General features: G+C 47.2%; 1 protein-coding gene across 1 annotated transcript; it reads right to left on the minus strand.

The window, feature by feature from the left end:
* Positions 1-19,207: 19,207 nt before the first annotated feature.
* Positions 19,208-34,934, minus strand: LOC119441164 (defense protein l(2)34Fc). The gene is made up of 4 exons (XM_037705837.2): positions 34,865-34,934; positions 22,650-22,881; positions 20,367-20,578; positions 19,208-19,360 (listed from the first exon to the last, which is right to left on the minus strand). The coding sequence occupies exons 2-4, from the start codon at positions 22,858-22,860 to the stop codon at positions 19,208-19,210; spliced, it is 576 nt and encodes a 191-aa protein (XP_037561765.1). The 5' UTR covers positions 22,861-22,881; positions 34,865-34,934.
* Positions 34,935-72,089: the final 37,155 nt, after the last annotated feature.

Genomic DNA, 72,089 nt, shown 5'->3' on the forward strand with positions numbered 1-72,089 from the left:
AGGGCACCACCCTGCTGGATAAACTCCGTCTTTAAGCCCCTACCCCCTCTGGCGGACTGGGGTAGGAGCCTCTCCGGTTTCTGAACATAATAAAGTTTTACTACTACTACTACTACTACTACTACTACTACTATCCGAAGATCACTATAGAAGCGCGCACAAAATTGGAGCAAATTGTCCAGTCAGGCCCGGTGCGAAAAAAGCACAGACGCGAACAAGGAATGCTACGTTAGAAAGACGCGGAATCTCAAGACTCTTGCCTCGATATGAGCACCCGTATCCCTACACAAAGCTTTCCCACGGACTTGGCATTAAGCAACAGGGAGTGCAAAGTCGAGTTTTCTCGTGGTCATGAGAAATACGGTTTAGTGACTTGGGAATGGAGCTCTGTTTCTCGCATACCTGGCGCAAGCATACAAAACATCTGTTGTTATTAGTTGGATGACACAGAGGTATACGGCAGAGTGCATTGACAATCTACTTTTAAAGACGTTTCCACTTTTCGCGGCTACGTTACACGTGGTCACCGTTGTGCAAACGAAAACTTGCGTCGCTGCAGATCGTTTACAGCGGTTACTGTGCGGAGCGAAAACTAGATGGCGCTACCGGTTCCGACATCATAATACGCCTTCTTTGGGCAGCGGAATGCCGGAATCACTGCAAAAGGGAAATGGGCTTCTGCTATTTTTGTTTTGGCTAGATGTGATTGCATATTGCGCATATCAAGCTAAGTGTAACGTGGTACACTCCACCGACTCAATGCGATATCAGCGTACCCTGATGGGTTGTCTGGCATATATATGAATTATTATTTTTACTGATTAGGCTGCTGAGATTGGCAAAGAGATGTTTAGCTCCGAAATAAATGCGACATAAATGGTTACGAGCGTTGAGCTAAGAATAATTGAGTGTCTTTTGATACACTTTTGGTGTCCCGATATTGTCCTGCTTTTTAGCGAATATTTCGCATCTTGCAAGGCTCATTTTATTAACAGTAGGAGATGTCAGTGCTGGTACGCATACGTAATTGCAGCGGATGACGCTTGTCGTAATGATGTGAAACAAAGAACATCTGCCTTCTAAACACACATTTATATGTTGCGCAAATTACAGGATTTAAATAGCTGTTGTTTTGTTGCACAGACTACGCGAAAACTTTGTGTTTCACTTTGTTTAGAAGTGAGAAACATTTAAATATTTGATTCGACATTCCTAATTTGTTTTCCTAGTAAAATTGTATTAGATTGATCCGTCAAACGCAAACGAACGCAACTGTAGCGTTAGCTTTTGCCGTTAAATGCGTAATTCGGCCCAGTAATATTGCCGCGATCCAGCGTATAGGCCCACTGTAGAACATATCGGGAGACAAAGTATACGTCTGTTGAAACTTTTGACTTCGATGCTTTACTCGCGCTTGATTCTAGGAACACGAATGTAAGGTTCAAGGCTCATAGATCTCAATAAGCAAAAGCACAGTCCGTGCGTGTTTGCATGTGCTTACTTGCGTGTTAGCGCGCATGCCTGCAGGTCTCTCTTGCACCGCTAAAATATTGCAGTTCGTCCATCTACGTTTGATGTTAGACGAGAGACCATGCATAAGGCATCAATCGTGCTAAGCTTTGAATTTCGTGTGCTTCTTGCCGCAGCCACCTGCATGCCTGGAAATGTGGCGCACCATGCACAGGTCCTACTCGTACGTCGGCCGCAATGGCGGTGAGCAACTGTTGTCCTTGGGCCGCGGCTGCCTCTACAACGGCACAGTGACGCACGAGCTAATGCACGCGGTGGGCTTCTTCCACGAGCACACGCGGCCCGACAGGGATGACTTCCCCAATGATATTTCCCAATGAGATTATTAAATTCCCAATGAGATATCAGATTCCCCAATATCTTCCAAAATGACATTATTAGGGGACAGTGTACATTCTAGTTAAACTCTGAACGGAGCGTGATACCACGCGTTCGATCGTCTAGACTCTTCTTGCGGTGTCGTGCCCCAGTGAGCTGCTGTCGTTACTCCAGCCTTGCGAATACTTGTTGTAAGCATGAAATGCTTTTAGCTCCCGTTGTGGGCGACCTTCAAGTGACCTTAAGCCAAAAGCCAGATTCGTTATCCACGCATCGTTGCGAGAACAAAACGGGATCATCCGGGCAACCAGTCAAAAGTTAGGAAAATGCAGTCTCTGGCCCCCAACCCTATGTACAGGACCGCATTACATGCGCTTGATACTTCCGAAACAGGTTACAAAAAATATTGCTTCTGATTTCTTCCTAATGTTTGTTCACAATATCACTGAAGCTGTACCTTCTAGTACGCGGAAGTTTTATTTGTCATTTCAAATAGCGACGTTCAAAAGGCAGATAGAGAGGTTTCCTGTGCTTTTTCGAACGCCAGCGGTCCGTGATTCTTGAGCGGTCCGCGACAAGAAGAAAAAATAGCTACAGACGCTGCGCGCGCTGCACTTTTGAAAGAAAAGCGGTTGAAGGCGGCGGCACCACAGGCAGAAAACGACGCCATATGGTAGTAATTTCATCCCTGTATCTACTGTCGATTACGGGAGAGCCAGCATTTTTTAATGCATATGTCGGCTGCGCCTACTTCTACCCGGTCATGTTGAATCTAACCCCGGGCCAGATGTGCTCGATAGTGTGCTCGCCACTTTGCAAAGTATTTCATCCGGCCAGGACGAGATTTGTAAAGACTTGCGTGCACTGAATCATTGGCAGGCGTAAGTTAATGTGAAGCTAAATCAGTTGTCGAGTAGGCTTCGTGCTGTTGAAGTCGCTATTGTGTCAGTGAAAACTTCCGCGACTAATACATTGCCCGAATAACGGAACACAGCTAACGGCATTTCCGCACAGCTAAAGACAGTAGAATCGCGCTGTGAAGGCACATAAACTAGTTTCTTATTTCTGCCCTGTGTTACAGGATTTTATCCAAAAAGAAGACTGGACGAAGGCCATCACAGATCCCAGACAAGAAGTCCAATTCCTGGCTGTCCAGAGGGCCCGTGAACGAGCGGAGAGGCACGGCCTCTCTGTTCCGACATGGGACTAACCAACGGCTAGCAGCCCCCCTGCCTAGCTTTTCAGCACCTAAATAAAGTGTTTACTACGACTACTACTACTCCACTGCAACTTGCTCTTCTTTCGTCATCATCAGAATCAAAGGAGACTGACATAAGTAAACACCACCTTGGCATCACTATCGATACAGCTAAATTAGACCGCGGCCATCACCACGGCCAGTACACCAATGAGAAGAATAGACCAGTCATTGTGAAGTTCGCATTTTTCAAGGACAAGCAACGTGTAATAGATAAGACTACAAGATAATAGAAAGACTACAAGTTTGGAAACGCAAATTTCGGTGTTCGTGGAGATTTTTCTTTGCAAACCCATATCGCTCGGAGCAGACTCATTATTTCGCAAAAAAAAACGAGAATGCGCAATTTAATGAGGGAAGCATTACGGGCAAGTTGGTAGTCCATTACTAAGGTGTTATTGCGCAACAAAAGGACATGGATGGCAGAGAAGAATACACACACCAAGCGCATGTCACCCAAGCGCATGTTCTCTGCCGTCCATGTCCTTTTATTGCGCAATAACACCTTAGTAGCGCAATTTAAGCTAACCCTCGATAAACTACGATTTGATAACATAGTCTACACATATCACGCTGCATCCGCCTCTGTAGTTCTCTTACCCTGATAGCAATTAGCCAGCCTGGGAACACGTAAATCTAAGAAAAAACCCCAATTCACCACATGCGCCTATATCGTACCCTCGTGCCTACCGATATCATTCACTAACAGTCGTTGCAATGTTCCTAAACGCACTGAAATTCCTACATACTGAGATGATTGTAAATGCGACATATTGGCTCTTACGAAAACTTGGCTCCGCTCTGAAATTACGGATGGCGAAATTCTATACGATTCTGACGATTACATTGTCTATCGCAGAGATAGGGACGACAGCAGAGGAGGTATTGCTGGCCATAAAAAAAGAAAAAAAATATCACGTCATTTCTTGGGCCGATGCCTTCGAGTCTCGAAATTCTGGGAGCCTGCATAGGATTGGCTTAAACATTCAATTTATGGGATATGCTACAGACAATTCCATAGCTCCTCAAGTTTTATTTCCAAATTACGCAATAGCATTACCTCTATTTGATCCAAATATAACAACGCCGACACTTTTATTCTTGGTTACTAACATTCCAGACACTGACTGGAAAAACTTTCTGTGCCAATCAAGTGCTTCTTTGGAGTTCGTTCAACTAACACTTGATTTTTCACTTGCGCAATTAAGCGACCAATCAGGTCGTATCAATAACCCTTTGGATATTGTTCTTAAGTCCGCACCAGAGAGGCTTAACACTATCACTTTTGCGGATGGGTTTAGTGAACAACGGTTATTATAAGTTCCTGTTCACACACCTTCATGCCCACGTCACCTGAAAACTCAACAAGTATTTGATTACAGAAGAGCTGACTGCAGCGCTATTAACAATGGTTCGGAAAGCTTCATGTCGTCATTCTGGGGAACATTTTCTGAGCGGACCGTGAACGACGATTGGTGCCTGTAAAAAAAGGATAATGGGGCTAGCACATGCGCATATACTAAAGGTTTCATTTCGCGTAACCGCATCGTTCAGTAAAACCCTTCGCACTAAAAAAAATCATTAAAAACATCTCTGCAGAATTGCCAAACTTGAGGACACTCTTGAATCCTAAAGGAAACAAAATTTGTGATAAAGCCTACTGCTATACTATGCGTCAAGCTAAGCATAAGTACTTCACTTGCTATCTGCAGTCTCTGCTTAAAAAAAATCAGAAAACGATCTCTCCTGCCGAACATTCCGAACATTTCACCACTGCTTGATAGTTCTGGCTTGTCGATTGCACGAGAGTTTTCTGCCTATGTTTTTAACAATTACTTCACCGCCATACTTACAAAAGAAGGCCATTCGCAAACACCAACACTCATCGAACTTGACTATGCCACATGGCCCCTATCAATATAACAACCACCGGTGTTGCTGAGTTGAATAACAACCTCAAGGTGTCAACTTCTTCCAGCATGGATGGCATAAACTCAAAAACCTTAATATATTGAGTAGTACACTTTAGCAAAGTCCTGTCTCACTTGTTTCAGCAGTCCCTCTCAAGAGGGGAAGTTCCGTATGACTGGAAGGTTGATAAAGTTATACCCTTTCTTTAAATCGTGTGATAAGAAAGCTGTTAATAATTACCGCCCACTATCATTAACAAGTGTTCCCGGGAAGCTTCTAGAGCACACAATATTTTCAAATGTAGCACATTACTTAATTGGAAATTAACAACTTCTTCTTTAAACATCAGCATGGATTTGGAAAGGGACACAGCTAATCGAATTCACTACACATACTTTTCTAAACGTGCATACGGGCACACAGACAGATTCCACTTCCATTGATTTCGCCAAGGCTTTCGATCGCGTTGCTCATTGCCGTCTTATAGCTAAACTTTCAAGCTTAAACATCGATTCCCTAAAAGTATCTTGGATAAGATTTTTTTTGTCATTCCGAAAGCAATTCATGGTCATCGATAACTATATTTCCAGTGTTAGCGATGTAGACGTCACTAGTGGCAGCAGCTGCGAGCGTGCACGAGCGAGCCTCTGGGAATCCTGCTAATAAGCATCTGCTATTCCCTGCACAGATATCTCAAGGCGCGCTGATCTGGCGGCACTGCGTCCTGAAGTTTGCTTCTGCACATCGTCCAGCGGACTCAAAACTGATCGCCGACCTCTGCGCAGCGAAGCGGCAGCAGCGTCTACTTCCGAGCCTACATATACCCGACACGCCCAGATCATCGGCACTAGCGGCAGCAGTTGCGAGCGTGCCCGAGCGAGCCTCTGGGAATCCTACTAATAAGCATCTGCTATTCCCTACACAGGTGGGCTTTGGTTTTCATTTTATTACGCTAGAGTCGCTGTCGCCGTCGTCGTCGTCGTCGTCGTCGTGAGGTTTCGTATAAAGTCCAAGGGCGATAAAATCGTCGCCGCGCGCCGTGTGTGCGAGTGAAAGCGCGCGGGGGACGCGCGCTTTCACGGAGAGCGAACGCACGGCGGAGAACAAACGCGACTTCTTCCGTCACGCGAAAGGCCGTGGGGGTATGGGAGGGAGGGCGACGCCATGCTGTGGCACCAAATGCGTATCTTGCAACCGGGCGCAAGGGGAACTGGCGACTAAATCTCCCACGCGAAAGGAGGAAAGCGGGAAGGCAGCGCGGCAGGGAGGGAGTGGGGGGTGGTTTCTACTCAGCCAACAACAGTGTACTTCTACTTTGCGCCGGTGCGGGCTGTGGCGCGCACCGTATCTCGAAAGCGATCTCCACACGGCTCTGTCCTTTGTATGCGCTGTGCTTTCGCCGCCAAGTTTTCGTTGAAACGATAGACCACGCGAACCTTCGCTCGCTGCGGCTACCGCGCTTGCTCAGGCCAGCGTTTTGACAGTGGTTCTGCGGTCATCGAGTGTGATCTATTCATGTTTGCTTGTGTGCGCTGACACCACCCTTGTTAATTCAGCTAGTAAGCGAATGTGTCCAAGTTTATGCAGCCGATAAAACTACTATCCCTACTCCGTATAGCGCTCTACTAATTTGCTATCGCAATTGATGCTTCGCCTTTCGGTCGAAACGGCGATATCTTTTTTTCTTAACACTTGCATATCGCAGCTGCTGCCACTATTACAGTTTTTGTCCCGGTGCTCTGTATGCAACATGCCCTGAAATGCTGAACTCGCGAAGTGTCTTGATGCGCTTGAAAGTGTTCTGCAGGGAAAACTGGCTACTGTGCATGGCTCAAGAAGTTCTGGCGAGCGTTTAATCGAAGATAGCCACTGAAGGAGAAACGATTGGTGGTAACTTCAAGAAAGACTTTGAGGAATTCCAGGGGAGCCTGGCTTACTTAAATGAAACTGTTGAGGAACTGAAGTCTGAGAACGAAAAACTGAAAATTGCGAACTTGGCACTTACAACTAGAAACGCAGCCTTGGGACAGAAAGTAAGTGAGCTAGAGCAATACTCACACAAAAAATGTCACAGTTTCGCCCTAAGGGCGAAGCAATGAATGCGATAGCAACACAGCAATGTCATACGAAGTAAGGTGAGCGGCTTTGGTAGCAATATGAATTGTAGTAAACATGAGCTGATTAAGTAAGCAGGTGTGCTGCGGCGTAAGTAGACCGACATGAAGAGAGACTCGATGACCACGAGAAGGCGCGTGTGAAACGGTGGTGTTGATAAGAAGCCTTCCCGTGGGCAGCGCGTGCGAAGGGACACACCTGTAGCGCTGCACTGCCGATCCGGGCAGCATTGCATGTGCAGCGTGCGTTGGAAAATGTGGCCCGACTATTACTAACTGAATGAACAAGCGTGGTGTGAGCGCGCACAAACAAACATGAATAGATCACACTGAATGACTGCAGACAACGACTGTCAAAACTCTGGCAGCAAGCGTATACGCCGCAGCGGCGAAGGTACGTGCGGTCTGTCGCTTCAACGGAAACTGAGCGGCGAATGCACGGCGCATAAAGGTCAGAGCCGTGTGGAGATAAGAGACGGTGCGGGCGAGCGACGAGCGCGGTTGTTGGCAGAGTAGAAGTGCGCCCCCCCCCCCTCCCGCTCCCTCCGGCGCTGGCTTCCCGCTTCCTTGCTTGCGCGTGGGAGATTGAGTGCGTTCGCGCTCCGTGATAGCGCGCGTCCCCGCACGCTTCCGCTCGGGCATACGGCGCGCGGCGAAGATTTTATCTATAAGGAACCTCACGGCGACGGCGACGGCGACGGCGACGGCAGAAATTGCTATCGCAAAAAAATAATGTTGAACTTAAGGGTGTACCCTGCACTCAAGGCGAAGACTGTGTGGCAATTCTTGAGGCTGTTGGAAGTAAAATTGACTGCCCGGTATCGAGGGACGACATCGACATTGCCCATCGAGTGCCATCTGTCTCAAGCACGAACAATTTAATTGCAAGGTTCACCTCGAGGGCAAAGAAAGCAGAATTCGTAAGCAAGGCACGTAAGGTGCGTCTTCAGACTGGCGACATAGGCTTTCAAGGAACTGAATCAAAGCCGATTTATGTCAATGACCATCTGACACAGAAAAACAAAAAGATATCTTCGAAAGCTCTGTCTCTGAAAAAAGAAAATCAGTGGCACTTCCTATGGACAGACGACTGCCTAATCAAGGCAAGGAAGGGCACTGACAGCAGGGTTTTTCGAATTCGAAACGAGACAGATCTGAGAATTTTCACTAACCATGCATATTAGCACTTCGCTTTTTCCAACATGGCTTACGTTGAATTAAACGAACTGGCATTGTTGTTGTCGAATTCAAGCTGCTCAGCTATCCATTTCAATGAAAGAAGTCTGAAGAAACACTATGATGAATTTCATCTGCTGTTATCATCGTCAAAGTTCCCTTTTCACTGGTTTGTGTAACAGAGACATGGTTAAGTGATTGCCAATAAGAATTTGTTTTCATTTCCATCGTACACTCCGGAATATTGTCATCGCGTGTCATCCTGCCACGGCAGTTCCGCAATCTTTATTTCACTAGATATAGAGTACAAACGCAGACTAGATTTAAACCTTAGTATGCCTGATTGCGAAATCAGTATGGATTGAAATCAATAATTCATGTTTCAATACCGGTGAAAAATAGCACTGTATTTGGCTGCATCTACCGATCACCGAGATGTAGATTAAACACGTTTTGCTGCTCCATAGATGAAATTTTTCATTCTGTTTCGAATGAAAACAATAACATGGTTATCATAGGAGACATAAATAACAATCTTCTGGATGAGGACTGTGCTTACAGCAAAGAATACATTAGCATCTGTCATGGATACGGTATCGAGTCATTGTTACAACTACCCACTAGGTGCTTCTCTAACACGAGTACTCTCATCGATCATGCACTAAGAAACCTGCTTTATCCCCTTGTGGCTTTTATCGGACGAAGCAACCTAACTGACCACTTTCCAATTGTGCTTCGTTTTGCACGTCTTAATCACGCCTTTGAAACTCTGTACACAAAATCCAGGTGTGACAAATAACACTTCATAGAGCTAGTTAACAGTTCAGATTGGTCGCGCGTAACATCACTAAATGACGCTGAAGCCTGTTATTATGAGTTATATGGCATAATTAAAGCTTGCATTTAGTTAAGTGCCGTAAACATTTTGCCTCCTCTTCAAACCCTTGGCTTACACCAGGATTGTTGAAGAGCATGTGCAAGAAAGAAAATCTGTATCGTAAGTGCAAAAATAGACCATTTAACCAATCTTTTAAGCTTCTGTACAAAACGTTTTGCACCTTACTGACACACCTACTTAAAAAAGCGATGAAAACTGACTATGAAAATGTAATAAATCAAACCGGGAACGATTCCCGAAAGCAATGGCAGGTACTTAATGCGTGTCTGGATAAGAATTCTACTAGGAATAGAATAACAAAATTCAAGAACAAGATTGCATACTTTCAAATTCTGAAGATATTGCATGCGCATTCAGGCAACCTTTTTGCTACTGTGTCTGATATCCCTGGCGGTAATGACACTCACATGTCACGCTAGTCAAAACTATCATTTTATCTCTTCCCAACTACACCCAGTGAAGTTCGCGCAACAATTATGAATCCTAAAAACTGTAGTCCTGGTTTAGATTCCATATGCTCGTATCATATCAAGGAAATTGTTGACAGCATATGTGAAGCTTTCAGTCACGTTGTCAATTTAATCTTTAAACTGCCGTTTTCCTTAATGACACGAAAAGGTCAAAAATAATTTCTGTGTGCAAAAAAAGGAGACGTCAGCTTACTAGCAAATTACAGGCCCATATCCATCTTGCCGTATTTCAGTAAAGCAGTAGAAAAATTAATAGCACAGCGCCTATCTAACTACTTGGACATGTTCCAACTATTAACACCAAGACAGTTTGGTTTTCGTGCTGGATATTCGACTAACATAGATTTAATCACCATCACTGACAAGATCAAAGCAGAAATTGATGGGGGCAGATTCGTAGGATCTGTCTTTATCGATTACTCGAAAGCATTCGATTCCCTTATCACCACATTCTCTTTACTAAACTCGGCCCATATGGCACAACAGGTCCATCTTCAGAGCTACTGCGAAGTTATTTACACGACAGACATTAACAGGTTTGCATTTCAGGAGTACTGCCTGACACAAAAATAAGTAACACTGGCGTTCCACAAGGGTCCATAATCTGTCCCCTCTTATTTCTAATCATTATACAGACAGACAGACAGACAAAGAACTTTATTACTAATCATTATAAACATTATAAACAATTTCCAAAACTGCCTAACTTCTGCAGAATGTCTCCGGTACGCGGACGACGCCACTGTTTAGGCTTCCCATAACGACATCTGTACGCTAACTGAGCGTTTAAATGATCAACAAAATAATATCAGTGGTTGGGGAAAAAATCTAATTGCTAACTAACCCTCAGAAAACAAAGTTTATGGTTTTTAGTTCACACAATAAACCTCGACCTAACCTTCTACCACTGTACATAGCTTCTCACCCAATATTACCATGTAATGAGTGCTCATTTTTGGGTGTTCAATTAGACTCCTTTCTAAAGTTTAATTTGCATGTCAGCTTCACAAAAAAGAAAGCCGCTTATGGTATCAGGGTGCTTTTAAAGGCCAGACACTACTTTCAAAAGCAAACTCTCCTGACATTGTATTATGCCTTTATTTAGAGCCATTTAAATTACTGTACCGGTTCTTGGGGCCTTGCATATCGCTGTCATATAGCTCCCTTGCAGCACATCCAAAATAACGCTGTCCGTATCATCGCTTCGGCTCCTTATAACGCTCATGCAACCCCCATTTTTTAGCGAGTTAAATCTCCTCACAATAAATAAAATTATCTGGTACAACCACAGCATCGTTATTTACCGCCTACTTAAAAACCTATATTTACATTATATCATTGGCAGGAATAGTCTTGCTAATCCTAACACTACCAGGTTATCTTTACAAAATAACCTTTTACTTCGAAAATCACGCAGCAACTATGCCAAACTAACTGTTGGTTTTGCTAGCGTGAAAATGTGGAATAATTTACCTGCTCACGTGAAATCGTCACCTGCATTACCGTCATACCAACGTTCACTGAGAGCTTATATTACTACCTTATAAACTGCACCTCTTCTTTGATGTATTTTTTATGTTGCTTATTATGTACATTTTTATGTTGTGATGTGTTGCCGTACGTTTTATTGCTTTAACACCGTAGAAATTGTGTAATCCGTTCTTTGTTCATAACTGCAATTGACACCTTTTTATTTATATATTATTATTTAACTAAGAACAATGGGTCCCGCTGCAGCTTCTAACTGTGGGACTTCTTTCTGTATAACTTCTACTGCATATATGTACCACTAATGAAGCAATAAACTTGAATCTGAAACATCTGGTGTACCGCAAGGAAGCTTACTCAGACCGTTATTTTTCTGATTTATATTAACGACCTGCCATCAGAAATAACGTCATCCATTATCTTGTTTGCAGAAGACTGAGTGGTCTATCGTCTAATCGGCTTAGCTTCCAATCACGTCGCTCTTCAGCGAGATCTTGACCATATCACTAACTGGCGCTCTTAGCAAATAAGCCTAAACACTGATAAATGCAAACTGATACCATTCACCTGCAAAAGGGCATTTTCCGGTATTTATTACTCACTGACAAAAACCCCGTTATACCTCGTATTCGTACCTCGGTATTATGCCTACACGTAACCTGTCATGGTTACACCTAACCTGTCATAGAAAATCAAGATAACCGAGCGTACGTGAATTTTTAGCGGTTAAACGTAACCTTCGTGGTGATTCTGCCCTCACCAGACAAATCGCCTATTAGACATTCGTGAAGCCTCAACTCGAATTTGTGGCCCCTATCAGGTCACCTGATCAACTTGCCTAATCGCGACACTCAAGTTAGTTCAAAACCGCGCCGCCCACTTCATTGTCAGAGATTATCACCGGAACTTTAGCGTGACTAGCATTAACTTATATTTATCCCTCTCATCTCACGAATCACGAAGAACCATAGCATTGCTTTGGATGTTTCACAAAATAATACACAATCCATAACATGCGCCCGTCCACCCTGCCACTCACTCGCCCGCGAAATGCGAAAGCACTCGTGTACCCGGGATTTACGTGCATGTTGAAGAACCCCAGGTGGTCCAAGTTATTCCGCAGTCCCGCACTAAGGCGTTCCTCAAAATCATATCGTGGTTTTGACAAGTGAAACACCATAATTTAATTTAACATCTCGGTGTCTGCATAATATCAGTCCCCAGCGTAACTTTGGCCGAACCAATGTTTTGAATTCATCCGCATTTCCACGTGCCATTCAGTATTGGAGTAACATACCAAATGACGTAGTTGACACTCTTGAAACTGCATCCTTCAGAGCACGCTTAAACATATCATTTCAGTAATTAACCACAACTAACCCTACTGCGCACCTGTTATCTCTAGCGAAGTTGTATACAGTAATTTTTGTTCCATTTATTGCGTTATTTAAATTAGTTAGAAACTTGATCTTTTATCTTTAGTCGCTAGCATTTGCATAATTACATTGTACTCCTTTTTGCTATTTCATAAAGTCTTGTTTTCTTTATTGCGTTATTTACCGTATATTTGTTAGAGACTTGTTGTTTGATCTTTACCCGCTAACATTGTATAATTTCTTTGTACTCCTTTGTTTGCTAATTCCTTTGTATCCTCCCCTCACGAAATACTCCTTCGGGAGCCTGTGAGGTAATCGAATAAATAAATGAATAAATATATCTTGCGGTCGAAGGTGTGATAGAGGCTTGATTGGGGAAACACTGTGACTTCTACCTCAAGTTGGCCCTGCTGAAACTTTGAGGGACAGGTCAGGTTTGCAGAGGGCCATTTTCGGTACAGTGAACAAGTTGCTTTTATTGAGAGAAGAGTGTGGTTGGCTAGCAGCGGGGAACGTGTGAGTAAACTCAACAAACACAGGCAGCTGTATGTTTGGTGACGGGGAGATTCGATGTAGATATTGGCGGTATAATAAACTAAAGAGCCAAGTGAAGACAGGCAGTGCTTTTCTGTACCTTTAATATGAAAAAGAAAAATGCGGAGGAGATTTGCTAGGCAGGTTTCTTGGCAAGCAACATCACCCGCTTTCTAGTCTGCTTAGATTGCAAAACATGGTTGTTAGAACCCTGTGCGTCCTGTAAAGATTTGGAAGAGCCGCTTTTCGCTCAGAGGTGAGAGTGATCGCGCGCCCTTATGAAGTGTAGGAAATGTGAGTGACAATAGTTATTAGGCCTGCATCACCTTTGTATTGTAAGAAGACGTAGAGTTATGACATTAAAGGGTTTACTGCACGAATGAGTTTCACGTGTTAACATAAGTATAAGCGGTGGTATACATGAAGGCTATTGTTCTTGCATAATTTCTACCCATTAGCTGCTAGAATAGTGTGCGGGAAAAAAAGAGAGAAACAATAAACATTTATTGCTGGTCTCAATGTCCTGATCTTGACTCCTTAACCTTATTTACCGAGGATTATCGTCATGATCTCAAAGTTCTGTTCTGTGATGAAGTTGGCGAGTGATTTCTAGAGCTGGTGTTCCATATTTCTGACTCGGCACCTCGTCAGTGCTCCGTGCAAGTAACTCGTATAAAACACAAATGAAAAAAAAAAGTGCTACGTTAGAAAAGAACGTTCCGGAGCCTGTTGGCTCCCTATACTGGCCTATGAAAAATGTATCGATTACAACAAAATTGTACTGGCGGAGGAAATAAAAAAGGGAATAGGAGAAAATTATGAAATGAAAACGACAAAAACAGGTGCAAAAGGATAAATATACTGCATGATATACAGCTACTCGTTTTCTAATGAAACAAGGTTCACGCGACAGTAGGGTGTTATGATGAAGGGCAGCGCGCAAATACATACACTATAATATTGGAAAGAAAGCAAATATCGCATCTTCGGAGTTCTTCCTGCGTTTGTTGGTGAACTAGTTTTGCGACATGGCCAACAGGCGTAAACCGAGGCAAGTACAGGAAATAAGGACCGACAGCACGACTGACAGGATAGCCATGACACTCGCCCTGCCTGTTCTTATGTCATGTATATTTGTAAATTCAGCCCTATTATCCATGTAGCGAAACGGAAAACCCTTTTTCTTTTAGACTGGAACTTGAGGAAAAGGAAGAAAAAAAAGTCAGAGCCATTAAACTCTGTGAAGGTGGATGACTAGCGGAGCTGTGCATGTATATGGTGATAAATGCGTTGATAATAAATATGTTGATTGAAAATAAACGACACATACCACAATGAATTTCGTCCTCTCACGATTTTTTGTTGTTTTATTTAATTGCATACTGCGTGCCCTTTTTTTATTTTAACCTTCTTTTGCTTGCTTTTTTGGATTTAATAGCGCTTGATGATCGCTACGATATGTGGTAAGTGGCTCTGAGGTGACACTGGAAATGTTCTTGGCCTATGTGAAGTCTGTATACACGACCGATGACGCGTCGTTGATGAGTCTCACCGCACGCGGCCTACCCAGGTTACGTGATTTACCTAGAGAGCCCGTGACGTCAAAGCGCAATCCATACTAAGTAGTGTCCACTCCGATTTTACCCAGCCATGGTTGCTTAGTGGCTACGGTGTTGGGCTGCTAAGCACGAGGTCGCGGTATCGAATCCCGGCCACGGCGGCCGCATTTCGATGGGGCGAAATGCGAAAACACCCGTCTTCTTACAATTAGGTGCACGGTAAAGAACCCCACGTGGTTCAGATTATTCCGGAGTCCCCCACTACAGCGTGCCTCATAATCAGATGGTGGTTTTGGCTCATAACACCCCATAATATATTTTTTTAATTCCTGTTTTACTTTTTTATTGCGATATTTTTTATCGCAACACGTTTTGACACTTCTCGTGGTTAAAAGCAGCTGGGGCGTACCTAGTGGTATACGCATTTATCACCGGCATGGGCCAGTCGGGAGCTCTGGGTGGCCACCGTATTTTTTGCGTACGCACACAAACCGCCAGAATCTAGCGTACAACAGCTGCGCTGTAAAAAAATCTCAGGCAGACTTCTAATTCGGGGTGTTTCGCGATACTAGGTGTCAGTATCCCGTCATCGCTACAACAAAAATGTAATAATAAAGAAACGTGTATTCATCGTTATATTTGAAACGTTTTTCAAATGAGCTTGACACCGCGTCCTTTGGAAAACGCTTTTGTTCGGTGCACGATGAATTTCCGCTCTTCCTTCGCCTCGCAGAGTTCCTGTCCCAATTAAAGAATGTGAAGCCTAGTGACATCCGCTTGCTGACGCCATTCAACTATGGCTCGGTTATGCTGTATGGCTCGCATTCATCTATACCCGTAGTTTCTGTTGCCCGCTATGCTGACAAAGAATGGGAGTAGGCTCACGGAGACCTACTCGAAACTCGGGCTAAGCAGGCGGTATATCATTCGCATTAACACCCTCTACAACTGTACGCAGTGATGTGTGAATGTTATACGACTGACCTCGTTTGACGAGCAGGTTATTTGGTCAAAAGGTCCTAGAAGTGATGCGAACATGCCTTTACATAGACGCCACACGAAGTAAACCACGGAACTATGCATAGAGGGGGAAGGTGGCTATCGGTAGAGAAAACTGCGGTATTGTGAGCTTCACTGAATGATGCACACCTAAACGATAAAAGGCGCTATGTAACAGTGCGAATACAGTGTGATTCAGTGTGTTCCTATGTCATGAAGACGTCCTCGAATAATAAATGTTTTTGACTGGTCTGCGTCTGTTATACCTGACTCTACGCTGACGAGATTTTTTACGTACGTGTAACACTTGTTTTCATTCCGCGCATGCATGTATATTTATTTCAATCAACTCCACCTACGTGAGGGAGTCACATCAGAGTGGGAATGCACCCCCGGTATGCGGTATGCGCTACTGGAACCGGCATTTTGCAGTGCACCACGTGGAGGCAGGATTATTAGGCATATTTAGTACTTCATTGTCTCGACTGCTTTCGGGGACACGCGGCAGACGGCTACGGTCGGCTATGGAAGCTTGTACTTGCAGGAATTTTGTAGCGCGAAAACATCGCCATAGCATGACTATCGATGACCTCTATGTTATCTGAGCAGAGCAGAAAGCAAATCATTTCTGCCGACAAGTCTGGCATCATTCTTTAGGCCTATTAAACACATGCACGAGAGGACATAGGGGCGCACGCACGCACGCACGCACGCACACACGCACACGCACGCACACATGGACGCACGCACACGTGCAGCTTAGCAAGGGCGCATTCGCATAGATGCGAGTGCTGCCATGCGGCTATATCTTGAAAGCCATCTGCGGCGTGGGCAGAGTCCGCGCTCCCTGTGTTTTCGCGGCTAAGATCGCGCTGATGCGAGCGCCGGCACGAAGCTCAATTTTGTCGCTGCTGCTGCTGTGCTGACTCACTCCAGCGTATTGACAGCGAGTTTCCGCGGTCATCGAGTGAGATGTGTTCATGTTTGCTTGTGCACGCGTGGCACCATGCCTGTTAATTTAGTTAGTGTTCCTGTGTTTCGATGATTATTCTGCCGATAAAACTACTATCCTCACTTTGTATGGCTGTCCACTAATTTGCTATCGCAATCGATGCTTTGCCTTTCGAATGAAACTGCGACTTTTTTGTAATTATAAATTTTCTTGCATGTTCGACCATCCGCATTCGTCATGTAATGGATTATTGCTTTTAGCATTCGTGGGCCATGTGCTCCGTGAATCCGTTGGAAACATTGAGAATGGTCTGTAGCCGTTGAATCACGTTCTTGAGCGCGTGTGCTGCATGCGGCAGTGATTGGCTCTTCACGTTCGCGATAGCTGTTCTCGGGGCCAGCAGGTGCTGGCAGATGGAGCCATCGCGCATTCAGGAAGAAATCGAGGCAGCCGAATTCGTCTTCGATCAAAGCTGATAATGATAGATTTCCTTGTTGCACGGCTGTGACAGGAGCTATTTTAATCATTTTGTGGATGCCATGGGCTATGAACTTTTGCTTCCGAAAGTGCACCGTAAGCTCTAAACTTAAATAAAAAATTCATAATCATCATCCTCATCACCCTATATTTGTGTCCACGTACTGCAGGACGAAGGCCTCTCCCTGCGATCTCCAATTACCCCTGTCTTGCGCTAGCGTATTCCAACTTGCGCCTGCAAATTTCCTAACTTCATCATCCCATCTGGTTTTCTGCCGACCTCGACTGCGCTTCCCTTCTCTTGGTATGCATTCTGTAACCCTAATGGTCCACCGGTTATCCATCCTACGCATTACATGGCCTGCCCAGCTCCATTTCTTCCGCTTAATGTCAACTAGAATATCGACTATCTCCGTTTGTTCTCTGATCCACACCGCTCTCTTCCTTTCTCTTAACGTTAGTCCTAATATTTTTCGTTCCCTCGCTCTTTGTGCGCTCCTTCACTTGTTCTCGAGCTTCTTTGTTAACCTCCAAGTTTCTGCCCCATATGTTAGCGCCGGTAGAATACAATGATTGTACACTTTTCTTTTCAACGATAGTGGTAATCTCCCAGTCAGGATTTGGTAATGCCTGCCGTATGCACTCCAACCCAATTGTATTCTTCTGTAAATTTCTTTCTCGTGATCAGGGTCCCCTGTGAGTAATCGACCTAGATAAACGTACTCCTTTACAGACTCCAGAGGCTGGCTGGCGATCCTGCATTCTTGTTCCCTTGCCTGGCTATTGAACATTATCTTTGTCTTCTGCATATTCATCTTCAACCCAATTCTTACACTTTCTCGATTAAGGTCGTCAATCATTTGTTGTAATTGTAATAAAAAATAGGGTTTACTTAATTCTACACTTTCTATGCGTAATATTACCGGCACGGTGTGTCGGTCAAGGAACATAAATAATCTCTGCAAGCCCCATTGCGCACTTATCATCTAGTGTTTCAAAAAAAATTAATGAAAGTGTAACCCCTCGTACGCGGTAGTCATTTTCATTTCAATAAGGAAAGATGTGCAATTTACGCCAAGGAACTGTAACCTAGAGTTCTGGCAGATATATATGTATAAAGTAGCTCTACTGTAATCCAGTGTTGAAGTGGCCGGAGATAGCACAAGGCGTTGCGGCGGAACATCGTTTGCCGACACTTGCCACCATTGAGTGTATGCTACCTAGAGTCTGCAGTTTGAGCCCGTACCCGCTCTAAGCCGTTAGCATTACGACAGAAAAGCAGTCTCCGTGACTGCAACTCCACCACACAGCCTAAAGCTCAGTGCGGTCGTGGTCGCCATGGGTTAAACATTTTTTTTCTTTAGCACAACCAGTATACTTAGAGGTATTTACGCTAATGAATGGGAGGTAATGGGAGCTACTTGAGGAACGAGAACATTTTGTCTGGAAGAGGCCATGAGGACGGCTTGAGAAGCAATAACGAGATGCTATTTAGATAGATCTTCAACCAAGAAACGTAGGATTCAGGTTAACACATAGGGCAAAGGGGAAGAAGGCTAAAAAAATAAATCAAAGGAAACGGCTATAGGTATCCTAAACAAGAGAGAAATTCACGAGAAGACGGAGGCTTGAATTGCGCTGCAATAGTCGAACACGGGACCGTCGTTGGAGCCACGTTTCGACAACTTGACACTTGTCTTCGTCAAAGACAACTCCAGTTGTCGGAACATTGGCTTCAGCGAGATTCCCTTGTTGGACCACCGTTCGGTGTACGTTATGTTTCACGTTGTAGGCAGAACAAAAAGAAGCAACGAGAACGGCTAATGAATCACTCATTCACTAATTCGATCAATCAGTCGATCAATCAGAGGATAGGATTTGTTGACCGTGATCACAGAGCCAGGGCACGACGAGACGCGCCGGAGTCCTGTCAATAATTTTTTTCCGACTCAGTAACCAGGCAGCCAGCAGTCTCCTGCGTTTGCTTCTTGAAAAAGGCATGTTTAACGAACGAAGCATTTAATTTCTTCCTAACCTCATTGTGAAACCAGCGTGGTGCGGAATAGGAACGCGCTGAATGGTTAGTTTGAATGTCAGGTGTTGAAGTAACTCGGCGTCCGAAGAGTTCAGTCAGCTCATCTTGTTCCCTATAAAAACAATTTATTTATGTACTCTGAAAAATACACATTCACCATCTTGGTGAAGTTGGTGTTCACCGTCTCGGCGGCAGAAGGCTGCTCAGTTTCACCGTGCTCTTCAGATCCACGTATACACGCCTGTACTCTTGAAGGACGGTCGCTCTGCAAAGAATAAAGAACGAAAAGGAAAACTGACGATGACTGTTTTTAATTCTAACTTGGGCGACAACTCAAAAACAATGTTATTGGGAGCTGTTTGACCAAGAAATCGAGGCTAATTATCAATTACTACGTCACTTACAAAACTTACGGCAAGTTCAAATGAATTGCTGTGAGACATAACAAGAACATTTTGAATCGAAACGAACGCTACAAGTAAACTGATCAGGCTACTTCCCGACAGCTTCCATATTTTACCAAAAAGGCAAAGATTGCATGCTATAGTACATATATAAAGCACCGCGTTGTAATAAAGTCATCTTATTTATTGAAGGAGTCCTGCCGCTCATTGGTCCTTATCGAAACTAAAACTTGAGTGATTGAATTCTCATTTTTTTTTCTTTGTAAGACACATTTGCCTTTGCATGGCCGCCGCCTTCGCTAACAATGTGTCTGAAATTGCGATTTTCTGGCATGTGCTCTTACGAAAAGTTCTGTCGCAACCACTCCGCTTGCTTTGCGAATACGCGTCATGAATTATACAATGCCAGATGAAAGCTGTAAAAACTGCTCTTGCATAGTTAGTTTTACCGAAGACACGCCGAAGAAAGGAAGAGTGTCAGCTACTGATCATGAGGCGTGCTATGGGGTGTAGCATAAAGAGTATTTTATGCGGCGAAATCATCTCGCGCTTTTATTTCAAACATATGCCTCGGCGTTTGCTTTTAAGGCGCTATGTTACATGCGTGAGTTCGCGTGGCTCCTAGGAAGCGGCACATAGCCCTAACCTGGGCGGGCTGAATCACGTAAAAATTCGAGATATTTCAGGAAAAGCAAAACGACCTGCAGAACTAAGTTCACAGAAACCACACGGCTAGAATTCCGATTTCTGAAGTTGTAGCTCATGCTTCTCTTCGTGTCATACGATCCTTCTAAGGATTTGCGATTCCAACAGAGTAACTGCATGTGCGAGAAATAGATTAAAACGCGGCTGTTTGCGCATACACACTTGAATGTCACTGGTCCCGACAGGTGGGGGGGGTGCTTGCCAGATCAACTTCACCGTCTTCTTGTTGTTTCGGCTCTTGTGCGTGGCGCCAGAGCAACCGCGAAAGTTCTTGTAGTCCGCGCCACGCTGGAAGTGGCCGACGTCGTTGCTCTGCTCGTCGATCGCTTTCACCAGAAAGCCCTTGAAGTGGGAGCTCTTCGTGTATAGCGTCACTGCAGCGTTGATGAAACAAACAAAAGGCGAGAAGTTGTCGAATAGCTTTCTTTTACTTTCGTTGATGTCCGCCACATCTCTTTAATGAACATGTGAAGGAACTTGAATATTCAGTTTAACATAAGTGCTCAAGCTTCGATAGTCGTTACGTGCTAGCTTGCCAGAAATTTCACAAGAATGAAATGTGTTTGAGTGAGTAAACGGTGTGGTGACTGGAAATGATCATGCAGGAGCGAGCTCTCACTTGATATAAATAAACAAACAAACAAACAAACAAATAAATAAATAAATAAATAAATAAATAAATAAATAAATAAATAAATAAATAAATAAATAAATAAATAAATAAATAAAAGAGCACGTTGTTGGCAAGTCACATGCCTGTGAAAGGGTAGTTCCAAAATGGAAGTTTGGCGGTTGAATTTTCTGAAGATATTGGGTCCTATAATGTAAAACTATTCCAATCTATTTTGATTCCCATCTCCAGACGTCAGATACATCTAACCGCCGACGCAAGCATCGGGTGGTGACCCGTAGCATTGTTTGAACAGCCAATCAAGCGCTCTTATCGTTTATGGGAGGTCACTCTTGTTTACTTTAAAAGCAAATAGCATTGCCTACTTTGGCTCGTTTCTCTTATCTAATTGGCTGACAAGAAACGAGGAGCAAGTAGACGTGAAGAGGGTTTCGGTGGGGTAGAGCTAGCGCAGTGAAAGTTGATAACCGGATGAGGAGAGTGGTGCCGGCGCCTGCGATTGGTCCGCTTCCCCTAGCTTAACTTGCAGTGGCTTGTCGAAAATCATGGCGGGGTGCAACGGAAGGTTAAAAAGATCGCTAAAATGGATCCTCAGCAAAGATGAGTTGGCAGAACCATGTCGTGTACACGGCCGAAAGGGCTTGTAAACGTTATACTGCTACACATTTTTTTTATAATACGCAAATAAAACCATTCTCCGTGGCAGCTCTCTAGTCAGTGCCATAGTGATCGACGGGCAGCCATCTTCTATTGTTTACGAACGGGGTGTTCAGTTTAAAAAAATTAAAAAATCCAGTTTTGTTCGGCATACTGATGCATTCTTAAGGAGGTTTTTAGAGATGAGACTTCAGGGTTTTGCGGCGTCACGTGACAGGTAGCTAAAGTGCGCGCAGCCCGAAAAATTTTCAGCACTTACGGTGGGCTAATGATGAAAGAGGCGGTGAATCAGAAACAATATTTTTGGGGTTTTCGGTCTAATCGTGCATATCAGTGTGTACACGTAATGTCCGATGCAGAGTTTTCACGGTTTTTGTGACGTCGCGTGACAGACAAGCGAAGTGAGGGTAGCCCGAAAAATTTTTGACTAGTCGTGGAGGGCTGATTGCGGAAATGGAATAGAAAGACTTTCGAACAGCTTTACATTACAGCGCCCATTGATTGAAATACGCGTAACTTGCCAGCATATTTTCGAGCATATTAGCGCCTGAGCCTATGATTATTTTTCTCACTGTTTTTCGGTAACCCGAGCGCGCTGTTTCTTGCATTTATGTGCGTCGCTGAGGAAAGTAAGGGTGAGCTTTTAAGCCCTTTGGCCTTTGTAATGGAGTCGGGAAGGCCATGTAGGCCGTAAGACAGATAGACGTCGGCCTATTAGAATTACAGAATGGATGCCAAGAGAAAGGTATAGCGCAGTTAAGGACGGCAGAGAAGTAAGGTGACGTGATGAAATTAGATGTGAGAGGCCCTCGTCCTGCAGTGGACACAGAACAGGCTGATGATGATGACCCCGTATGGCTTGCATCACTAGGCAACAGTCAATGTCTCGTTGCTTGCGCTAAAGATGAAGTAAAAACGGTTATGCTAATATCCGTTATGCTTATATTCATCCGATAGTATTCACTTGTATCGTCACATGGCCCGCTGATTGGCAGATCTCGATGCTAGATGGGGCGCGGTTTCGGGCGAATCAATGACGAAGGAAAAATGAAAGAATGAAAATTATAATCGTTACATATTACGAGCCCTGGATGAAAGACATCTTTTCCTTCGCTCGGTTTCTAAAAGCTGCTCTCGAGGGTCCGTGTAGCGCTTACCGGTCATGGATTCGTTAGGGTGGAAAAACGCCTTTTCTTGCACCAGCCGATAAGGCGAGCCGCTGCCGTTGAACTTCTGAAATCCGCCGTGTTGTGGCAACATGCTGTGGCACACGCCTTCGGGCGCACCCCCCGGAAAAGCCAGCGACGCACCTAGGATCGACAGTAGCAGCGATAGTGCTGTGGTCCACGACAGTCCTGGTCTGCGCATTGTGACTTGCGTTTCTCGAACCTGCGAATAGATGGAGCGCGCATTAATTTGGTGCTCTTGTTTTACACTTGAACTCAAACGTGGCGCATAATAAAAAAGAAAGACCTGTAACCATATAGACGCCGACAATGGGGGGGGGGGGGGGGGGCTCCGGGGCTCGAGCCCCCTCTGTAGTTTGCCCGGTTGGTCAGAGACCCCGCCATCCCCGGCGATCCGTACCCTACCCGGCCTCGCCGCCCCTAAAGTGTCATTACCGGAGTTCTGTTACCCACATAATTTGAAGATTATTTTGCGTTGCTTCTATCTATTCACTTTTGTTGTAGCTAAAAGCTTGCGGCATCATTGTTGGCGCGGACGTACACGGCTTTTAATTCATACTTTCGGTTTATTTCTGCAAATCCTTACAATAGGAGGACAAGCTCATCAGAAGCACCAGCGGCGGCTACCTCATCCGTGTTTCCTGACTTCAACATTTTTTTTAAGTTTCCGCTGAGAACACCATGCACAGACACATGATATTTAAATATATACACCGGACAAAGTTTATTATATTTTTTAAAGAGAAGGAGGTAGTCAATAACTGGATAGCCTATTCCTAGAGAATTAATATGTTGATGTATATGTTCGCCTCACTTCAAATTGCTTTGCGTGCTTTTTTTGACCCGGAAAAAAAACTTGCAGACTTCAGTGACCCTTTCGACAGAGTCTTCTATCAACGGCGTGTGAAAAGCACGTGAGTGATCTGTGTCTCAATATTGATTCTATTTCCAGTAGACAATGCTAACGGCTGGCGACAAGAAAAAAGCTCTCCTAATTATTTACAACTTTTACGCATTAGGGATGGAAACATCCCCTCTTGCATGCAGAGACCACAAATACGGGGTGTTTCAGCATGCACTTTCAAAAAATTTTTAAAGGTTGCTTGTGGCAGATAGCACAATTCTAGTTCATGAGCTGGTCTACTCGAAGAGGTCGACATTACTTGCACAAAAAATTGCAATGCGCAATCGACTAATTAAAAAATTACCAATTAGGTTTTTAACATTAATTTATAGCCCGTTTTGCAATTTACAAATTTTAGCCGTGGGGTTCACAAGGCGGATGCACTAGGAACTAATTCTCAGGATGGCACCAGTTTCGAGATATTAATTCCCAAACATTGCGGAGAAATGCATTGGCGTTCCAGTTACTTTTGCGCTTACCCGCGGTGGTCGCTTAGTGGCTATGGTGTTGGACTGCAAAGCATGAGGTCGCGGGATCAAATCCCGGCCATGGCAGCTGCATTTCGATGGGGGCGAAATGCTATAACACCCGCATACTTATATTTAGGTGTACGCTAAAGAACCCCAGGTGGTCTAAATTATTCCAGAGTCTCCCACTACGGCGTGCCTCAAAATCAGATCGCGGTTTTGGCACGTTAAACGCCATAATTTATGTATTTATTCATAGTTCTGTCCTACGATGCATAAAACGACGTTTTGTTAAGAAAGTGACTGGCACGCCAATGCATTTCTCCGCTAAGTTAGAGAATTACTATCTCGACACTGGTGTTCCAAATTAGTTCCAAATGAACTCGAACTCCACGACTAAAATTTGTAAATTGCAACATGAGTCATAAGGTAATTATCTAAAATTTTAAAGGGTATTTTCTTAATGAGCTGATTATGCATTAAAATTTTTTGTGCATGTCCACTTCTTCGAGTAGGCGAGCTCATGAACTAGAATTGTGCTATCTGCCACATGCCACCTTTAAAAATTTGGGGAACTGTTCGCTGAAACACCTTGTATATAAAATTCACTCAGTAACCGAAATGATGCCAAGCCGGATTCACTCGCCATCAGAATAAATAGTAGTCTTGAAGTCGTGCGCAGCAGCGCTTATAACATTGACTCAAAGTAGTAAAAAAAAGAAGAGTGCAGTTTAGCCGGGAAGGCGAAGCAGTATTAGTGATAGCGAAGTAGAAGACCATTACACGAAGGAAGATTCTTACCGTGTTGAAGGATCGCACCCGTGTAAGGGCCGCATCCCCAACTTGACAGCCAAAATTTAAAAAAAAAGTCATCAAACCGAGAAGCAATCGCGTTCCGTGCGCTGATTCTGATCGGGCTCAACAGCGAATTGTCGCGCGCAGCGTACTTTCGCCCGTCGCTACTGGATGTCGAGAGGAGGCGATCGCGGAGGTTTACGGCGGATTTCATACTCGTAGTTGGGAAAATGAGGTCAAATGGCCCGGTCCGATGAAAGGCCCGACAAAATCGCGACATAAAAGTGCGGCCCTTACACTATAGTCGATAGTAAACATTACCCTCAAATTAAAATAGCAAGCTTAGTGTAATGCACGGACCATGTAAACCTGTAAATACCTCACTGGATGGCATCGAGCACTCGCTTTCACAACGCAAGCATTATGAAGAACGCCGGCAGCGGAGGCGAACGCTTCGCACAGCCGCGCGATTCACCGCAACTCTGAAAATTCGATTCATCATAAATATCTGCCTATTCTTAAGTGTACTACAGACGGCCTCTCTCAGTGATCTGGAATGTTCCCTGCCTCTTAACTTAGCAGCACTAGGGGCGCGGAAAGACAGCCCGGGAAGGAAGACAGCCCGCGCGAATTAAGGCAGCCATCCCTGCTCACCCTTTATCATTGCACCCACCAATGATTACCAACTATTAGATATGGCACGTGGGCCCTATAAGCATCAGACGCGCCCAGTCATTCACAGCTATGGCAGGGCTAGAGGAGAAGACACGTCCTCTCCTTCCCATTCGCGTTTGATTACGTGACCTACAACTAACCCGAATATTGAGCGCGAGGGAAGGCAATGCCCATCAAGCCGCCATCCTTTTCGGCTCACTGTTACGCGCGTTTTCCCGCACGCACTGTGTACGAATCGCTCATTTATATGGCTTTTGGATTTAATACGGAACATCACGGCGACAACAGCGAAAATTTGCCTGGAGTGTCGATATAATGGCTTTCGCCAGAAGGCGAGAAATATAAAATGGTTAGCAAAGGGTATATATATATATATATATATATATATATATATATACATATACCTTTTGCTAACGATTGTATATTGCTCGCGTTGAGGAAGGCTGGTCCCCGACCGAAGCGCCAACATTAAATTGTTTTTGCTTTGCCACGTGCGCCTGCACTTCTTTTATTGTATATATATATATATATATATATATATATATATATATATATATATATATACAATGGCGTCATTTTTGAAAGATGTCATTTTTCTAAGGGGCTGCCAACATTCCGAAACCTGCCCATATATATATATATATATATATATATATATATACATGGGCAGGTTTCGGAATGTTGGCAGCCCCCCCCCCCCCCTTAGAAAAATGACATCTTTCCGCCTATGCCTCTAACAGACGCAGTATTTTTAGTTGTTTTCATGCCACCTGACAGGTCGTTAGCTTGTGTCACATTTCACAAGATCCACGGAGGAATTGACACCCGCAACAGTGGCCACTGTGACGCGGCACGTGAAAAAAACTGTCGCAGGCAACGAAGAAATTTTTGTTCGCAGATGTCAACTTTCACCCACAGGATCCGATTTGTAAGATGCATCAATGCTGGACAGCACCAAAACTAGTTGCAGTTATGCATAGGGTGCCTCGATAGTACTGTTTATCGCCGTTCAGGGTTGTGTCACGTTCGTCATTGCGGTACAGACGGCGAGTAGCCGCAGGGTTGCGGGTAATTGCGTTAACGGTGCACTCAAACGGCGCAATCTTTGTTCGAGTGCCTATAAAGATGAAACGCTGCTCTCGCTCAGCTGCCGAATAAATCGAGTGTATATCGTGAAGGTGCATCAATTTGAGTTGTTTGTCGTTTTATACCCACGCTGACACGCTCTGGCAGATGCGTTCATAAAGACGCAAGATCGACGCGATTCTTTGAATTGTCAGAGAGCGTGAAAAATGAGCAGAATCTCAGAGTGGGTCTGTAAGCAACGCCAACTTAAAGCTGTCTGACGAACACCTTCGTAACAGGCGTCACGAACGGGTCCGAACAAAAACGTGATTTCTCATCTCCGCACGCAGAATTTTGGATGTATCGTTCGCGTTTCAGCGGTTCCGTTTCACCGGTGCCTCCCGCTTCTTTGTCCGCTTCGGGTCCCACCGCAAGAACACCCCGAGCCATTTCCACGTCGATCCCACGCACAACGGGACGCAACAGCCAATCATTGTTCTGTGGTTCAACTAGCACGTGTAACAGACCAGCACGTGTAACAGATCAGACCTCCTCGACGTCCTCACGTAATTTCGGCCAGTTAATCCGCGTCACAATCCGGCTGCGAAGTAATCGCCCGTGGCTGTCCGCTGCGCTTTACGCGACAGCGGATAAATACTCTGGTGAGCTCGCTCTCCGTTCATCTTTCGTGGCGCGGTGTCAGAGAATTGCGATTTCTTTAATGCGTAAGTATTTCTATGCTTACACAAAGAGGAAAATCGTTTGTCGATTACAACAACGGTCGTCGTCACTGTAACCGAATCGCCGGAGGAACTGATGGACGCACAAGAAAAACCCAATTTCGAGCAATTAGCTGCTTTTGCAGTAAAATACACAAACAAGTTCTCAAGTTTGCAAAGCTCCTACTTCCTCATCCCGCCGATATACGTGCAGTCGAGAGCAGCCACAACAGAGAAGACCACACGCAGAAAACTCCACCGCAAGATAGCTAAAAACTTTGTACTCAGAACAATAGAACTGCCAGAAATAGCCGGACGAACGAGGAGCGCTAAGGTAAACGATAAGATCGCAATATTGAAGTGCTGCTAGATTACTGAGAAGCGTACGATTTAAAGAGAGAGAGAAAGACAGAGTGGAAGAAAAAGGTAGATAAGGCTGATGCAGACAGAGCAATGGCGGTAGGGAGAAGAAATGAGATATGAGTTCAGATAAGGGGGGATGGATATGCGGTAACCTTCGCGACAGCCTTGCTCGTTACCTTACCGGCCACTTCCTTTTTGGTCGAAACATTTGGAAGAAGATTAAAAGGGACCGGTGCTGGGGGGGTCTCATTTAAGCAAATGGCACACTGCTACATCCACACGCAAATAACGAGCATTTAGGTGGTCGCACACAAACGGGTGAACAAATTAATATACAAAACTTCGCATCTTGCAAATCTCAAATCGAGCAGAAATATTCCGCGAGAATTTGGAGCCACTTTAACGATCACGTTTGTCGTTTGATTCTAATGAGCATATCTGATGTCATTCGGTGGTAATTTCTCACAGGTTCGATTATGCGCGTCTGGAAGTTTAATTCCTTTGCGTGTGTGCGCGTGTGTGCGTGCGTGTGTTTGCCTAGGGGGCGCATATGTGCACGTATGTATATGTGCATGTGTGTTCTTCGTCACAGACGTTGACGTTATTACAAATAGATGTCGTGGTCGTTGCGGCGTTGCAACAGGCCGTGTTTAGTCTGGCGCGCTTACCCGACAGTTCTTCCAAGTAAGTGGGCAACTCTTGTGTTGTTACGTTGATGTTTCATGAAACAGTGCATATAACTCCAATCCTCATGAATTCGGGCTTTTCAAGAAATATAACTGCTTCAAAGCTCGTGCGGGGAAACAACTTTCCTCTTTAAGATGTGAAGTAGCTTCCTTCCTTACATGTCGAAGTGCGTTGGAGTGTTCTATATCACTCATTTTATCACATAAGCCACGAAGGGGCAAATGAGGTCGTCCCATTGTAAATAACCGAGGCCACGTGAAAGGACGAGTACGTCCGCCATCTGTTCACTGTTTTCAATAAATCATAGATAACTTGCTATCGCGTATCGAAAGCGGATAAAATGATCCGTGATGAGTGTCGCACCACTAGTCGAAGTGGTCTCACTCGATACCTCGAAGTAGCGTATTAGAGCTTGAGTACACCGAATGTACGAATGTACGCCCAGACTACCTGCGGTCCACTCCGCTGATTGCGGCAGTACAGTTTGCCTGCACTGGGCCAGGGTCTGATTTCGGTTTGAAATCTGCTGTCAGTCTCGCGGACGTACTCGAAAACCATGCGAACGCGTTGTTACAGAAATGCCACTGCACCTCTGACTCAAATTCGTAAATTTACAAACAAGGTTGAACGACAGCTGCGGATAGCATCCCAGTGGTTCGACAGATATAGAAACAGAGGAAAGGCAATGGGGTTAGCCGGAAAATACGTCCGATTCGCTACCCTGCGCGGGGGAAAGACGAAACTGGATTTAAAGAGACAGGAAGAAACACATATATACGAGTAATGAAACAGAAATCGGTGCGCAAAGTTTTGAAGCCGCACGCCTCACTTTGATGAAGTGCCCGTACCAGCGGCGGCAAAGACACTGAAATGTGTGGCCATGACAATTCTGGTATGTTCCGTCGCGAGCGGCTTTCTGCACGCGGTTTTCCGCTCGTGTGGCCGTGCCTTCATAATCTATCTGGCACTCCCGTAGACCGCAGGAGGCGCGCCAGCTGCCTTTGGTAGTGTGGAGGCGCCAGCTGCCTATGCTAAATAGTTGCCTAAAATATTTTGTCCTGAGAGCATAGGTCGGCAGTGTGGGAGAATACTCACTCACACTCACATATCACCATAATTTTTTCCAGGCCCCGCACTCACTCACGTTCACACTCACAGCACTCACTCCCACTCGCACTCAGGTCCACTCACACTCACTGGCGCTCACTCGCACTCGCGCTCACCTCCACTCACACTCACAGACACTCACTCGCACTCATCTCCACTTCCACTCACAGGCACTCACTCGCACTCGCACTGACCTGCACTCACACTCACTGGCACTCACACTCACTGGCACTCACTCACACTCGCACTCACCTGCAATCACAATCACTGGCACGCACTCGCACTCATCTCCACTCACACTCACAGGCACTCACTCGAACTCACCTGCACTCACACTCCCTGGCACGCACTCGCATTCATCTCGACTCACACTCACACGCACTCACTCGAACTCGCACTCACCTGCACTCACACTCACTGGCACTCACTCGCACTCACCTGCACTCACACTCACTGGCACTCACTCGCACTCGCACTCACCTGCACTCACACTCACTCATAGAGGGAGAGATTGACTGTCCATATACTTATTCAACCACTTAATACCGAAACAAACACAAAAGGGAGAACAAAGTGGTATCTATCATTGCATATTCGGTTTTTCTCCATGTATGCGAGCGTGCGTGTCTGTTACTCTGTGCTAACTTGGCTAGTCCCTCTTGCGCTCTGCCTGTTTGTATAAGGAGCCTGTACGTGTATGTTTAAGAGAGAAGCAGGAAGAAAATGAGGAGCCATTCCACCCTCTGAAGGCGGATGACCAGCGAAGGTGTAGCAAATCACACGGTATTAAGCGTCTTCACTAATTGGAAGTCATGGCAAAATTTGCCAGTCATGATTTGGATATGTCTGCCATCAGCGCTCCAGCCCATACATATTCCCTGGCGTACTAAAGAAAATGTCGCCGTTTCGCCCGAAAGGCGATGCTTCGATTGCGATAGCAAATTAGTAGAGAGCTATACGAAGTAAGGATATTAGTTTAATGGTCCATATAAACTTGTAAACATTCGCCTACTAACTAAATAGACAAGCACGGTGTCACGCGCGCACAGGTAAACATGAGCGCATCTCGCTTGATGACCGCGGAAACTCGCTGTCAGAACGCTGGAGTAAGGAGGCGCAGCTTTAGCCGCGAGCGAATTGACCTTCGTGCCGCCTCTAGCTTCTAAGCGAACTAAACGCCGAAAACACAGCGCATACGAAGTTACCGGTTCTAGTTGAACATTGTTCACGTCGCAAGTCGCTTTGAAGAGGAGGCCCGCGAGGGCGCGCACTTTTTCCACGTCGCAGATCGCTTTCGAGATACACCCACGCGGCCGCCGCCGGAGCAAGACGACCCCCCCCCCCCCCTCCCCCCGTGCCTGACGCGCGACAGAAGCAGCGCACTTCCGCCCCGCTTTTTCCCTCGCGCGCGTGAGATTGAGCAGCAAGTGTCGGCTGACCCTCGCAAGCTTGCACTCGCACACACAGCGTGCCGCCGGTACGCGGCGACGCTTTTAGCGTGTTTGGACTTTATACGGAACCGCACAACGACGTCCACGACCACGGCAGAAGTTCGCTTGGAGTGTCCATATAATTGCTATCGCAATATAATATATCCGCTCATTCCATTATACATTGTCTCACTCATGCCTGAACCTTGGATTATTACAACCTTAGTGAGTGGTTTCTATCTTGGCGTGCACATTCTGCTAGCGCGATAAGTCATCACCGCGAGTGAGCTTGTACACACAACGTGCCTCCATTTTATTGCGATAGCAATTATATGGACACTTCAACCGGATTTCTGCCGTCGGCGTCGCCGTCGTCGTCGCCGTCGCCGTCGCCGTGAGGTTCCCTATTGACACTTTTCACGGAGCAGTTTGTTTTAGAGAAACGAGATGGCGCTCATGGTGGCGCGCCATACCTCTCCTCAGAGACCGCGCACGAATACGAAACCATTACCGCTTCTATAGGCGCGCGCAGCCGCGCTACACTGTGCGGCTACAGTGTCTGTTTGTGAAAAGGTCTATTGACCCTTTTCGCGGAGCAGTTTGTTTTAGAGAAACGAGATGGCGCTCACGGCGGCGCGCCATACCTCTCCTCAGAGACCGCGCACGAATACGAAACCATTACCGCTTCTATACCTTGCTTCTGTGCGATCAGCTGTCGGAAATGCAACTGAGTTTTCACTAACACACTCTGCTCCAATCATGCTAGATTGAATCATGTAGATTGAAGACGTGTGCAGTAGTTGGCTGCAAAAATAGTGACTGGTATGTTAAGGAATAGAATGAATCTGTGTGGCCAAGTTCGCGGACCGCCTCTGCAACTGATCGTACGTGTTACCGGCACTTCGTGGTGTACGGCTTTCCTCGAGGATACAGAAATTTGCTCATCCACCAGCCTTGTATCGCTAACCTTCAAAGAAAGGGCTTCATCCCCAGAACGTCGGCAAGAGTGAGTACCACTCGTTAAACAATGACAAAGGGCGCGCGAGTAGCGCAGCTTCCTGTCATAGTAAGTTTCGCGCACGTTATCTATACACATCTGTCCCAAATGGCAGGAAAACTTAAGCCCACTCTATCACCGACGTATCATGAATAAATGAATGGGCGCACACTTGAATATATGCGTATTATACGCACAATAAATGACGGACTACACCTATGGCGCACGAATGGTCGAAGCTGAATGTTTCATGACGGTCCACAAGAGTAAGCGAGTTACTAGCTGTAATATATATTTGCTACAAGGTACTACAATGTACAAAACAGCTACATTTCAAGCCTTGTGCGCAGCAAGAACAAATCTATCGGAACTGAGCACAACCGCGAGCGATTAGGCAGAAAATAATAAGATAGTGGCCGCACCGGGGAACTTCACTGAGTCAGAAAATTACAGGCCACTGCTTCAAAATATTTGCGAAATAAAGAACGAAGAGCAAAACACACTAATCCTGACTGAATTCATAATCGGAAAGCTTGGATAGCTTGAAATACATATTTAGTCCCGCTTTTAGAACAAGCACCATGTACGCTGTTTGCGCCGTTTGGACATAGCTTAATCAGCTCCGAAAGCGCTCTTGCATGTTCTCTGAAGGTGTGATCAAAGCTTCGTGTCGTCCACCTAGTCACCGTCTACGATATCTCCGAAAACAGAGGTTTTCTAAGCCGCGCCGGCGTCATACACTTCCATTGTAAACAAGGAGGCAACGGAGGAAGTTGAGGCAAGCAATGGGCGCGTCACCACGTGATCAAATATGGCAGCGCCCACGGAATCGCCGCGAAAAGGGTCAATAGATAAAATCTTCGCCGCGTGCCGTATGCCCGAGCGGAAGCGTGCGGGGACGCGCGCTATCACGGAGAGCGAACGCACTCAATCTCCCACGCGCAAGCAAGGAAGCGGGAAGCCAGCGCCGGAGGAAGCGGGGGGGGGGGGGGGTGGCGCACTTCCACTCTGCCAACAACCGCGCTCGTCACTCGCTCGTACCGTCTATTATCTCCACACGGCTCTGACCTTTATGCGCCGTGCATTCGCCGCTCAGTTTCCGTTGAAACGATAGACCGCACGTACCTTCGCCGCTGCGGCGTATCCGCTTGCTGCCAGAGTTTTGACGGTCGTTGTCATGCAGTCATTCAGTGTGATCTATTCATGTTTGTTTGTGCGCGCTCACACCACGCTTGTTCATTCAGTTAGTAATAGTCGGGCCACATTTTCCAACGCACGCTACACATGCAATGCTGCCCGGATCGGCAGTGCAGCGCTACAGGTGTGTCCCTTCGCACGCGCTGCCCACGGGAAGCGCTTCTCATCAACACCACCGTTTCACACGCGCCTTCTCGTGGTCATCGAGTCTCTCTTCATGTCGGTCTACTTACGCCGCAGCACACCTGCTTACTTAATCAGCTCATGTTTACTACAGTTCATATTGCTACCAAAGCCGCTCACCTTACTTCGTATGACATTGCTGTGTTGCTATCGCATTCATTGCTTCGCCCTTAGGGCGAAACTGTGACATTTTTTTCCGCAAGTAATGTGAACCGATATCACCTCTGCTTATCGCTCAAGCACTCACCACGTTCACACTTACTTCCACTCACAAGCACTCACTCGTGTTCACACTCACCTGCACTCACACTCACGTTCGCACTCACCTCTATACACCCAGAAGCACTCACCACGTTCACACTCACAGCACTCAGTCACGTTCACACTCAGCTCCACTCACACTCATTGGCTCTCACCTCCACTCACACTCACTGGCATTAACCTGCACTCACGCTCACTGGCACTCACCTCTACTCACTCACACTCACCTGCACTCACATTCACTGGCACTCACACTCACCTCACCTCCACTCACACTCACCGGCACTCACTCGCACTCCCACTCACTGACACTCACTCTCACTCGCCCTCACTTCCACTCAAACTCACTGGCACTCAGCAACACTCGTACTCACTTCCACTCACACTAACTGGCACTCACTCGCACTCACCTGCACTCACACTCAGTTGTACTCACTCACACTCGCACTCACCTGCAATCACACTCACTGACACTCACTCTCACTCGCACTCACCTGCACTCACACTCAGTGGAACTCACTCGCACTCGCACTCATGCATTTGAAATGAGTGCGATTGAGTGTGAGTGAGAGCACTCATGAGTGAGTGCGCCGACCTATGCCTGTGAGTGGCCGGTTGTCCAGTTTCTCAATTGCGGTGCCCAACACGTGTCTGTCTGCTCTTCAACGAGACCACATTCACGGAATTTATAAGATTGTTGCGTCACCGTCGCAAGCATAGGTCGGCAAACTCACTCATGCATCGACTCACTCTCATATCAGGTCTGATGTTGCTATGCAACAGTGATCCTTCGAGCGAGCTGGCAATTCATAGGAGTAATAAGCCTGTGAGTTTGAATCAAATGAAATGGGGCGTTTTCATGGGATTTAATGGAGTCTTATCCCATGACTCCGTTAGTATGAGCAAGTGAGTCTAAGTGGTGGCTGCCTGAGTCTGATTCTGGTGGGTCTGAGTGAACCCGGTTCAGTATAATTTTGGTGAGTCTGAGTACAGGTGATCTCAAAGCAAAATATATATATATATATATATATATATATATATATATACTTTGTGAGTAGGTCTGAGTGAGTTCCGTTTACCTTGCCGACCTATGGTCGCAAGTATCGCACGTACACGGCTGTCAGTTCATCCAATAAGGAACAAATATGGATTCGTAAACGGGACACCACCGGCCATAGGAGTGCCTTCACACCTAGGTTCTGCAGGCGGTGGTTTGAAGCACTGCTTATAGACTCCTGCCTCATGTAATGCGACAAATCCCTTCACTGCGTAAAAGAAAGCAATTTCGGCGTTGCGACGGGAGTGAAGAGGAGAGTTGTTGCTTGTGGTACTCACCGGGTGAAGGTGCGCTTCGGAGGTGCTCTGTTTGGCAGCAAGGTTGGCTTTTCTTCACGTCTTCGCCCTTTTAAATGCAGTGTCCATGATGAATTATTGGAGATAAAGAGGAATATCTCACTGCTTGCTGCGGTAAATGATCACGGTATTGTGCAATCATGCTCGAGGAGTCACGAGGAGTCACGCGGGAGCGATTGCAGATATGGGTGTACTGAGCTGATGCTGCATTAATTATTAAGATTCCGTTGTCCAATTATCTCCTAGGCACAATGTATGCCAACGTAGGCCTGAAGCCAGTTCCTCGTGCAACGATCTTTCCCTGTGTTTTCCGCACATGCCGACTTCGCATTGTCGATGCGGGTGGACCGATTACAGCTGCTGCAATTTTCGCTTCTGCGAGCACTTATCGTGTAAGACTGAATTATACAGAGCCAAGGGGACTTTTCGGTTCACTATGGTGAAAACAAACTAAAACAAACTACAAACTGCGTATTTTCAGGATTATAACACGATTTTTATTGGCAAATTTCTAGCTTCAGAACGTGCCCCGCGTTACATTTGGGTTCTTGGCACGAATATAACGCTTCTCTCTTCATTTTATTTTTCGCTGCTCGCCACGTACCACATTGTCAAGTCTTTCAAGGAATCCAACATGCAGAATGATCTCAATAGTTACCCGAGCCAAGCGCAGAAAGCAAACAGATTGCAAATGAAAAGCATAATTGTGCAGGGAATTGGAGGAAGAAAATCAACGAAGTAGCCTTGGCGCTTCGAAGACACAGTTGTGGCTTTGTGACAGCTGCCCCTAACACTGATCCTCCAAACTGTGGCACACTGTAGCCCCATTTTCAACCAACTCGAGTATTACGTGTGTGGCGACGTCATTTAGGCAAACGTCAACGCGAAACACCACAACACCAGGACTGCCCTAAAGGTATCCATAAAGCAGGTGGTGATGAAACTGGACAGGGAGGAAGTGAAGGTTATCTGGAGCTGTTTCAGGTCGTGACTTGAAAAGGTCGTGGTAACTGACGCAGGTTATACTGAAAAGTTTAATTTTACAAAGCTTTTTCTACCTGCACAAAACTTTGTAGGAATACAGTGATCTTGTCTAACTATTTTGGATGTTCTTGGATGCATACGCAAATTTTCCTGATTTATCGCAACAAACCTATAGTATTCCGTGTAAAGTAATGTTGCGCATTATGTACTATCCCCTAATATTGTTCTTTGAATCTAGGGACGTTTTTACCAAGCAACACCATGGCTTCAGAAAGTAGTACTCAAGTCAAACACAGCCTCTTCTTTTTGCTAATGACTTGTTTTCTGTGCCGTCTGATGTTACGCTATTGACTGTATTTTTCTTGGTTTTGACACTGTAATGCTGAAATACAAATCAACAATGTCTATCGCGCACTTGGTTTCTTTCATACGCCGTAAGCTTTCATGTGCGCATATAGGTATCCGAACATGGTATTTTGCAAAACGGTCGTTAGGCGCAAACTGAAATATGCATCATCTATATGGGATTCTCGATCAACATTACTTTCGTATTGCCAAGACATTCAAAACCGTTCTGCAAGATTGCTTGTTCGCATCTACTCTCGCACTGCTAGTGTCTCTTCTACTAAATGTTCTCTTGATCTACTTGACTTCGCACGTAAGAGAAACGTTGTCAGCGTGGGCCTGTTCCATAAAATATTTCAGACCTACAAAATATTTTTCCGTCCCTTAATATATATCTTCCCGTTTTGATCACGCTACAAGTGCATGAACCAAGTCGCCGCTCCAACATATATCCAAACTCGTTTGTGCCAGCGACTGCTTTTTTCTACTTTCAACCGCCTCCCCATATTTATGGCCAGTAATCCTGACCATGTTTCATTTAAAACCGCTATTGCCAGTATTGTATCAGTACACACGGTTTGTATAAGGTTATTTCTTCTGTGCATAATTACTCCTCCTTCAAACGTCCAACAGGTCATGAGAGTATCGAACTAATTTAATAAAACATGTTTCGCAAAAATACCATATTTGCACAAAAAACAACGCGACCACGAATATAACGCGACGGTCTCTTCGGTCTCCCAGAAAAAAAATGAGCAGACAAAAATAAAAGAAAAACAACCGCGTTATATTCGGAACCCGAATATAAAGCGAGGCACGTTCTGAGACCAAAAGTTTCGAAATAAAAATCGGGCTATATTCCGGCAAATACGTAGTTTGTAGTTTGTTTTACTTCTTTTTTCACCAAGCGAAACCAACAGCTCCCTTGGTCATTTATAATTTAGCCTTCCATTTTATGTGCTCGCAGACGCGAAAAATTACAGCCACTGCAATCGGTCCATCCGAAACGAAAATACGAAATCGGAATGTGTGCAAAACCCAGTGCAAGATCGATCCACGGGAAACAGGCTTCAAGCCTACGTTAGGCTGTTCTCTGCCAATAAATTCTCTGTTCGCGTCAATTCAAGTGAAGAGGTCTCCAGCTAAAGTGTTAGTCTATGCGCGATGCGCTTCAACGTAAGGTGCGTTGTCCCACCGGGCGCACTGCCGCAGCCTCCGGCTCGCGAAGGCGGTAGCGTCCCCTATAGACACAGCGTAACCTCTTCGCAGCCTCCAGAAATCAAGTCTATAAAAGTGCAGTGCGCAAGCGTCGTGGCCACGGCGCTCGCGAGCCTCTGCATTGGTTGTGTTATGTTACTGTCGGCATTAAAGGAACACGTGCCAAAAGCAAATGTTGCCCTGCTTGTGGGATAGATTGGCGCTCTAAGTCGTCCAAAGCGTAACCTTTGCCGAAGCAGCGCCTCCTCTATTTTTCAATGGCAGCCAGATGCAACCGATTCAACTGTTTACCACCATCTCCGATCGCTCTTTCCTGCCCTCTCCCGTCGGCTAGCATTCGCGCCTGCTTTATGGTCGTGGGGGAGAGTACCCTCTGGGTGGCGCCTCACGACGGAAATCTGAGGAAGTAATCCTGAGAGACGCGTGACCCGTCTGGGCGTATTTCCAATGCTAGTAGGTACAGCGTTTGACCGCTGGCGCCACGCTGCGCCGCTCGCGCGTACCATGTTTCTAGCCGCCGCCGTTGGAACGGAGGAGGCGTTGACTGAGAAAACGCTGGGCTGGTGGTGACTAGCCTGCTGATGGGATCGGTGGTATAATAAACGCATCACTGATTTGATGATCCAAATATAATCTCACTATCAGGGAGGGAGCAGTCTACCTGACTGGAGCAGTATTTTTTTATTTGGGGTGTTGCTACGCTGCGCTCCGCAACACCCCAACTACCGCCGCTTCGCGTCGGTGCCCGGCACCATGGCTGCCGCCGTGGCACCGGGGTTCAAGCGACCGCGCTGGCAAACAGAGAGGGGAAAAAAAGAAAAGCGTGATATTAAGAAAAAAAATTCTAGCCCGGGCGGGATTCGAACCAGCGTACGCAAGATCCCAAAGCGAGCGCCGTAGCCATTCAGCCATACAGCCACCTTTTGTTTTCTTACATGGTATTTATTGCATCATATATATGCGAGAGAAATGCTATTTGCGGAAAATGTGCAAGCACCAGCCAACACATCTCATACTCATGGCCTAGAAATGGCCTAAAATCTCGTTAAGCACACCCTGCACGAACAAAACTACAAGTAGCTTTGTTCTTAAACACGTGGCAAGTAACTTTGATCCTAAAAAGGTGGCAACGACAAGCAACGTAACAAGAGATGGTACCAGTCCGGTTGAAACTCTGTCAAGTCATACATGTCCTTCAAGTGACCAATCATTTGAGCGTAGGGAAATTTCGCCGAAACAACAGGTTCAGCGTTTCCGTCTAAACATGCGCGTCTTCCATAAGCTGTGTAGTCCAATTAAGAAAAACATATCAAAAGGCACGTCTTCTCCGTGGGGTGCAATCAAGTATCGGATGGTATGGTGATTCAAAATGAAGTCTTTCTTGAGAGTTCTTTGGAGCACATGCCAAAACAATATTGCGTCTTTACAACTTATGAAGCAATGCTCTATAGTCTCAGGTACATCACAAAGGCGACAGTTCACAGTGGATACAAAAATTCTTTTTTTGTGCAACCAAGTTTTGACAGGTAATGTTTCATTGTGTAAATTAAAGAAAAACGTTTTTGTACTTGGGGATAAAGGCATCTTGCGGACTCGTTTAAGTACGTCTTTCCCTGGCAAACTGGAGAATGTAGAACGGTAAAGTGGAGGTGGGAAAATCATTGATATCAAATCTTTGTATAGTTGTTTTCTGGACACTGTGTAGAGATACTCAGTAGAAAATCGAACCATGAGGAACTGCACAGCGAAATATACTTCATACATAAAACCCCACAAACAAGGTCTTTCAGAATATTTGGACGAAACTACCGGATTGGGTAATGTATTGAATAAGTTCACTTGCATGAATGATCGTAGTATCGGGTGTGAAGTATCTCGAAAAAAGAAGAAACGCCAAACAATCTGTCGCACATATAGATGCACTAGGCCAAGTCCGCCAGCACATACAGGTCTACAGATATTATCTCGTCTCATAGGCTCAAAGGTGGAGGACCACACAAAAGTAGCAAATATTCTATGAAATCGTTGAATATAAGTCCGGGCACAATGAAGTATTTGCAGTACATAAAATATTTTTGTAGAGAGAAACAAGTTACAAGCTGCCGCCCTACCAAATATAGAAAGGCGGTGTGGCGTAAAGGTATCCGCATGGCGTTGAAGTGGCGGTACACGTTCCCGCCAGTAATGTGCATTAAGCTTATGTGCTTATGTGCAGCCATACAGCCACGCTTCCAAGGGTTGCATTCATCCGAACCATATGATTGCGTTCGAGCGCCCTCGGCGAAAGAAACCACCTAGAAACGTGGTACGCGCGAGCGGCGCCAGCGGTCAAACGCATTGGAGTGTTGCGACCCGTCTATCATCTCCTCCGGAACGGCAGTGGCGCGCGCTCAATGGCTCAGAGGCACGCGTGACGCAAGCAGTCGTACCTTAGTCGTACCCTCTGGGTAGCGTCACATCGCGGCAACTCACTGAACTACAGCGGCTCCCATTGCGGAGTGAGCGATTGCACTGGCACTGAAAAAATAGAGGAGGCGCTGGCAGCAGAATAGACGAGAGAATGACGTAAGCGTGAGACAGGATTATCGTCGCGACTCTTATAATATGTGGTACTACTTCCCAGGACGCAATACGTCATGTTTATATCTCCTAAGTGGTTGCCGGCCACTAATAATAATAATAATAATAATAATAATAATAATAATAATAATAATAATAATAATAATAATAATAATTATTATTATTATTATTATTATTATTATTATTATTATTATTATTATTTTGATTGTGTCCTTTCTATATGACTGTAAATGCATGACTGAGTGCAGTATACAACACAGCATCCGCAAAAAATGAATGAAGTTTACGTTATCATATTAACATCCCTATTATAGGTACTGCGTATCGAGTGGATTACAATTTAAAGTTATTTTCAGCACAACCTTTTATGGCATATTATGGCAGTCGATTGCTGCGATATTTGCAGATGAAGATGTAATAACCGTGACATATGCCTTGACGTGGTCAGGAAGGCAGTTACATTTCTTTTTTACGATTTTGCTGCTTAGCAAAAATAAGTATACAAGAAATACGTTGCAGTTCGGGCACGGGGACAAGGAACTTGAAGTGGGTTGCTGTTCCACTTAGATATGCATGGTGCAAAAACATCGTGAAGCCAACGATAAAGTGAGCAAAAATTATGTTTTCAAAGTATGAATGGCCGGTGGAATGCCAGCAAACTGAAAGGATGATAAGCCGCACTTTGCTTTTAGAGAAGAATATGCTATCGGTCCTACAAATAACAGTGAATAAACCTTGGAACATCCTGCCGATACGCTGTGCTGGCTATGACAATCTGCTTGCTGAAACCAGCCGCATGTGCGAGTGCGTGTTTAAATAACATATGCATGCGAGCTTGCATTGCATGTGGATGTAAGTGCGTGTGCGTGCATTCCGCACCCGCATACAACCGAAAACACCCACAGCACACAAACGCATGCCCACGCACGCCCGGGCGCATTCGCGAACACTCCCCACACACATAGGAAAACCTAGAAAACCTGTCTCCCCTTGGTTTTCCTTCTTCTTTTCCTCGCGCCACAACTCATTTGTTTAGCTATGCACCAACTCGCCCAACACACTACCTTGCTAAAACAAAACACAAATTTCAACAGAAACACAAGTACACGACCCCTTCAAAACACGTGCATTCGCAAAGGGCGTCGAATGATAACCGACGACAAGATGTGTCAAACCATAAGTGTACATTGTAGCATCGCGAACTCAACAAACGTTACAACAAACTCACCCAAAAGGTTATTAAAGTAAGGACTGGTTAGAGTCTTAGACTAAAAAGGATTGTGTGAAATTACTTGGCAGTGAGGTGAGAAACAGGCAATATTAAGTTTGGTTGCGAGTTAACTGTTTCTTCTTTTTCTTTTTTTATCTTAGGGATATTGTGATACAATATTTTCTGTCATCTTGAGAAATATCTTAATCTCTATTGCACAAAACACACAACATCAACTTTAACGCGAGCTTAATTACCAGTAACCTAAGAAATAGCATCAATTCACGGTCAAGGAGCTATAACATGAATGAAATTGCACAGTCTGCATGATAAGATATTCGAAATCATTTTTACTCAGCGCTTAAAAGTGCGCGATAACCATACGCTTTGAACACGTGCAGCACGCGAAAATTGTACCAAAGTCAGCAGATGGCGGCAGGATTTTTTACTTTGTTTTCTTCTGTTTTCGATTTAAAATAACCGTTCTAGCTCCCTCTCAGTAACATCGGGCGTCTCCCAAGGGTCTGTCCTCGCACCCCTTCTGTTCCTAATATATATTAACAATCTACCCATCCAAATTTGCCTTCTCATATCCGTATTTTTGCCGACGATTGTATCATCTATTGCACAATTACTAACCGGACTGGTCAAACTGCGCTCCAAAATGATTTTAACCGTGTACACGAATGGTGCGATCTTTGGCTAATGAAACTTAATCCCGCTAAATGAAAATTCGTTTATTTCAACGCCAACGTACTCCTTTGCTTTTTCTCGTACATAATTTTTAACTCCATTTGCTGTATTTTTTTAGACCAAGAAAGTGTAAGAGTGGAGTTGAAGATTAATATGCAGAAGACAAAGATAATGTTCAATAGCCTCGCAAGGGAACAAGAATTCAACATCGCCAGTCAGCCTCTAGAGTCTCTAAAAGGAGCACCGTTTACCTACGTCAATTACTCACAGGGGACCCTGAGCAGGAGAAGGAAATTTTCAGAATAAAATTGGGTTGGAGTGCATACGGCAGGCATGGCCAAATCCTGACTGGGAGCTTACAGCTGTCGTTGAAAAGAAAAAAAATGTGCAATCATTGCACTCTACCGGTGCTAACATATGGGTCAGAAACTTGGAGGTTGATAAAGAAGCTCGAGAACACGCTAAGGACCGCACAAAAAGCGATGGGACGATAAATGTTAGGCCTAACGTTAAGAGACAGGAAGAGAGCGGTGTGGATCAGAGAGAAAACGGGGATAGAGGATATTCTAATTATAATGAAGGAATGACGACGATGACATCCCGGGCTCAGCGATCATCATCACGAGCGAAGGCACGAGATCGGCGTTCGAACACCACCATCTTGTTCTCCCTGCGTACTTTTCCGAGCTACCGCCTGTTTGTTAGACTTGGCCAATAAACCTCTTTACATTTGGTGGAGTGTGCTGGGTACGCGAATCGCCGGCAACCTGTAACTCCGATCCCGCACGTTGCACTCGACCATGCAAGCTGACGTTGCCCAACCGACGCCACCTCTCGCGGCCGCCGTTTGCCCCGGCCCGGTTTACCAGTGAGACCCGCTGGTATTTTCGGGTACGGAAGACCAGGACGTCGAGGATTGACTGTCGTCATACGAAAAAGTTAGTAGACCCAACAAGTGGGATGACGCTGCTAAGCTTAGTACCGTGAACTTTCATCTGGCTGGCGGGGTGAAGGCTGTGCTATAGGAACCACCAATCGGAATTTGAGAACTGGTCCGCTGTCAAGGAGGCAATATCCGCCGTTGTTGGTCGCCCTGCCGTACGGAAGTTACGCGCCGAACAACGGCTGCGCACATGGGCACAGGAACCCAATGAAACTTTTACCGCCTATCTCGAGGACATAATCGATCGCTTCAGGTGCCTCGATGCCTCAATGAGCGAAAGTGCCAAAATACAGCATATTATGAAAGGTTTCGACGACGATGTTTCTCAAATGCTTCTTGCGAAGTCCCCTGGCACTGTGTCCGAAGTGGTAACCCTGTGCCACAGCTACAACGAATTGAGAAGGCAGCGGGCGCTCACCCAACGTTCATCTCTGACTAACCAACAACTCGCTGCACTGGACGTCATGCTTGACCACTCCTACCTTCTCGCACAAATGAAAGACTTTCTTCGTGAGGAGGTGGCTCATCAGTTGTCTCTCCTGCCGTTTGCTTAGCGTCAGGAGCTCCCACAGCAGCAACTGCAGCGACCAATCCCGTTGGCTCTCGTGCTCCGACACGTCATTCAAGAACAGATTTCCGAGCCCATGCCGATGTCCATTCAGCAGCACCCTGTCGCCGCGCCTCTTAGTTACGCTGAGGTAGTAAAGCGGCAGTGGCTACAACAGCCCTCGCTGTTCCATGTTGTGTCACATGCCGCCGCCCCGACTCAGCCGTCCGTAACATGGGCAGCTTCCATCACTGCAAATCCCTGGCGAACGCGCGAAAACCGGCCGATCTGTTTTGCATGCGGAGGCCCTGGTCATATCGCCCAACACTGCCGTCGTCGCGCGCCAGGATACTCAGACTCCCATTCACAGAACTACATGGATCGTCCCCGCTCTCGTTATGAAAGTCCGGATCCCCAAACAAGCACGTCTTCACGTGACTATCCGCAACTCACGTCTCATCGCTCACCTTCACCCCGTCGCCGCTCCTTGTCGCCCATGCGTAGTACACCATGCCCCCGACAATGAGGGAAACTAGCCACCGCAGTTCACGAGGCACGAACTGCGCTGTAGAAATGCTCAAGTCCTCGAACTTTGCCGTCGAATATTGTCGAAGTTTTTGCAGAAGGCACCCATCCATATGATCCTGTCGATACCGGTGCTGCCGTTTCTGTTATAAATGCCAAACTTTGCCGCAAGCTTCGAAAAGTGACCACGCCTCTTGAGATGATGCCCTTACGTACAGCGAATGGAGACCCTATTTGGCCTATAGCCGCCTGCACTGCCCGACTTATCATCGCTAAAGAGCACTATATTGTTGAGTTTATCGTCCTTTCATCCTGCTGGCACGACATCATACTTGGCTGGGACTTTCTATCGCGTAATCATGCCGTTATCGTTTGTGCCAGATCTCAACTTGAGCGCTTCCCGTTGTGTGACCAGCCCTGCAACCACACTCATCAAGCCGCACACAAACTAGTCGTACCAGAAGACACAGAAATTCCACCGACAGCAGCTGTTTTGCTCCCCGTGTTCTGCAACAGCATATGTGATGACCTTGCATTCTTTAAACCATCACGCATCCTTCTAAGTCGGAAGCCACTTCTTCTGCCTTATTCGACCCTCTCCATTTCGAATGGAACAAGCACTCTCTACCTCACAAATCCTCTTCCCTATGTTATCAAACGGCTTAGAGGTTAATCTCTTGGATGCGTGCAAAACATGGATATCGGTCAAATGTTTTCTGTGCAGCAAGATTCATCACGACGTGGCCTCGACGGAATCAGTGCTCTTAACCCTTCTGAGGTACGAGCTGCCGACCTATTCAATTCATCGATCGCAGACGGACTATCGCCATTTGAACGCTCTGCTCTTCTCCAGCTGCTCTACCAGTTCCGCGACTCTTTCGATGTTGCTCAACGTGCCCTTAGCCGAACTTCTACCATTGTTCACTACATCGACACCGGCTCCAACTCGCCAGTGCGACAACGCCCATACAGTGTCTTCACTGCGGAATGTCAAGTTGTTACGGACCAGGTTGACGATATGCTTAAACGCGATGTTATTCGTCCTTCACAAAGTCCGTGGGCATCCGATGTGGTTCTCGTTAAAAAAAGGATGGATCGATTTGCTTCTGCGTGGATTACCGGCACCTAAACAAGATCACTCGGAAAGACGTGTACCCTTTACCCAGAATTGACGATGCCCTTGATTGCTTACAAGGTGCCGAGTTTTTTTCATCGATAGATTTGCGTTCCGGGTATTGGCAGGTGCCTTTAGCAGATGCCGACTGTTCAAAACCAGCCTTCCTCACGCATGACTGTCTCTATGCATTCAATGTGATGCCCTTCGGCCACTGCAATGCGCCTGCCACCTTCGAGTACATGATGGACTCGGTTCTGCGGGGTTTGAAGTGGCACATATGTCTCTGCTACATCGACGACATTGTTGTCTTTGCGCCAGATTTCGCGACCCATCTCGAACGCCTCAACCATGTTGTGACGTGTCTGAAGAACGCTCAACTCCAATTGAATGTCAAGAAGTGTCACTTTGCTGCGCGAAAACTTACAATTCTCGGTTACGTCGAATCAAAGGACGGTGTACTTCCAGACCCGGCTAAACTGCGTGCTGTCACCGACTACTCCAAACCCACCACTCTAAAGCAGTTACGAAGCGTCGTAGGGTTATGCTCATACTTTCGCCGGTTTGTGCGCAACTTCGCCTCTATACATATATAATTGCGCCTTTGACCCAACTTCTAAGCAGCGCCACCAATCTCTCGTCATGGTCTTCCAAGTGTGACCAAGCCTTCTCCACCCTTCGCCGGCTCCTGACATCGCCACCTATACTGCGCCACTACGATCCTATGGCCGCAACTGAGGTTCACACCGACGCCAGTGGTGTCGGCCTCGGTGCTGTGCTCGCACAACGAAAGCCTGTGTTCGCAGAGTATGTCGTCGCATATTCCAGCAGTATGCTCACCAAGGCTGAGTCGAACTATAGCGTCACCGAGAAAGAATGCTTGGCAATAGCCTGGGCGCTTGTCAAGTTCCGCCCATATTTATATGGCCGCATGTTTTATGTAGTTACAGACCATCATGCATTATGTTGGTTGTGTTGGCTCAAGGATCCGTCAGATCGCCTTGCCCGCTGGGCTCTTCGACTTCAAGAGTATGACATCCGTGTTATATATCGGGACAGTGCATCAGCATGCAGATGCTGATGCACTGTCTCGGTCACCACTATCCACTGAAACTGCGTCAATATCCACTATTGACCATCCATTGTCAGCTCTTGACGTCGACACCATTTCCTTTGCACAGCGCCACGATCCATGGATAGCTTTGCTTCTTGACGTTTTATCCCAGGCACCTACCTTTTCGACCACAAGAACACTGCGACGCCAAGCTTCGCACTTCAGCATTCGTGATGGCCTCTTGTACCGGCGCAACTACTCGCCAGATGATAGAAAGTGGCTCCTAGTTATCCCCCGAATGCTGCGCTCTACAATCTGCGCGTCCTTTCACTCCGACCCGCAATGTGCTCACGCCGGTGTCTTCAAGACCTATGAACGCTTATGCAAACGATACTACTGGCGCGGAATGTTTCGCTTTGTCCTCAAGTTCATTCGTAGGTGCCTCGAGTTTCAGCGACGAAAACAACCACCGCATCCTGCCGCAGGTTCATTGCAGCCCCTTCCGTGCTCAGACCGCCCAATCGATCGCGTTGGAATTGACCTTTATGGATCTTTGCCTTTGACCACGGCGGGCAACCGATGGGCTATCGTTGCTGTCGACCACCTTACACGATATGCCGAAACCGCTGCTCTTCCCTCGGCGACAGCACAGGACGTCGCCTCTTTCATCCTTAATCGTTTTGCGCTCCGACACGGTCCTCCTGGCGAACTCCTCAGTGACCGTGGCCGCGTATTTCTCTCCGATGTAATTCAAGCACTTCTCCACCAGTGCAATATTGTACATCGGACGTGTACTGCCTACCACCTTCAGACGAATGGTCTGACTGAGCGGTTTAATCAGACACTGGGCCACATGCTTGCGACACATGTTGCATCTAATCAAACAAACTGAGACCTGGCTCTTCCATTTGCGACATACGCGTATAACAACGCTACGCAATTCACAACCGGGTTTGCCCCCTTCTTCCTTCTGTACGGTGGCCAGCCGTCGCACACTATCGACACGTTGCTGCCATACGCACCAGATGCCTCAGAGTGCTCGCCCGTGTCGAAAGCCGCCCGTTACGCTGAAGATTGCCGACAACTAGCCAAGTGCTTCACTACGGCCGACCAACAACGCCAGAAAAACGCCCGCGATCACGACCACTCTCCTGCCGCAACGTTCGCTCCTGGAGCACTTGTGTGGCTGCATGTACCGCCATGCGCTCCTGGTTTGTCATCCAAACTACTCTCAAATTATCATGGTCCGTACCGCGTCATCGCGCGTACCTCCCCCGTACATTACGTCGTTGAACCTCTGACGCCGCCGGGCGACAGTCGTCGACGTGGACGTGATGTTGTAGACCGCTTCAAGCCGTACTTCGACCATCCTGTTCTCAACTGTTAGATGGCCAGGATGGCTTCACCTTTCTCGACGGGGGCAATTATACTGAAGGAATGAAGACGAGGACATCCCGGGCTTAGCGATCATCATCACGAGCAGAAGGCACGAGATCAGCGTTCGAACACCACCATCTTGTTCTCCCTGCGTACTTTTCCGAGCTACCACCTGTTTGTTAGACTTGCCCAATAAACTTCTTTAAATAATTAACATTAAGAGAAATAAATGGAACTGGCCATCCGATGTAATGCGTAGGATGGATAACCGGTGGACCATTAGATTTACAGAATGGGTACCAAAAGAAGGGAAGCGCAGTCAAGGGCGGCAGAAAACTAGGTGGGGTGATAAAATTAGGAAATTTGCAGATGCAAGTTGGAATCAGCTAGCGCAAGACGGGTAATTGGAGATCGCAGGGAGAGGCCTTTGATCTGTAATGGACATAAATGTAGGCGGATGATATTATATTTTTTGTTTAGGACGGTGCGGACGTACAAGAGAAAATCATCTGTATTTCGAAAGTGTGGTGTGTGGTCATTTTCCCGTGCTGTTCTAGATGATCCCGAGTTTGACGAGCCGCCGTCCACCAGCGCAACAGGAGAGAATGTTGTAAAAGATGAATACACTAACGCTGACATAGCCTCGTCGAGTAACACCGGGAACAATGATAAAATTATTCTGACAGGCGTTACTTTCCATGAGACTTCTCCAGTGCCGAAATTAATAAAGACAAAGGCAAGAAACTCTGAAGCTAGCACTGTTCTAATGTCATCGCATCACAAAGCAAAGTTGACTATGATGAAATCTGTGAAACGCCTGCGCAGCTCAGCATCTAGAGCACAAGAAGAGGCGAAGAAGACTCCTGAGGACAGATCTAGCCTTCATTCGCTGAATGAGCCCGTAAAGCGCAAACGTCCAAGAATGTGCAACAACAGTACAAAGAAAGACTGGCGGTGCTTGATCTGCCAGCACATGTGGAGCAACACAGTGCCAGGCTATGTGTGGACTCAGCACGTGGAGTGTAAAGAGTGGGTTCATGAAGACTGCGTGGGTGCCCACGGAGTGAATTTCAGGTGCTTCTCCTGCAAGAACTGAGCAACCTAAATTTTTTGAGACAGTCGCGTTTTGCCCGACGCAGCGTCTCATATTTCCCCGCAGGTTGGGGCAAAGTGAGACATTTGTGCCATTTTTATTTCTTCTTTCTTAAATTTTTGAGCAGTGCGAACATAGCCATGTTTATGTACCACATACCTTGTACCCAAAAGAATGTTCCTGTTTTGTTGTTTTACAGCATTGAATGAAATAAAAAAATATTCACTGTTTGAAAATTTTTGTCCCATTTAGTCCCGCCTTGCCCTAATTTCTCTTAAATTGCCCTTGGAGACTTTGTTGGCTTCCTAAGATATGATTAATAAAATCGGGCCCCTCAGTTTCTTTTCTTCTCATTCATTACCACTGTGCGTAGGAGATAAGTGAACAACGGTATATAATGACAATAATGCAGCATCAGCTCAGTACACTCGCATCTGCAATCGCTCCTGCGTGACTCCTCGTGACTCCTCGAGCATAATTGCACGCGCCGTGATCATTAACCGCAGCAAGCAGTGAGATATTCCTTTTTATCTCCAATAATTCATCATGGACACTGCATTTAAGAGAGCGAAGACGTGAAGAAAAGCCAACCTTGCTGCCAAACAGAGCACCTCCGAAGCGCACCTTCACCCGCTGAGTACCACACGTCACAACTCTCCTCTTCACTCCCGTCGCAACGCCGAAATTGCTTTCTTTTACCCAGTGAAGGGCTTTGTCGCATTACATGAGGCAGGAGTCTATACGCAGTGCTTCAAACCACCGCCTGCAGAACCTAGGTGTGAAGGCACTCCTCAGGCCGGTGGTGCCCCGTTTACCAATGCATATTTGTTTATTATTGGATGAACTGACAGCTGTGTACCTGTGACACTTTAATTGCGACCATAGGTCGGCAAGGTAAACGGAACTCACTCAGACCTATTCACAAAGTATATATATTTTTTGCTTTGAGATCACCTGTACTCAGACTCACCAAATTTATACTCAACCGGGATTGCTTAGACCCACCAGAATCAGGCTCAGGCAGCCACCACTTAGACTCATGGGCCTAAACTCACTTGCTCATACTAACGGAGTCATGGGATAAGACTCCATTAAATCCCATGAAGACGCCCCATTTCATTTGATTCAAACTCACAGGGTTAATACTCCTATTAATTGCCAGCTCGCTCGAAGGATCACTGTTCCATAGCAAGATCAGACCTGATAAGAGCGTGAGTCGATGCATGAGTGAGTTTGCCGACCTATGCTTGCGACGGTGACGCGACAATCTTGTAAATTCCGGGAATATGGTCACGTTGAAGAGGCAGAGAGACACGTGTTGGGCACCGAAATCGAGAAACTGGACAACCAGCCACTCTCAGGACAAAATATTTTAGGCGACGATTTAGCATAGGCGTAAGGCGCCAAAGGCAGCTGGCGCGCCTCCTGCGGTCTACGGGAGTGCCAGATAGATTATGAAGGCACGGCCACACGAGCGGAAAACCGCGTGCAGAAAGCCGCTCGCGACGGAACATACCAGAATTGTCATGGCCACACATTTCAGTGTCTCTGCCGCCGCTGGTACGGGCACTTCATCAAAGTGAGGTGTGCGGCTTCAAAACTTTGCGCACCGATTTCTGTTTCATTACTCGTATATATGTGTTTCTTCCTGTCTCTTTAAATCCAGTTTCGTCTTTCCCCCGCGCAGGGTAGCGAATCGGACGTATTTTCCGGCTAACCCCATTGCCTTTCCTCTGTTTCTATATCTGTCGAACCACTGGGATGCTATCCGCAGCTGTCGTTCAACATTGTTTGTAAATTTACGAATTTGAGTGAGAGGTGCAGTGGCATTTCTGTAACAACACGTTCGCATGGTTTTCGAGTACGTCCGCGAGACTGACAGCAGATTTCAAACCGAAATCAGACCCTGGCCCAGTCCAGGCAAACTGTACTGCCGCAATCAGCGGAGTGGACCGCAGGTAGTCTGGGCGTACATTCGTACATTCGGTGTACTCAAGCTCTAATACGCTACTTCGAGGTATCGAGTGAGACCACTTCGACTAGTGGTGCGACACTCATCACGGATCATTTTATCCGCTTTCGATACGGGATAGCATGTTATCTATGATTTATTGAAAACAGTGAACAGATGGCGGACGTACTCGTCCTTTCACGTGGCCTCGGTTATTTACAATGGGACGACCTCATTTGCCCCTTCGTGGCTTATGTGATAAAATGAGTGATATAGAACACTCCAACGCACTTCGACATGTAAGGAAGGAAGCTACTTCACATCTTAAAGAGGAAAGTTGTTTCCCCGCACGAGCTTTGAAGCAGTTATATTTCTTGAAAAGCCCGAATTCATGAGGATTGGAGTTATATGCACTGTTTCATGAAACACCAACGTAACAACACAAGAGTTGCCCACTTACTTGGAAGAACTGTCGGGTAAGCGCGCCAGACTAAACACGGTCTGTTGCAACGCCGCAACGACCGCGACATCTATTTGTAATAACGTCAACGTCTGTGACGAAGAACACACATGCACATATACATACGTGCACTTATGCGCCCCCTAGGCAAACACACGCACGCACACACGCGCACACACGCAAAGGAATTAAACTTCCAGACGCGCATAATCGAACCTGTGAGAAATTACCACCGAATGACATCAGATATGCTCATTAGAATCAAACGACAAACGTGATCGTTAAAGTGGCTCCAAATTCTCGCGGAATATTTCTGCTCGATTTGAGCTTTGCAAGATGCGAAGTTTTGTATATTAATTTGTTCACCCGATTTTCTCTCTAATACCTATACTGTTTTCGATGTGTATTTTTAGTGCTAAATGCGTCCTTGGCCAAGAAGTGCAGCTGATCAGCCATGAATACATCAGCAGCCTAACATCGACTACATCTTATCCTTAGCAAATGTTTGCAAAGTGCGACCACCTAAATGCTCGTTATTTGTATGTGGATGGAGCAGTATGCCATTTGCTTAAATGAGACCAGCTCCCGTCCCTTTTATTCTTCTTCCAAATGTTTCGACCCAAAAGGCAGTGGCGGGTAACCAGCAAGGCTGTCGCGAAGGTGACCGCATTTCTCTCCCCTTTATCTAAGCTCATATCTCATTTCTTCTCCATACCGCCATAGCTCTGTCTGCATCAGCCTTTTCTATCTTTTTCTTCCCTCTCTCTTTATCTCTCTCTCTCTATTTAGACCCTACGCTTCTCAGTAATCTAGCAGCACTTCAACAAATCGATCTTATCGTTCACCTTTGCACACCTCGTTCGTCCGGCTATTTCAGGCAGTTCTATTGTTCAGAGTACAAAGTTTTTAGCTATCTTGCGGTGGAGTTTTCTGAGTGCGGTCTTCTGTGTTGTAGCTGCTCTCGACTGCACGTATCTCAGCGGGATGAGGAAGTAGGAGCTTTGCAAACTTGAGTACTTTTTTGTGTATTTTACTGCAACAGGAGCTAATTGCTCGAAATTGGGTTTTTCTTGTTCGTCCATCAGTTCCTCCAGTGATTCCGTTACAGTGACGACGACCGTTGTTGTAATCGACATTATTGTGTCGTCATCAGGCCGCCTACAGCTCAGCTTCACCGTCGCCATAGGGCGAAGAAAAAAGAAAACGTCTTCGTTTCTTCGTGACGTTCTTTTCTACAGAAACAGCGTACTTGGGCTCGCCTCTTGTTTAGTTGGCTAGCGAATTTACTTCTTTGTTGTTGTCGCGTCCGTGTCTTCGGAGACGGTCTTCGTCGTTGCCTGTGCCGAAGTCGCCGTAGTGGTCGCTGAAGTTTTTGATGGAGTTGATGTTGAACTTTCTGATGTTGCGGTGGGAGTTGCTGAGGTTTTGTTCCTATCAGATTTGGCCTTCGATTTGTTTTGCAAATAGACGCGGTAATCTGTGGGTAGCTGGTCATTGCTCGCTTGCGGGGGACTTGTCTGGTGGCAAAAGTATTGTGTCAGGCTTCACAGAAGGCTCTTTTGAGGCTGCTAGCTGCGACGACATGATGAATGGGTGCTATTGTTATAACAGAGTGTGACGCTTAGGGTTTGCGACGCTTCTGCAATGTTAGCAGTTTGTTTAGGTTCACTTGGGTATGTCCAGAGCTTGCGGTGATGCGGTCATGATGCTTGTCGGTGTAGGTGGTGGATCGCTGCGCTTGGGGTTCACAGCGTGGTGTTGAATACTTGCATGATGATGTGAGCCAGATGCGGTGGCTTCCAGGTCGTTTATCCTGTCGACAAGCGTGCCGCGAGCAGGAGGTTGAGGACGGAGATAAGCATGGTCGCCCGAACACTGCCTTTTAATCGTCGTTTTCCTCTCTCCCCACTATTGCACCGCACCGTCCTTGTGTGGTTCGTTATTGGCGCTGAGCCGTGCTCCCTCAAGGGCTGCAGAAGATAGCGTCAACCTTTCCCTTTCCCTCAAGAACCACTTATCATCATGGTTCGTTACATACCTATTGTACCGGAGCACATCGGCACCAGCTCTTTGCCAGCCAGTGTGGAAGCAGACATTGACGATCATGTGCTTCGCGCTAGGTCGGTTTTTCTGTGTTAGGAATGGTATCGCCTCTAGAATGTTTGCACAGGCCAGGAGTGTACCTCAAGGGGCCGTTTCTTCTCCCCTATTTTTCAATATATTACTAAGTGGTATACCTTGTCAGGCTGATGTAAACACATATGTTTACGCCGATGATATTGAATTTTTTTTGCGTCTGCAGATGACATTCAGTCTCTTTACGGAAAATTGCAAGCTTATTTCAACACACTTGAAATATGGCTGGAAGGAATTCGCCTATCTTTGAACGTTAACAAGAGTGCGGTGCTGGTCTTTCCGCTAAGTAGTCCAGTATATTTAACTCTCTGTTATCAGAACAAATTCATCCCCCAAGTTGAACAAAACAAGTACCTTGGGATGATTTATGACAATAAGCTCAATTGGCTACCGCATATTGAGTATATTGCTAAAAAAGTGGGCCGTGCTCTCGGAATATTACGACGGCTGAGCAACAATAGGTCTGACATGCGAAGAGACACACTACTAATGATATACAGCATGTATGTCAGGCCAGTATTAGAATTTGGGTGTGTTCTGTTCTCTGGAAGTGCCGCGTACAAAATTCGTCCCCTTGTTTTTATGGAACGGGACGCGCTCCGACTCCGCCTTGACCTCCCCAAATTCGTATCGAACGCTGTGCTTTACCTGGAAGCGCGAGTGCCATTGTTAATGGCTAGATTCAGACTACTAACAGTCCAAACCTTTCTGCGACTGCACGAATCACCTTTCAGAAGACACCAGACAGTGTTGATAAGTCAGCCCACTTTATTTTTTATTGTCCACTGGCCCCGTTTTCACACGCCACAGGTGGTTTTTGCGCAGGCAATACTCGAGCCATTGAATGTTAAGCTCTATAATATAACTCCTGCAACATCTACTACCCTCTCTCTAGAAATAATTTTTGCTACCATCTACCCAAATAATGCAAAACTTTTATCTTCACGAATTCTCAATGCCATGCTGGATGATCACTTGTGTCATATTCAGACCAGTGCTATAATAGCTACAGATGCATCACAGAACCACGAAAAGGCAGGTGTAGGATTTTTTTCACATTCGCTAGATTGGTCCTATTCGATTAGACTTCCAGATTTTACTCCTATCTACACAGCAGAATTCTTAGCAGTGGTTTTATCATTACGGAAGTTGAACCCCTCTCATTCATCAGTTGCTATTATCACCGACTCACCCTCTCTATGTTCATCGCTTACAACGCGTAGTGACTCAAAAATTTTGCAAGAGTTACATCTTTTAGCTCCGTCTCATTTGCGGTTGCTTCGCTTAATTTCGGTGCCCGGGCACAAAGGTTCGCCTTTGAATGAGTGTTCAGATTCATTAGCAAAGGCTTCTCTGGGGGGTCCTTTAGTACCTGCCGTTCCCCCAACCGCCTATATCACTGCCGCTAGGTTTAGGAGATTAACAATGATGAATGAGATATATAATTCTAGTATGGCTTCGCATTCTGACTACCGCCATCTACTATTCCCTTGGAATCGTAAATTCTGCCCAACACGAAAATTAGAGATCACACTAACCAGGATACGTTGCCGCATCCCGACGCTAAATTTCTATACACACAGGGCTGGTTTGGCGGCATCTCAGAAACTATTGATCACTTTCTCCTTGCTTGCCGACGATTCTCCTCAGTAAGGAAAAGGGTGCTTGAGGACCCTTTAAACAAACTTGGCCTCAGCATGAACGCTCCCGTCTTGCTTTCGTTGGAGCTTCCACATTGGGGTGCAGCCACTAGAATGTTTGCACTGCAATGCAAAACTTTATAATTGATTCGAATCGACTGCGTTCCTAAAATATTCAATTATAATAAGTAATTAGAACACCGAGCAGAATTCATCTCCCTTTTTTCTTTCTTTTTATCTTTTTCTAATTTTTTTAAATCCATTTTCTCCAAACCGCCCAATTCTTGGTAGATCCCCCACGGTGGGTATGTGCCATTTGTACTGAGGATCATCATCATCATCACCGGTTTTCAACGAGCCAGCTTGTTTACCCGCTTCATCAAGTCTACCTGCAAAACACTCTTGCTGAATTTGGTGGAAGTGCTGGGACGTCCCCTTCAGCGTCCTGGAACTCCGCAGCCGTACGCTACCATCTGCCTTCACTATGACCGAGGACGCCGGCCCCTCGCGAGCTTCTCCCGCTCCCACACCTGTCGTGTGCTCTGGGGTGCTTCGTCAGCGTGATCCTCCAGTCTTCAGTGGCACTGACGATCACGACGTGGAAGACTGGCTGCCCGAGTATGAACGTGTTAGTGCACACAACAAGTGGGATGACTGCGACAAGCTGACTCACGCCATCTTTTATCTTACCGGCGTGGCCAACCTGTGGTTCAAGAACCACGAAGCTGATTTTACCACCTGGTCAGCTTTCAAAGTGACCCTCGTTTCGTTTTTCGGCCGACCAGCGTTGCGCAAGCTTCGCGCTGAACACAGCCTCCACGGACGATCTCAACAAGTTGGTGAGACACAAGCTACATAGAGGATGTCATCGGCCTCTGTAGGCGAGTGAATGCGTCCATGTCGGAACCTGACCGAATCAAACACATCATGAAAGGCATCGACGATGACGCCTTTCATATGCTTGTGGCCAAAAACCCACAGAGCGTTACTCAAGTTATTGAACTTTGCCAAAGTTTTGACGAGCTGCGTAAACAGCGCATCTCCACACGTCGCCCTGGAATGCAAACGGCTGACCTTTCAGCTTTGGCTCCCAGCAGCGCTGGTATTGATTACACCTCGTTGCTGCCTCAAATTCAGCAATAGGTACGCGAGGAAGTTGCACGTCAGCTCTCTCTTGTGGCATCGGTCACTGAGCCCTCCTATCCCTCCTATCCCCCGCTTCGCCACCGCACGTTACGGCGCCGCTAACTTATGCTGAGGCCCTTAAACGATCTCATGCCCAACCGACGCCAGTCCCATCCAGCCCAGCCGCCAACTTCTACACGCCGCCAAGTCCGGTACGGCCGGTTTACGTGCCGTTCTCGCATCCGAGACCACATATAAACCCCTGGCGCTCTCCGGACAACCGGCCAGTGTGCTACGCTTGCGGTATTCCGGGACATGTTGCGCGCCTCTGTCGCCGCCGCGGACTCCTATTTTCGCGATGACGCTCCCAACCTTAGCCATGTTCCTCAACAAGCTACACACCGTCTTACAACTGACGCCACGGACTTGTATTCACGTCGCCCCGCCTTCAGTTCACGCCGATCTCCTTCTCTCCGCCGCCGCTCCCTTTCCCCCATGATTCGCCGTTCCAACCATGCCCAGGAGGAAAACTAACAGCCGCAGCTCCTGAGTCAAGAACTGCGCCGTCGTAGAAATTTGCAAGGTCTCTTCTTTCGCCGCCTAACGAGATTGTAGTGTTTATAGACGGTGTCGCAACGAACGCTCTTGTCGACACAGGAGCAGGTGTTTGTGTGATTAGTGAGATTCTCTGCCACAAACTGAACAAAGTGACCACTCCGCTTTTTGATATTTCGTTACGCACAGCGAGCTCGCAGCACGTCAAGCCTTCGGCCACCTGCACCGCTCATGTTTTAATTCAAGATGCGCTTTACATTGTCGAAATTGTCGTCCTTTCTCATGCATCTCATGCCGTTATCCTGGGCTGGGATTTCCTTTCCGCGCATCATGCAGTTGTAGACTGCGCTCGTGCACAACTCGCCTTGTCTCCGTTCTGTACCACAACCGTCAATGACCCTCGCCCGTCTGATAAAGTGGTTGTCGCTGCTGACGTCGTCATCCCTGCTTTCTCTGTCGCCTTAGTGTCCGTCACCTGTGACGCAGTCCACAATTCACCTGCACTTTTTATAGACCGTTTCATCGGGCGAGGAGGAAAGGGCGCCCGACGAGCCTTTCCTCCTCTCTGGCTTGGGCGAGCCGGCGCGGCGCGGCATAGAGAAAGAAATTCAACAAGAGGGGACACTCGGCAAAAACTGGCAACAGGAAACACGTCACCACACGTCACGCTATACTTTTGACACCGAACGTTAGCTGCCGCGAGCACCGAAAAAAAAAAAAGAAAGTGAATTTAAGTTAACAGGCATTGATTTATTTTTTTAATTCTTTGCCGCGAAAACTAAAACGTTTTGCGTATAATTGAACTTAAGATTTGCGACTTATTTTCCTTGCCTTACCTAGCCACAGGTCAATGACGCGCCAGATACATGCGTCATCCGCCAGACACTCCCCCGAAGCCAGCGAGGATGGCTGCGCGCGCGTTTGAGCGCTCGCGCGCGACGACCCGTCTGTCTCCTTCTTTTTTTCTTTTTTAAATGTAATCTGGTTTATTGGGCTCTCGGCTTATTCTTTCGTTCCTTCTGCACTGGGACAAGACACCACTGCACTATTGGACTACGGCAAGGTGAGAAATCTTGTTTCACAGTCTACGACGCAATTAGGCTTACGGCACGGGACCGAGACTTAAGACGCAGTTAGCGAAAAACAGCTCGGCCATCGTGGCGCAGTTAATTTGAGTTAATGAATCGTGATGAGACATGTTTCCGACACTTCCTATGGGACTACTGTAACTTATTTCGGTTTTTTAGCCCCACTGGCCCCACAGGGCGTCGTGTTGCAGTTAGCGAGAACTCAGCCGTGGTGTGTAGTCTAGTGCATCTTGCTAGGAGAAGTTTGTGCCACTTTCTCTGACGCCAGACATTACTGAAAAGTAATTTCGTTACATTATGGGGTACTTTAGAGGCACGCTGGCCGCACAGCGCGCTGTGACGTAGTTAGCGATAAGCAGCTCGGCCGTGGTGGATAAAGTTAGTTTGTCGTGTAATGAATCTTAGAGGGACAAGTCTGTGACGTTTTTTGTGGCTCCGCAACAACATATACCTTCTTTCGGTACTCACGCCTGTTGAAAACGCGATGGGCGATTGCCAAGAGTGATAACATGGGGTGTGCTGCTGGCGCCGGCAGAACACGCGAAAGATAACGCCGACGAACTTATCAGAAACTTGTAATTCGAAAATTCCGTCTTCTAAAGGACTGAAAAAGGGCATTGCACCCACGCATTTGTCTTGAGTGCGTACACTCGGCCACAAAATATTGCGGGGGGGGGGGGGGGGGGCGAGCGCGTGGCGAAGCGCTCCTCCTCTCCTTCTAGCGGCGCACCCCTGGTGTCGAGACCGACGCTTGCCCGCATGCGCGTCCTTCCGTGACTGCAAGCGTGCATGTTTCCACGCTTGTTCCTTGCGCGCGGGCAATATCCGAGTGTAGCCGCGAGGTGCACCTTTTGCGATTGGCTCTGTGGTGACTTCGACAGCCCGCACCGCTGCGGCCGCTTTTTTGTCGGAACACGAGCACAGATATATCTCGCCCGGTCGCAAACGCAATCAAGTCATTTCTTTTTTTCTACGATGCGCCTTTACGTGGCCAATCTTCGTTCTTTTTTTGTTTTTTTAAGAACGGGACGTTCTCCCGCAGAACAGCGTGGCAGAGTAATGAACCTAGTATACGGACTGGCAAAGACTGCGCTGGCTTCTCGCCTATGCCTTTAGATGACAGGCGACAAAAAAAAAAAAATGGTGATCCCTGTCGTGTTTCGACAAAAAGCGGCCGCACCCGCGCGGGCTGTCGAAGTCGCCACAGCGCACCTCGCGGCTACACTCGGATATTGCCGGCGCGCAAGCACGGCCGGACTCGACTCCACCCTCCGCGCTCCCTTACGGCCTTTGCAATGATGGATGCTGCCGCCTGTCGCCGCAACTCTGTGGTGGCGCTGTTAGCTCACCGTTGCTAAAACCCCTATATTTATAAAAGTAGCGCCATCCACTTCCCTCCTCCTCCGTTCCACTATCGCGCTCGGCGCGACCAGCGCGATCGAGGCGCGATATCGACAGTGGCGCCGCCTGCGTCGGGCCTGCCGTGGCAGACGACAGCTAACGCGCTACCAGAGGAAATCCGAGGAAAACTTCGATCGCGCCCTGCGGAGACGTTTTTTGAGGCGCGATTTTGCTTCGTCAGTCAGTAACTGGTCTTAATAAGGCCGTTTTGGAAGTAGCAACGCGACGATGCGAGACGGCGCAAATATCAAGTGTGCAGCAAGCGTTTGCGCACGCCGGATGGTAAACAAAAAAAGCCTTTTGCCCTCGCCTTGTCGGTTGCGGCAACTTAAGGCGCAGCAGCATGCCATCACTACGAAGTTCTTGTCCCTAACACGTTTGATCCGTTTGTGCGTACAGCACTTTCGTCGCACAGGCCCGAGAATGGCAGTCGGAGTGCGCTGGAAAGAAAAAAAATATACAAAAGCGCGACGCGAATTTCCACGTGACACGGATTGGCCAATGGGGGCGCGGAGGAGGCTGGGGCGACAGGAGGCGGCTAAGAGAGGGCGAGGAGGAAGCGCCGGGGTGACCGCGGTGGCGGCAAGATCTAAGAATGGCGCTACTTTTATAAATATAGGGGCTTTAACCGTTGCCGCCTCCGCAAAGCGCGTTCACAGATGCGCTCCGGCACCAGCAACATCTGTGCAATTCCGGCTGTCAGACGCAAGTTATCTCGAATTTTAAAGCCTAATCTTTATTCAGTAATCAGTAATTTATAATCAGTAGTCAACACCATAGCCTCATACGATGTGAATAAACGGCTTACAGCCTTGTTTGAAGCCGCACGCCTGTAGCAGACGACGCTCGAAAGATTAAAGGGGAAGGTTAAGCCAACATCCACAAATATTGAATACAGATGTCGTCACTTAGGAAAAATGATTATCTCAGTACATGCACTTCAATTTATAAGAGAGGTGCAAATACTGCGAGGCTACAACAAAGGTAAAAATTTTACAGGTACAAACTATTTCCTGATCAATACAGTGCACTCTTGTACATTTTGGTGCCAACAACCTTCACATCATGTACAATTAAGCCTAAAATATTTTCTGGGTGGCTTATGCACATAAGCAACTGGCTTTTCATTTTTTTCGTTAATCTTTGTGTGATTTACTAAAAGTAGTCGGACAAATTTGTCAGCAATCACACCAGCTGTGCGCCTGGCGTGACAATTGCCAACATCTGGGCAGTTCAAGATGCGCGATTGTTCATGGTAGAGTGCAACGAGAAGTTGCAGCACTTCATTCACTTTTATTCGCGGAAAGTGCTTCGCAGCCGTTTCAAAGAAAGCCACAATGTTGTCCAAAAGTGCCAAAAACATGCGATTTTGGTGAAGCGTACACTTCGGCAGCAGTGTCAAGAGGTCAGATTTTTGAGCGTGATCATAACCTTTTGACGAAAGGAAGCGCCAAATTTCACACTCTCTGACAACTTCTTCTGAATAACAATGTCGTTTACTGCCATAGACTTGTATCTGGTGACGGAGAAAAACAGCCTTTTTCTCACGTTTCTGGGAATCGCCAACGATCTTTTTGACGGCAATATAGTGTTTGTCGTCGTTGTCCTCTTTCATCTTTTCTTTCTCTATAGAGAACTTTCTCAGTAGCCCCCCGCCCTTCGAGCGCTGGTAGGCAACTTGAGCCCGAAGCCTTTTCATCATGACCAGATAGGGACTAGCTAAGTAAGCGTGGTTACTGGTGGTTTGTGTTGAAGCACTTTGTCTATCCTCGGTTACCTCCTCCCTGGCACCAAAATATTAATGAGCAGGCAACAACGACTCTGCTTTTCGCTTTGATGAATTCCCAGGAGCTGGGGGGTCACGACACGCAGGGTCCTTAAGCGGTCTCTTTGCAGCTGGCATTATGTAGGACGGATAGAGTTCGAAAATGGTCGGTACAGCTCCCACAAGCAACTTCCGTATTCGGCATCCGGGAACGTAATCACTCTCATTGAAGTGTTTGCTACACACTACAGTTTACCGTTGATGAGGACTTGTCGTTGATGACGAGATTTTCACGGGAAATGTTTTTTCGCCGCATAGAACACAGTTGCTCGCATCGCTAGGAAATTGGTGAAATGAAAAAACACCCGGCGTCTTCCCCTGTTGAGATTTGCAAAATGGCACACAACAGTACACCATGGCTACAGTGATCGCGTTTGAGGCAGAAGGAAGGAACGACGCTTCATGCACGCTTGCAACGATCCCACGGAGAAAGCTCACGCATTCAGCTGCAAAACCTGGCACACAGTAGGTAGCACACGAGGGATCGGCGACATAGACATGCTGCTTCAGACGGCGCCGTCAAGAAAGCAGACCAAGCAGACCACACTCATGTCGTGGGCATCAGCGGACAATTATAACGAACGTTGTGCGCACAAGAATCTCACCAGTCGGGACACCAACATAGAACAAAGAACAAACTTGACAGCATTTACTGAAGAAAATGGCAGCAGCAAAACCAAGCCCGCGCAAGTTCGTATGGGTGTTCTGTGCCCGCGCTACGGTGACTACCCCCGCGACCCTTCGCTCCCACGGACACGGTGAGGTGGTAGCGACCTCTTGCGGCGAGCCATCGAGCAGCTCGTCAGAAAAAATTACATTGACTCCCGTCGCGTTGCAAAGGCCGTAAGGGAGCGCGGAGGAGAGTTGAGTCCGGCCCGCAAGGAACAAGCGTGGAAACATGCACGCTTGCAGTCACGGAAGGACGCGCATGCGCGCAAGCGTCGGTCTCGACACCAGGGGTGCGCCACTAGAAGGAGAGGAGGAGCGGTTCGCCACGCGCTCGCGCCCCCCGCAATATTTTGTGGCCGAGTGTACTTATGTAGCGTACCGTCGCGTCGCCCGAGGCCAAGTTTTGGAAACGCGAAGTCGCCAGTGTATTTGTGCTGCCGAAGTGCAGGAAATAATGCCCGGAAATGGGGGAACGTTTGGAAATCAGATGTTTTCATATATGTTTGGGATGAGTCGGGTATTTTCTACGCCATGTATGTAAAAGCGAATTGCTTTTATTTGTAATGCCGCCCATTCACCGCTTTCGCACGTTTCGCCTCTACACGCAGTATTCCTATGTCTAAATACCAAGATGACTCATGCTTGTAACATGTTACGTGCTTGCAAATGTAACATGCTTGTAATTTACTTTTTTTTCAGCTGGTGCCGTCCGGTGGAGCTTCATACAGGAACTACTGCCTTACCTGCTGGTGACACAACGTTGGATGAACGCACAAAAAGCGCGGAACGAGCTTTTATATAGAGCAAAATAAATATTTCCTCATTCCACAAAAGGTCTTGCGTCTACTTTGTGAAATTGCACGTGGCACAGATTCTATGGGACTTTACGAGATCGTTCGCAATCATTTTTACTAAATAATAAACCGATTCTGCACGAAGAGAAAAAAAAAGAGGTGGGGGGGGGGGCGCAGCCGGCGTGCTAGCTTGCGTTCAAAGTACGCGCGCCCAAAACCGAAACCGGAAGTGATGTGACACCGACTGCTTGGCACGCTGCAGTCAATTCGGCCGCTGGGCCCTATGGGAGTGTCCCCTCTTGGTTAAATTCCTTTCTCTATGGGCGCGGCTTGAATGTGTTGCCGGTCGCGCGCTGCGGAACGATTCGGATGTGTTTTAGCTATTTCTGAGTGCAATTTACGGGATGTCAGTTCTTACGAGGTCGTCGAACAACCACTGTGTAGCCGTTACGTGGAGCAGTAGCTACAGTATCTGGAAATCTCTCTTGGATGTGCAAAAATACGACGCGCATCATCAGCCACGGTGTGTGTATGTGTTGTGAACTAAATGTTGGATGTATCGGTTTTCACTCGACTAATAGTTGCTGTAAAACATATGCATCAGCCACCGGCATCCATCTCACGCATTTTAAGTCTAGTAGACTTCAAATTACTATGTCTACGTTAGCCTCCTGCAAGAGGCCGAAGGGTTTGCTCAACACAGCGAGCACTGCGGTTGGCAAACCAACATGATACACACAATTGCTTCGTGCTTAGATCGGCATTGTCTTTTTTGCCCTGTAAGGTACAGTATACAAAGGGGATCGCATTAAGAGAATCCAATAGCTATATGTAAGGACACAATTTCCGTAACGTGGGTGAATGCGTCGTAAATGACTGAACTTGGGAGACCGAAAAAAAAATGTGGTTGATCCCTCTTATATAGGAATCGGTATAGAACACGAAAGTGAAACGTGTCTTCACAGAAGTAGTGTAATGTTTATTGCACATTGATATATAATGCCTATTGGTGTTTTGTGGCTAAAGCGCCCTTAGGCGTTGATGCACCCACGCTGACGCCTGGTGGCACGTCTCCTCCATCCCGACTACCAACGTCGATGACCATGAGCAACCGTCGTGCATATGGAAGCTGCACTACGCTGCACACGCTAGCACAACGCGAAAGACGAAGCACGTAACTGACACACTAATACAACGCGCAAGACAAAGCACGTAACTGAATCGTCACCGAGTCAAATCAGCGCGTACAGCGCGTCGTAATTGCAGCCTCCGCGATCAACTTCAGAAACATTTTCAGAGCTAATTGCGGAGGCCACGCTCCGCTGTGCTGAGTACGGTGAACGCCACCTAGGTGGCGTTGGTAGTGCTTCTTGATTAAAGTCCCTAAAAAAATAAAGTAGCGCCATTCGTGTCGCCCATGTAGGCTCCTCCTCTCCCGCGTGTCTTGCAGATTGTAAATGGAGCCAGTTGAGGGGTGGCATGGCTGTTGGCCGAAAAGATGGGCTTGTTCAAATCTTTCCGCTAAACGGACTAGAGCGCTGCGGTCTAAAGCGATTCATTGGAAGAGTGTTCGAGAGATAAATACGGCAAGTATCATGCTTTGTAGACCAGTGAAATAATAAAAACGCTTGCACTGCAAAAAACATCACCTCAAGCAAGCAATACTCGATGCGAGAGCCGACCGTTTGCTTGCGGACGCGGTCGGCGCTGACGCTCTCGATGGCAGCGCCACTATCGCCGTGTAAACTCGGCGGCGCTAAGAATCTGCAAGCATGACGCACTAGCTTTTCTGAAGGTAGTGAAGGCGCCATTTTGTCTGTCCACTGCGTTGTTTATTTTGGCACGCGATGCCGACCCGAAGAGCCGCGCGCCGCTTTCGCTTTCGCGTCCGTAGTTTCCTCCTGGACGCTGTAGGGGCGCTGCTGCAGCTACTGAGAGAGGAGGCAGAGGCGAAGGGGTGCGGTTGGCGCTACTTTATTTTTTTAGGGACTTTATTCTTGATGCCAGCGTCCCTTCGAATGCTGGCATCGAGGCGTCGTAGTGCTGAGACCACCGAAGCGTTCACTGTCGGTGCGCGTTAGTGTCATAATGCAGTACTTCTCTTTTCTGCTCGTAGGCGGCGGCACCGCCCCGAGCAAGAGCGCGGGTACACGGAGGAGTGTTAGATATATAAGGCGCGTCTGTGTAGCTCTCTGCAAATGCGTTTGTGGCGCAATGGGTTAAACGCTCGGCGATCTATCGTCGCGGACCGAGAGGTCGTGGGTTCGATTTCCAAATTTTGCATGTTTGTGGAACTTTTTCTTCTGGTTTCTTTCTTTGTATTATGTTCGTGTATGTTCGTGTGACGTATTTCCGTGACGGAAATACGTCAGTGAAGTCTTGGTGGACCCCGGCATAAAACACTTTCGTGTTAAAAAAAGAGTTCATATGTCCTCATTTTGCGGCAAAATACAACAGAACACGGGATAACGACGCAATAAGACTCCGCATGGTCGTGCCGCATGCTTGGACCACTTGGACCACACACTATAGAACAAACAGATCTATAACACATAATTTAGTACTGCCTCAGCCGCTCGCGCAGTCTGCAGCTGGTCGTTCGACCACTCTAAAAGTGTGATTCACACAGTACGGTATACGGTTATTATTAACCAAACTATTTCATTTGTAGGCGGAAACCTTGCCCAGCAAACCAGGCAGTCGCCCAGTGTGTCTACACATAGCAACTTGAACGCTTGTCAAAGTAAACAGCATGACTTATTCTCCAGCAGAAAGGTACTCACGCTGTTAGGATAGTCAAATGTTTCGTAACTACTCGTAGCTAAACCAGAGCTTACAATTACAGTGTTGAGAATGCTGCAGTAAGGTAAAATTCGTGAAATGAATTTTCAGAAATACCTAACTGATATCCGAGGCTGATTGTAAGCTCAAACAAACGCGCCCACCTCGCGCTGGGTGCTCCGTCCGCCCTAACACCAGCAGTTTACTCCAGCCGCTTAATTACTTCAGACTTAAATTCCTTCACTCCGCCTCACACGACCATTCCCCACGTAGAAGATGCCATTTCATGCTAAATAGACCGCGCGAGTGCAAAAAAATCCACCAGAAACTGCTGCCGAGCGTATACCACAGCATACAACACGGGCGTTCGCCCAAGCCAGCAAGCCAACTGCCCATAGATGGCGCCACTGCCTACGCAATGGCGGCGCCCATGAAAAAACGGTCTATACCGTCTGAGGAATGTGCGCGTCGCCGGAACGTTGTCCTACCGTTCGCAGTCGTCACACTTGATGATGATTCGAGTGCAGTTTACACGTGCAATCCGTTTCCCTGCCCTTCAACTCTATTACATGGCGAATCTGTTGGGCGTCTCGACATTTTTGATGCCATCTTTCCGTTTGATGCGCCTTGCGATACGACACCACTGCCTATCGATACCGTCCCTTCTGCCGCCGCTCCGCTTCACGCGACCACGACGTCTTGTTGCGCAGCGTCGATAACACGCTCCCGCAAGCTCAGCGCAATCAGCTCGTTCAACTCCTTGATCCGTTTTCGGACCTCTTTCGACCTCGGCCAACCTTGTTTGTGGCGCACGTCAGCGGTTGTTCACCGTATTGACACCGGTCACCGTGCTCCACTGCGTCAGCGTCCCTACCGAGTGTCACAAACCGAACGCAGCGTCATTAGTGCACAAGTCGATGACCTGCTGCAACGTGGCGTAATCCAGCAGTCACACAGTCCTTGGGCTTCTCCGGTCGTACTGGTGCGGAAAAAGGACGGCTCAATCAGATTTTGCGTGGATTACCGCCGACTAAACAAGATCACACGTAAGGATGTTTATCCTCTAGCACGATAGACGATGCTCTCGATTGTCTACAAAGTGCCGAATTTTTTTCTTCCCTGGATCTTCGCTCTGGATACTGGCAAGTGCCGATGGCTGAAGCGGACCGTCCAAAAACGGCTTTTGTGACCCCTGACGAGTTATACGAATTTAATGTGATGCCCTTCGGCCTGTGTAACGCGCCTGCGACTTTAGAGAGGATGATGGAAACTATCCTCCGGGGACTTAAGTGGTGTACCTGTCTTTGCTACTTAGACGACACAGTTGTCTTTTTCTCCCAATTTTGAATCTCATCTCGATCGCCTCGAGCAAGTTCTTGAGTGTCTCACAGGCGCTGGTTTGCAATTAAACTTGAAAAATTGCCATTTTGGTGCCAGACAGCTTACGATTCTAGGCCATGTCGTTTCACAAGATGGAATCCTACCAGACCCTGCCAAACTGCGAGCCGTTGCCGAGTTTCCCAAGCCAACCACTCTTAAAGAGCTCCGTTTACGTAGCTTCATCGTCTTGTGCTCTTATTTTCGGCGTCTCATCCGTAATTTCGCCTCTATTATCACCCCCTTGACTCAGATACTTGTCAGCAGCGCTGACCTCTCGGCTTGGAATCCTGACTGCGACGAGTCATTTACGACGCTCCGCCGGCTCCTTACGTCCCCTCCAGTACTGCGCCACTTCGATCCCAATGCGCCTACTGAAATTCACATGGACGCTAGCGGTGTCGGTCTTGGTGCCATCCTCGCCCAACGCAAAGACGGTTATGACGAGTATTTCGTCGCCTATGCCAGCCGCACCCTCGCAAAGGCAGAGTCAAACTATTCTGTAACGTAAAAGGAATGTTTGGCAATTATTTGGGCAATCAGCAAATTTCATACTTACGTTTACGGACGCCAGTTTGATGTTGTGACTGACCACCATGCCTTATGCTGGTTATTATCTATGAAAGACCACACTGGCCGCCTCGCTCGTTGGGCTTTACGCCTTCAAGAGTATGACATAGGTGTCATTTATCGCTCGGGACGCAAACATTCAGATGCGGAGGCCCTATCCCGTTCTCCGCTGCCTTCTGACCTACTTTGCTTACAAACTTCCACCAGCGATTCGTCGTCTCTCAGCATCACCGACATGCCGGCCGAGCAACGCAAGGATCCCTGGATCGCTTCTCTGCTTGACGTTCTCTCTCCCCGTTCGCTTGAGTCTGTTTCACGCACCATTCGTCGTCAAGCCACTTTGTCGTTCATGAAGGCTTGTTGCACCGCCGCAATTACCTAACCGATGGCCGCAGGTGGGTGCTTGTTATCCCCCGTCATCAGCGCTCGGACATATGCACCGCCTTCCACGACGATCCTCAATGCGGCCACGCTGGCGTATTCATGACCTACTCCCGCCTACGCCTGAGGTATTACTGGCGCGGCATGTATCGACACATTCTCCAGTACGTGCGGTCATGCCTTTTGTGCCAACGCCGCAAGACTACCCCCCCCCCCCCCCCCATACCACCGCTGGTCCTCTACAACGTTTACCGTGCCCTGCACGACCATTTGACCGTGTTGGCATTGATCTTTACGGTCCCGTCGCGAACACTCCTGCAGGCAACCGGTGGATCATTTTCGCCGTCGACCACCTAACACGGTACGCTGAAACATCTGCGCTGCCAGCTGCCGTCGCGATAGACGTCGCTCGCTTCCTTCTTCGCCGCCTCATTTTGCGACACGGTGCGCTCCGTGAATTATTAAGCGATCGTGGCCGTGTCTTTCTCTCAAACGCTATTGAGGCACTGCTCCAAGAATGCCGCATTATTCACCGCACCACCTCTGCGTACCATCCTCAAACAAACAGCATGACGGAGCGTTTCAACCGTACCCTTGGAGATATGCTTGCGATGTACGTGTCCGATGATCACTCCAATTAGAACCGGGTGCTCCCCTTCATCACGTACGCCTATAACTCTGCACCACAAGCTACCATCGGCTTCTCTCCTTTCTTTCTTCTATGTGGACGTGAACCATAATGTTCCATGGCCACCATTCTCCCCTACCGACCCGATGCCTCTGAAGCCTCGCCCGTTTCCGAAGCGGCTGCTTATGCTGAAGAGTGTCGTCAAGTGGCTCGCTCGTTTACCGCGCAAGACCAATGTCGCCAAAAATCTCGCCATGACGAATCCGCATCTAGCGCCCACTATTCCCCGGGAATGCTAGTTTGTCTCTGGGTCCCGTCCACAACTCTCGGCCTTTCGACCAAGCTTCTCTCGAATTATCACGGTCCCTACCGAGTAGTTGAGCAAACAGCTCCCGTCAACTATGTCATCGAGCCGCTTGAGCCATCTCCCGACCACCGCTGCCGAGGGCGTGAAACAGTTCACGTCACACGGCTGAAACCGTGCTACGACCCTCCTGTGCTGTCATTCCCCTAAGTTGCCAGGTTGGCTCCTTTCTGCGTGGGGAGTGATTGTACCGGAGCACATCAGCACCAGCTCTGTGCCAGCCAGTGTGGAAGAAGACGATGACGATCGTGTGGTTCGCGCTAGGTCAGTTTTCAACGAGCCAGCTTGTTTAACTGCTCCATCAAGTCTACCTGCAAAACACTCTTTGTCACAGCTGTCCCCGATTTGACGTCGGCGCGAAGTCGATCGACGGGGTAGACAAGCCGGTTGGTCGTTCCGTACTCGAGCGAACACAGTGAAAAGAGTCAGAGTCGGGAGTAAACAAAAAAAACAAGATATTTCTCGGCTGATAAATATACACAACTGAATAAAATAAAGTAATAAAAAAACACAAGACAGACGAACACACCTGAACTTAATATAACGCAATGATGAAGACAAATAAATACGAACAATTAACAGTAGATATCAAAATGAAACAGTGCGAGGATCAAATACACAAGAATACACTTAACAGTATTTCACTAAAGCAAAGTTCAAAAGAAGTCAAAAGTTCAAAAGAAAACAAACGATGTCATACGCGTGGCCGGGCAGCAGCAGCAAGTCCATAACCGTGAAGTCGGTGCACAAAGCATTCCCGAAGAATGCTGGCGGTTCCGATCTTGTCGAGGTGGATGCGAATTGCTGGGCTGGGTTTCCCGGGAGTCGAGATCTGACGACTTCCCTCAAGCAGGTTGAGCTAACTTGAGGTGAACTACCGTGAGCCTCGTTGCAGACGCTGGTTTGACGTCTCGTACGTCAACAAGTTCCTCGGAGTTCCGACGCGTGGCCACGCGGCCCAGCGATACTGGACGGCACTAGCCACCCGACGGCTTCTCAGCAGCGCATGGGTTCAGCTTCTAGACTCCTCGGCAGGGCCCAAAACCTGCGCTGAGGCGTACGTAAAATAATGTTTCGTCTGCGCAGTGCGTCTTCGGAGCTCTGCCAGTGCCAGGGTCGTCGACGACAGGAGGAGTGCGTGAAAACAAAAGGCACGGTCTGCATATGCGCAGCCCAGTCGTGAACACGAACTGCAGTATAACCCGCAATTGAGTATTTTATAGTAAAACAAGTTCGCAGTAACAGTGTCAGTATTCATTGCTCTGCAGCCGCTAAAGTAGCACCTACCTAAGCTCCCCCCCCCCCCCCCCACGTGCTTCGCTCCCCTTTGCAGGAACCCTACATGTCAGACGTGGTGTTGAAGAACGGGAAAAAAATTCACGCTGACACTACTCTAGGCGTTGTCTAAGTATGCGTAAGCATTGTGCCACTTACGCATATCCATGCAGCCTGGTGTCAATATCAATGATATCAAACTTGATCCGACCAGTATAAACGACAGCGCTGAGGCGACACGAACTGCTGCAAACGGCGCGCAACGTGAACTGATGACGCAAGCAAACTACGGCAGGTGGCACAGCCCGTTGCGCTGATGATGTTCCGATCATTATAAGCCATTATCGCTCTTGAGCGCCTTGTATCGCTCTGAGCGCCAGCGGGCCGTATCTTGAAAGCGATCTGCGATGGGGACAGAGAGGGCCGACTACTGATAGCTTCGTGAGCGCTGCGTTCTCGCCGATTAGTTCGCATTGAAGCGAGGGGCAGCACGAAGAGAAATTGTTTCGCTGCTGCGCGTCCTATCCTGAATGCGATCGTCTTACGGGACGGACGGACGAACTGACGGACGATTTTCCTCGTTGTGTAAGCATAGAAATGCTTACGCATTAAAAAATCGCAAGCTCTGGCACCGCGCCACGAAAGATGAACGGAGATCGAGCTTACCGGAGTATTTATCCGTTGTCGCGTATAGTGCAGCTCGTCTACGGGAAAACGAATCAAATTTCCCTTCCGTAGTGCTGTAGTACCTAGGGAAAAGCACATTTCGAGAAGCAAAGGTCCCCACATACCTCCCGCGCAATTCAAGCATGCGCACAACGGTCGGCCAAACGCGACAAAGAATGTCTCGCGATACAGCGGACAGCCACAGGCGATTGCTTCGCAGCCGGATTGTGACGCGGATTAACTAGCCGAAATTACGTGAGGACGTCGAGGAGGTCTGATCTGTTACACGTGCTGGTCTGTTACACGTGCTAGTTGAACCACAGAACAATGATTGGCTGTTGCGTCCCGTTGTGCGTGGGATCGACGTGGAAATGGCTCGGGGTGTTCTTGCGGTGGGACCCGAAGCGGACAAAGAAGCGGGAGGCACCGGTGAAACGGAACCGCTGAAACGCGAACGATACATCCAAAATTCTGCGTGGGGAGATGAGAAAGCACGTTTTTGTTCGGACCCGTTCGTGACGCCTGTTACGAAGGTGTTCGTCAGACAGCTTTAAGTTGGCGTTGCTTACAGACCTACTCCGAGATTCTGCTCATTTTTCACGCTCTCTGACAATTCAAAGAATCGCGTCGATCTTGCGTCTTTATGAACGCATCTGCCAGAGACGCGAGCGACGCGCAGTCAGCGTGGCTATAAAACGACAAACAACTCAAATTGATGCACATTCACGATATACACTCGATTTATTCGGCAGCTGAGCGAGGGCAGCGTTTCATCTTTATAGGCACTCGAACAAAGATTGCGCCGTTTGAGTGCACCGTTAACGCAATTACCCGCAACCCTGCGGCTACTCGCCGTCTGTACCGCAATGACGAACATGACACAACCCTGAACGGCGATAAACAGTACTATCGAGGCACCCAATGCATAACTGCAACTAGTGTTGGTGCTGTCCAGCATTGATGCATCTTACAAATCGAATCCTGTGGGTGAAAGTTGACATATGCGAACAATTTCTTCGTTGCATGCAACAGTTTTTTTCACGTGCCGCGTCACAGTGGCCACTGTTGCGGGTGTCAATTCGTCCGTGGATCTTGTGACATGTGACACAAGCTAACGACCTGTCAGGTGGCATGAAAAGAACTAAAAATGCTGCGTCTGTTAGAGGTCTTTTTTTTTAATTATGCGCCACGTTTTGAGTTCTAGTGTAGAGCAAGGGCTCAAAATTAATGCGGGCTTCATCTATTCGCAGGTTCAAGAAACACAAGTCACAATGCGCAGGCCAGGACTGTCGTGGACCACAGCACTATCGCTGCGGCTGTCGCTCCTTCGTGTGTCGCTGGCTTTTCCGAACGGTGCACCCGAAGGCGTGTGCCACAGCACGTTGCCACAACACGGCGGATTTCAGAAGTTAAATGGTGGCGACTCGCCTTATCGGCTGGTGCAAGAGAAGGCGGTCTTCCACCCTAACGAATCCATGACCGGTAAGCGGTACACGGACTCTCGAGGTCAGCTTATAGAAACGAGTGAAGGAAAATGTGTGTTTCATCTAGGGCTCGCAAAATGTAACGATTAAATTCATTTTCATTCGTTTATTTTTCCTTCGTCATTGATTCGCCCGAAACCGCGCCCCATCTACCATCGAGATCAGCCAATCAGAGGGGCACGTGACGATACAAATGAATACTATCGGATGAATATAAGCATAACAGAATACTGCCCCAGGTACCGTTTTTACTACATCTTTAGCGCAAGAAACGAGACATTGACTGTTGGCTAGTTATGTAAGCCATACGGGGTCATCATCACCAGCCTGTTTTGTGTTCGTTGCAGGACGAGG

The sequence above is a fragment of the Dermacentor silvarum genome, chromosome 1 (genome assembly GCF_013339745.2).
Source record: "Dermacentor silvarum isolate Dsil-2018 chromosome 1, BIME_Dsil_1.4, whole genome shotgun sequence".
NCBI classification, from domain to species: Eukaryota; Metazoa; Arthropoda; class Arachnida; order Ixodida; family Ixodidae; genus Dermacentor; species Dermacentor silvarum.

What these genes read in the sequence shown, in the direction of transcription:
- LOC119441164 (XM_037705837.2), bottom strand. Translation starts at nt 22,860, where the DNA reads ATGCGCAGACCAGGACTGTCGTGGACCACAGCACTATCGCTGCTACTG. An exon ending in CCCTAACGAATCCATGACCG is followed by an intron (nt 20,579 to 22,649) that starts GTAAGCGCTACA and finishes TCAACGCTGCAG; the next exon opens with TGACGCTATACACGAAGAGC. An exon ending in TCGGGACCAGTGACATTCAA is followed by an intron (nt 19,361 to 20,366) that starts GTGTGTATGCGC and finishes TATTCTTTGCAG; the next exon opens with AGCGACCGTCCTTCAAGAGT.